We start from the raw sequence: 61375 nt of genomic DNA on the forward strand, positions 1-61375 counted from the left end.
ATTCTCAAGTGTCCTTATAGTGGAAATTCTTTCACAAATTTAATTATATTGGTCATTCTCCCAATGTTTATAATGATTTACAATACCTAAACTGGATGCAAAAGCAAAGTACAAAATGTCAGGCCTAAAACCACATAAAGGCTCTTAATATTTAGGCTAATTTCTATTCCCCTTAAGGCATATGTTGTGAAATATGGATGTCTTCTGCAAGTAACTGGCACAGCTATATCCCCAAATCTTGGGTGAATTATGTAGAAGTTTCAAGAGTTAAAGAATTACTCCTCTCTTCAATAACTAAAAGAATAAAATCTCGATTTTTCTTCATAAAAATTGGATGTGATAAATATTTTTTATATTATGGGGTGCTTTACTTTTGGAGATTGGATACTCTTGGGCCCATGTCCATGTGTGTAGTGAAGTATATAAATCAAGATTAATTATTAGCCCAAAGAAGAAATGGATGTGAAGTGGGGGAGTATGTCCTTTACTCAACTGTCACCATTCTTGAACCTTCTTGGTTCCAGTTCAGATGGATGCTTGAGTGCAGAAATCAGTTTTCAAGCTGCAAGTACATTTGATTGGCAAAAGAATGAGGTTATTGGATTAGTAATCCATAGCCATTTGTCATGCAGCTATTATCTGCCAAACAACAACCTGGTTTTCTTCCCATCTTTATCTTTAATTCAAGGGGATACATATTATCCTTCTTCTCTAAATGCTGTTATTAACTGGTGGACTCTTTTGGACTGCTCTTCACTCATTGGATATCTGTTCTAGTTGGGAGCAGAGATATCTGGGAAAAGTAAATGAGAGGGCTATAAAAAGGGAAATGGCCAATTCCAGGAGATAGAGGGCTCATTCTTCTTCCAGGGTCCCTTTCAAGGAAAGAAGCTGTTCAACTAGGCAGGCCTGAATGGGGTTAACTCAGTCACTCAACATAGAACGAAGACAACCAAGTGATCACACCAGAACCCTGTTAGGGGTTGCCAGGGCACTATATCCACCCTGAGTCAATTTTAATAAACTCAAATTGCAATGGCTTTCTGAAGTTTTGGAAGCCTTACAGTTACTGTGATGTTTGGCTGGATTCTGTGGAACTTGGGCATGGATGTCTTCACTTCAGCTCTGAAGCAGAGTTCTGAACAGGAAAGCAAATCCCTTCTCTTATTGCAAGATTTTCAATCTCTCCTATAGTTTCTTCCCCTCCCCTGCTTCCTAGTACCTACATATCCACACAATATGGCTTGTTTGAGAGAAATATTCCTGTGAGACATGTGATAATCTGTCCTCTTTTCCCCCGCAAATTTAGGATGCCTAGTTGATTATCCTGGGAGATCATCTCCTACTCTTTGCTTGGAAGCACTTAACATTTTCCTGTCCTTTGTCTGCAAGCATGAGAGATGCTGTCTACATCCATTAGCTTGAGCACAATGGTGTTGCTTGTTTCTTTTCTACCTTATGTACAACATCAATAGACAATGTGAAAATTTCATATATAAACAGGTCAACTGTATATACATGATGGCTATTATGTTTCTTTATTTTGAAAATGCATTTATTTTTAATACTATTGTGCCGCGTCCGGCTAACGGAGCCGAGTCCGGCGAGGGACGACGGGGTTAAAAATACACAGGACACCAAGGTTCTTCATCCAGGAGGGGGCATATATGTGCGCGCGCTTTATTGCCAAATTTGTTCCCCTTATATATCTTTTTAACAGCTGCGGGAAATTACTCAAAAGTGAGGAGGGAAGAGTAATAACTGCGTCCTTGGGTTACCGTCACGTCATCGTCCCCTATCAGGAGGCTCGAACAGGTCAAGATGTTCCCGAGAGACACATATGTGCGAGGCAGATAAACAGGGAACCGCAAGCCTGTGTCATGGCCTTGTGAGCTGGCCACATTGACATGCATAACAAAGAACTGGGGGTTGAGTCCCCAGGGGCCAGGGCGGGCCTACTATCAGCAAGTCCCCCTTTTTTGTTTTTTGCATGTCAATGGGAATCAAGTAGCCCCTGTCTTAGGTCGTCCACTGCCCCTGCATTGCTTACCCGTCTCTGGGGAGGCCCCATTCCCCTGGCTTAGGTTGCAGTGCAAGCGTGGAAGTTGCCCGTCACTGGGTATTACAAGATCAGCTCTTGTCCTACGTAAACGGACACTTTTCAGTTAGGATGTCATGGCCAGCAGGACACAACTGCAGATCCCAGTCATCATCTTTGCCAGTGGGATAGCTATGACCAGGGAGCTTTCTGAACGTAAGGGTCTGGGATGACAGCACCAAGTCGGCAGGGTAATTAGGGACCTGGGCAAAAGCAGGCATACATAGGAGGGCTCGGGTATTGGCTCCTGTCCAGTTATATCTCATCTCCGGATGGGTCGTAAGTACACCTCGTGGGCGGAGTTGTCCATCTCCAGGCGTTGGTAGTGAACCTGTATTGGCTTGGAGGTTAAAATGTTAATCTGGTCCTTAATGAATTGAGTTATCCTATTTGCAACATAAGGTCCCTAATAGTGCCAGATAGGGTCTGCACATCTATAAGCTGCTGAGATAGACGGCGATAAGAATGTATAGCCGTATCCAGTCCAGTTGTAGAACACAAATGATATAAATAAATCTCCAACATGTTTTTTCTTTTGAGCCTAAAATTACCATACAACTTTAGAACACCAGCTTGATACAATGTTCTTTTGAAGCTTTTACCTTACAGACTTGTATACCTGGAAGATATGAACACATTAATAGCACCATAATTACATTGATGATTTTTATTAACTATAGCTGTTGTTTAACCATAGTTGTATAATTTTTAATTCCTTCAAGATTACTTGCTCAAAAAACTTACATATATAACCAACATATATAGACCTTCTTTATCACTTGCTTAAACCCTCTTATTTACTTAATCATATAGACTCTCTTATCCAGAAACACATTTTCCCTCTATTAAATCCATACCTAGAACCTTTTAATTTCTCTTTTTTATCTGTTAATTCCTTCTTTATTCACACTTTGAATCAATCCGTGTAAATTTCTGAATTTAGGCAAATTATTCCAATTCAATAAGAGATATTTTGTTATTTGCACAATTAATCATATCTGTTTATTATTTCATGAAAACATGAACAATGTTTAAGTGTATAGAATTATATTGTTGTAGGGACAGACAAGGCAAGGCACCTAAGATAGCACTGAAGGTAGGGAAACAGTCTTATTTGGTTGCAGCCAGAACCTGACCAGTAATATGAGGCCCATCTATATCTTTGCATGCTTGAATCATGTCATCTATACTTTTGGCCCGGGAGGACTTAATAGCATTTTGGCAGTAAGTGTTAGCGTTTTCATATGTCAGTTGTCTAATAAGTGGCATAGCCTGTTCCAGATTAGGGAATATTTTTTTAGCCGCCTGCATTAGGCAGGCTATAAAGTCTGAATAAGGTTCAGAGGGCCCTTGAGAGATCTTGGAAATTTTTGCTTCAGTCTTAGAAATGGGCAGGGCTTTCCAGGCATGGACCGCAGCTGAGGCTATCTGAGCATAAACACCTGGGTCGTAACTAATTTGTTGGCCTATGGTGGCATATTGCCCAGTTCCTGTTAAAATTTCAGCATTTCGCTGTTGATGGCCCGCATTCAGGTTAATCTGAGCTAGCTCGCGGCACCTTTCATGATATTCACTTTTCCACAACAAGAAATCCCCTCCAGACAACACAGCCCTGCGAAGCTGTTGCCAAATTAAATCCCAATCATTGTTATTGAGAAAGCCTCCTGTCAGAAACCAAGGACAAGCCTGGGCTATAACTTCAAAGAATTCGGTTGCAGTCTTAGTTTTCATTACCCATGGTATGTACCCTGTCTCTTTAAATTACCCTTAAACCAATCCTCCCCCTTCTACCTTTTAGAAGGTGAGCCCCGTCCGCTTACCCCTACTTTCCGGATCTCGGTGGGACCTCCAGATGCCCCGTCCGGCTAACGGAGCCGAGTCCGGCCTGGGACGACGGGGTTAAAAATACACAGGACACCAAGGTTCTTCATCCAGGAGGGGGCATATATGTGCGCGCGCTTTATTGCCAAATTTGTTCCCCTTATATATCTTTTTAACAGCTGCGGGAAATTACTCAAAAGTGAGGAGGGAAGAGTAATAACTGCGTCCTTGGGTTACCGTCACGTCATCGTCCCCTATCAGGAGGCTCGAACAGGTCAAGATGATCCCGAGAGACACATATGTGCGAGGCAGATAAACAGGGAACCGCAAGCCTGTGTCATGGCCTTGTGAGCTGGCCACATTGACATGCATAACAAAGAACTGGGGGTTGAGTCCCCAGGGGCCAAGGCGGGCCTACTATCAGCACTATTGTTCCAGGAAGGGGTTACACTACTGGTTCCAAGATTCTAAATGAAGCTCTTCTTATCACATATAAATGTATAACCTGAATGAGAGGAGTTAAAGCAGAATCACCAAAATGAAGTCCAAATAAAAATAATGACAACATGAACCCTCCATGGGTTGAGTGGATTTTCCAGAAGTGATTCTAAAACTTCCGCCTGTTTTGCTTTCTGACTACCAAAGAGCTGACGAATTTTTATAATTTTATAATTATATAAAATAGGGAAGCACGCCAACTTCTTAAGGGAGACAAAAATATATGCTTTTATTTTCTGAACGAAATTTCTAAAACACTACATACATACACACCATATATATATATATATATATATATATATATATATATATATATATATATTGGATCTTGACTGATAACATAGGAAAGTGAAAAGAACTTCAGGAAGTATGATAGTATGATGCTGGGGATGGAGACTTTGGCCATTATGTTTATTGGAGGTAACATGTGAGCATTTGAGCAACAATTTGTGGAAAATGTTCCTCAGGAATGGAAGAATTATTGGGAGCAATTAAAAGAACAAAATCAAAATCAAGGGTTGAAATTTTATTTCTGTAGGTACCTCTACATGTGACCTTAATGAAATTATTGTTTGCATTTCCTTATTTGTTTTCTATGTGCACTGCAATATAGGCTGCATGTGGATTTTATTTCACCTCTGTATTTCTAATATCTAGAAATGTATATGTCACATAACACATGCACAACAAATATAAGCTAATAGATATTTGAATGATTGCATTACCATATTTACAAAGTAAGACTCAAGCTAAAATACCTAACACATGTTGGAATGAGTTGCAGGTGAGACTGGAACTACCTCACCTTATTTGCAGGTATTTTAGCCTTTTTCAGTTACCATAATATAAAATATCATAGACTAGGTGGCTCAAGGAATAGAAAATTTATTTCTTCATAGTTCTAAATTCTGAAAAGTCCAAGATCAATTTTCTTTTGGGGTTTTGGAAAGGCTCTCTTCCACAACTACAGGGAGGGCTTGATGGTATCTCTTAATGAGGACATCAATCCTACCTTATCAAAGCCCCCATTTATATAACCTCATTTAACCTTAATTACTTCCTTATAGAACTTATCACCAAATAAAGTTAATTTGGGGATTAGGGCTTCAATATATGAATTTTTGTGGGAAGAAATCAGTCTACAGGACCAGGTAATGTCAAAGAGAATGGACTCAATGTCATACTTGTGGTTTAGCAAATGGAAACACAAGCAGTCCAAGCCCATTTCTCAAATGAGGCAGGAAAAAAATAATATGTACAATAAAAATAGAGTTGCAGTGGGACATATTAGGAAACTGAATTTTAATTGTTGTAACCCTAGTATATTCTTAGCCAACATTCTTTTTAACTTGGGTTATATACTACATAATTAGTCTAGCGATACAATTGTCTCACTATAGTAAAAGATTTATAAGAGGAAGAATATATAATCCTTCCTTTATTTCTTCATTGTTCAATGTTAACATCCTCCAATGGTTAGTGTATTTTGAGATTTAGAAAATGTTCTGAAAATTAAATGGGGCCATAAAATCAAAACAGGAAAAGCTACTATTGCCAACTCAAAATATTTGAAAGTCAGGAAAAGCATTAGAAAAGCTGAAAAACAATCCTGATTATTTCTGTCAATTAACATAATTTGCCTAAGGTCATTGCAAATCATATGACCTATCAAAATTTTTGGGCAATTGTACTACCTGCATTGAGCAATACAGTACACTCCTATAATTCATTCACTCCTGTAAAAACAATTTTGTTCTTCAATTAGCTTCTCCACAATACTCTCCTATTTTGTTCTCCTATACACTTTTAAAATCAACACTCTTTTTAAATCATCTCTTCCACTCTGGGCCTTTAAATACCAGAGATGTGCTAATCCTTCTCAAGTTTACATTGGAATATTGCACCTCTACCTCAGTGTTCCATACCCACCTTCTTACTCAGTATTTCTCTAGCTTTCAAATAGGCATCCAAATCTAGCAAGTTTCAAACTTTATTCTTGAGTCCAACATAAGCCAACAGTCCTTGAAGTCCAAACCCACAGAATCACATCTCATCTCTCCTCATAACAAAACTCTTCAAATAAGCACCACCTCTAACATATCTCATCTGGACTTTGGCAGTAGCCTCCTGGTTGATTCTGTCTCCTCCACACGGACTGCAGATGCTTTTTGGTTCATGGGTTTATAAAAGAAAGTGAGATGGGAGGTGATGGGTATCTTGTTCAGGTTATGCTGAGCCTGACAATTGTCCCATCATTCAGAGCAGAGAGCAACTATCCCATGCCTCAGAGGCCCTCATCTGCTACCTCCAGATTTGCTTTTCCTAAATGGAGACAGAAGATATCAAAATGACTCTCTTTATTAGCCTTAGTATGTGCTTTGCTAATGGTGACCTCTGTGGGATCATGTTTTCATTTCTTAATTTCCTCTTGGCCCTCTTCTTCCATGTGGAAAATGAATTTATTGATACTCCCTTCACCTTGAGGTTGATATGAAGATTAAATGAGATTATACTTCTCTGTAGGGCCTGATTCAATTCAGGTTGACTGTATGGTCCTTTGTATTCATGGGATTCTTTTATTTAAGTAAATTCCTTGGAGGTTTGCTGCCTCAAGCATCAGGTATATGTGAAATAGTTTAATTCCCAAGAATAATTTATCACCTCATCTCCAGGTGCTTGTCATTCATCTTTTGTTATGGTTTGGATGTGAGGTGTCCCCCACCTCAAATGTGGAACAATGCAAGAAGGTTCAGAAGTGGTTGGGTGGTAAGAGTCTTAACTCAATCAATGATTTTATCCCCTGCTAGGGATTAACTGAGTGATAACTGAACTGGTAGGGTATGTCTACAGGAGGTGGGAATTAGGACATGGGTTTAGTGTCTATATTTATATCTGGAAAGTGGAGTCTGTCTCTTTGCTTTCTGATCACCATGATGTGAGCTGTTTCCCTCTGCCTCACTCTCCCATCATGGTGTTCAGCTTCACATTGCCTCCTGGGAAATGGAGCCAGCCTTCTATGAACTAAGACCTCCAAAACCATGAGCTTCTTAATAAGCTTTTCCTCTTTTATAATTGTGTTGGTCAGGTCCTTTAATCACAGAAGCAAAAAAGCTGACTAAAACATTTTTTCTATTCTGTTGGAATGCTATCTGCCACCATGTAAATATGACTTAATGACCAAAGTATTGAAAAGACAGTAAAGAAAAGGATATTATTTGTTTCTTAAGGAAGAAGGGACATTATCTCAGAAGAGATTTCAGACTTGAGAATGGAACACATTGGCCTTGCTGTTTCTAGGTTAGGTTACTGCATCTCCTTTGGGTGATATTTCCCAGAATCCAGTCCAGGGCTATACAGAGCTCAGATTTTTATCTCCTTACATTTCCAAAAATACTTAGACAGAAGACCATCTGGGAAGTTTTATTTTCTGACTTTGGTATCTTCATTAAGACTCCCAAAGACTCAAAGTTGGCTTCCAGCTGAACCAAAGCTGCAGGCATCCATCAATGCCTGGGACCAGAGATTTTTTTCAGAAACAAAGGAGTTCTCCACCAAGTCTCAGGATGAGGGACAAGACACCTGGAAGGTCTAAAAGCAGCAGGACCTTCTCCTCCTTCATTGCTGTTCAGAGATTTTTGCATGGAAGTATTTCAATCACGCATTGTTTTATTGCTTCTCTACCAACTTCCTGTTCTCCAGCTTAATTCATGTGTAAATCACAAGTAAAAGTTGTGTATATTTAAGGCAGGTAACATGATGTTTTGACTTGAGCATAATTGGGAATGCTGGGTCGTATAATAGGCCTATTTTTAATTTCTTGAGGAACTTCCATACTTCTTCCCATTATGACTGTACCAATTTACATTTCCACCAACAGGAAGCAAGTGTGAAACTGGTGAAAGAATCTTCCTCATTCTTCTCAAACAGAATACTCTAAAGAGGTAGAGAAGGAGGTAAGAATGAAAGTCCACACAGACCTCCAGCACCATGGTGAAACTCCAGCTGCTTTGCCAGGACACAGTACCCTCAAAATTTATTTTTTCCCCCAAATTGTATTTTTCCTTTTAAGTAAAGAGAATTATTTTGAGAATTCATGTTTTAACAAAAGAGAATATTGTGGATGAAAGCAAGTCAGGGAGAACTGATAGTTGGGAGGCACCACCATTGAATAAGAACATGAGGTTCCTGAGTGCTCCCTGTGGAAGCAGCCCCATCCAGCCAGCCCTTTGGACCAGGAAAACAAAGCAGAATGACCAGGCCTAGCCAGGCACAGCACCCTCCACCAGCCATGAGCCAGCCAGGGTATAGTGCTAGACCTGGATCCTTCATTTAGGGACCATCTGATGAGCTACTGGGCAGCTTAGCAGGCCCATGCCCTCAACTCCAAGTTTTCAGAGGGTAGCAGCAGTCAAGGCCACTGCTACTTTCTTTCCTATCCTGAGGAGGATTTTTTCCCCTCATGTCTTTCTTTTTCTTAATGTTTTAAAATTTAGTTTGTAAAAGCATTATTATTACTAATTATCCCATAGTAATTGGACATATGTTGGTGTTATCCTAAGAAGTTAGAGCAGTAGAGTTCAATTAACGTGTACATGGTCAAAGAACTCCACTCTTTACCTTGGTGAAGGGACTCATGTAGATGGAACTGTCCTCACAGGACAGGTGTTAATTAAAAAGTCCTCAAAGGATTGGGACAAATTAAAGTGGCCTTACTAGATTGGCATAGATTAACATGTCCTTATTGGATTTGTAAAGATTAACATGTCTTTATAGGATTGGTTTAGATTAATGTGGCCTCACAGGACTCATATTGATTAAACTGTCCTCACAGGATTGTATATATAAAAATGATCTTTCTACATTGGTATTGATTAAACTGTCTTCACAGGGATAGGATCACATAACTTCTTGCAGTAGCCTTTTGTTTGAAGTGTAATGAGTCCTGTCTGTGTGAAGGGTTGATTCCTAGCCCCTCACAATTCTTACTTTGAAGTCCTAACCCAGTAGCTCATAATATGCCCGTATTTGGAGACAGGGTTTTTTTTAGTGATTATTAAATTTAATGAGGCTTTCTGGTGGCTCCATTCAGATGCAGTCAGTGTCCTTATAGCTGAGAAAACTGGGCACAGATTCCCAGAGGTACCAGTATAAGGACATAGGGAGGGAGGCCATCTGCAAGCTCTGAGAGAAGCCTCAGAGGGTACCAGCCCTGACCACACTGGTTGTCAGACTCTGGCAAGCCCTGTGTTGGGGCTACCTACCCCACATGTAGGTGGCTATCCTGCCTGTGTACTGGGAGATCTTCCCATATAATGTGGAGCAAAGTGCAGTGGCAGCTTGGCCATTCTGACCACCTGTCTCTGACTCTCCATAATCCCTCCCCCAATTTTGTCCCTGAATTTTCCTCACCTCTTCTTCTGCCCTCAGCACCTCTTCCTGGCTTTCTAGATCAATCCTGAGGACAGACCCTCTTAGAAACTTCCCTGAAGATGGATACCCCAAAGTGTCATCTGGGAGCTCTGAGTAGCTCTTGTCCTGTCACATTCTGGTTAGTGTAATGGAACTCCATCTAGTCTACCACACTCTAAGATTACTCAAAGTGACTTCTCCCCAACTCTGCCTAGAATTTTGCATCATATATGAGAATATGGGCTGTCAGCAGCCTCTTGCATTACAGCCTGAGCCCCTAGGTTCTGCTCCCTGAGGTGATTATTCGTGCACACGCTGAGTACCTCTGACTTTGGTCAGCTCAAGTGCAAGAGGATGACACTCCACCCCCAATACTGAATTTCCTGACTTTCCATTTCCACTGAGTGAGAATTCAGTTCCACCAATCTGATCTGTTTGACCTTAGATCTTTAAAGCATATCTCAAGGCCTTTTTGAATTTCAAAATTCTAGAGTGACACAAGTACATTTAAATACCTTTCAGAATTTTTTTAGAAATGTCTAAAAGTATCCCCTTTAAAGTAGTAGTAAATCTATGAATATGCTTAAATTCTCATAGTCAGCAGTCTATGTATATTTTTTCATTAAGCTGAATTTCTGAGAATGAATCATTGTGATATTTTGTTTTGTCAACCACTTATTTATGAATGTGCAAAATCTGTGCACCATCAGGAGCTGAGTGGCAGTGATGGAGAGCCACAAACCTCATCTAAGGGTAAGGGTCAAATATTTTGTCAGAGGTAATGACAATTTTTAGAGAGTTTGTCTTTTCAGTGTCTTGGGCAGAGTTAGCCCAGCATGCTTTGGTTTCCTGGATAGTGTTTGTTCCATGAGGCCATTGAGCTTGTGAATTGTGGCTGGGGAGACTTAGAAATAGACTTTTGGTTTTAATTATTTAGAATGAAAATAATTTCATGTGGCTGATGGCTATTTCATAGGACTCTGGGGAGTTGAAGAGATTTGGTCATCATGGATGCCTGCTTTCCTAAGAGAAGTCCCTGAGGGCCACCCAGGCCCTCATGGGGCAGGGATGCGGAATGGAGACAGATGACTTAGGAGCTGAGAGAAACATGGAAGACAGGAGGACAGGACAGTATATTGTGCTGTGTGTTGCCAACCCAAAGCCATCCTCACTGTAGAGGTTGCTCTGTGGAAACAAGACCAGTCTGTCTGAGGTCCGGGTAGAATAGATGTAGGGGAATGGTGTGCTGGGTGCCCAGGATCTGTGGTCTCAAGGACAAGTCAGATCCTCAACCACTAACAATAGGCCCTTCTATTCTAAGGACATTGCCAGTAAGTGGTGTGAGGCCAGAGGCCTCTCAAGAGCAGTGATGGGCACCTTGGTTCCTTGAAAGTATGGCCATTGGGACACCCACCAGCCTCAGAGCTTGGGAGTAAGACCTGAAGAAGCCGCTGGAATTCATTGCCCCCAGGAAGAATGTCATTCCTCTGATTATCCTGCAGCGCTGAGCACTGACAGCAAATTCTCTTCTCAATGCCAGTTTCATTAGTGTGCCTGGCACAGCTCCTTAGGGAAGCAACCAGAGGTCAAAAAAGAGGTGAACTGGCAGAAGCAATCCCAGGGTAATGTCTGGTGTCCACAGTCATAGAAGTAAAGCACAATGGATTCTTCCTCTTATTTCACCTGTAAGAGAAAATGAATGAGGTGGAGGGAAAGGAGGAGGCAGGAGAAGAAGACAAGGAAGAGGATGAAAGAAAGGTAAAAAGTCATAGGATAGAAGGAACAGAAGAGAAGGAGGAGGAACAGTAAGAGATAGTGAAAGAAGATAAAAAAAGGAGGAGGAGTGGAGGAGGAGGAGGAGGAGGAGGAGGAGGAGGAGAATTATTCCACATTGTGAACTACAGCAAATCAGAGAGACCCACTCTTTGCAAAGCACAACCATTGCATAAGAATATGGGGTCCCTGAGTACTCCCTGTGAAAGGAGCCCCACCCACCCTGCCCTTTGGACCAGGAAAAAAAAATGCTTGGAGAGGAGGTTTCATAGGCAGGCCTGGCTAAGCACAGCAACCTTGCCAGCTATGAGCTAGCCAGGGTGTGGCCAGTCCAGTCTCCTTTGCTTAGGGACCATCTGTGTAGCTGCTGACAGTGTAGAAGGCAGGTAACTCTGACTCATTTTTTAGAGGGTGGCAGCAGTCAAGTCCACTGCTGTTATCTGAGATTCTCTTTCCTATCTTGGGGAGGATTGTTTCCCCTTAAGTCTGTTTATTCTCCCCAGATCTTTAGTTGCAGATGGACACAATACATTTATTTTGTTTATTTAGCGTTTTTTTTTTTTGTTTGTTTGTTTTAATGTGATGTTGATGATGGAACCCAGTGCCTCATGCATGCTAGGCAAGCACTCTACCACTGAGCCACTACCCCATCCCAAGTTTGTCTTTTTCTTAACATCCTAAGTGAGTTTTTTAAATTTAACTTATAAAAGTAATTTCATTCCTAATTGTCACATAGTAATTGGACATATGTTGGTATTATCCCGAGAAGTTAGAGCAGAACAGTTCAACCATGTACAGGGGAAATGTCCTCCCCACTTTGTCTTGATGAAGGGACTCCTGTCAATGGGATTATCCTCCCAGGACTGGGGTTGATTAAAAAGTCCTCACAGGATTATAGATTCAATTATAGATTAAAGTTTCCTTATCAGATTTGTATTGATTAAAGTGGCCTTACTTGTTTGGTATAGATTAAATTTGCCTTATTGGATTGGTATTGATTAAAATCTCCTCACAGTATTGGCATAATTCAAAATGGCCTTACCATTATGATATAGATTAAGCAATTTTCACATGGCTCGATCATGTAACTTCTCACAGTGGCCCAGTGTTTTGAGAGGAATGAGCCCAATCTGTGTGATGGGCTAACTCCAGGCTCACAGTGCATATGTTGAAATCCTAACTCAGTAGCTCAGAATGTGACTATTTGGAGACAGGATCTCTATTTGCCCTGGAGTGAGTGCTGAAACTGTTTTCTGAAACCATAGCTGACCCAGGACTGTGTCAACACCCTACAAGGAGCCTCAGAGTCCAGCCTCTGGGAGGCCATCACACTTCTCACCTATGTCCTGGCATGCCCCAGGTAATCCTCAAGCCTGGAGGAAGAGGAGGGCACTAGTCCTGGCCTCCCAGGTTCCCTGAGCTCAGCAGGGTGTGTGGAGTTGGGGGAAAGCTCTCTGCCTGCTTTCCACAGCTGCACTGGGCCCCTGTGACTCCACCAGGAAGTCTCTCCCAGAATCAGGGCAGAGGGAATGACTACTGTGTTTTAGGCTGCTATAGGGTGTTGCAGCTCTGAGCCCTCTCAGGAAACATTCAGAATCCTGGGCTCATCCCAGCCTCAGCCTGTGGCCTTTCCTGAAGATGGGAGGGTCTAGAGTTTTAGTAGGGTGAAGCCTGTGAGGAGCTGGTCAATAAGAGACAGGGACTGAGTGATGACCTCAAGGTCCTTTTGCTTCCTATGCTGGATAGGCAGTGGGTTCAGTCCTGACATTTTCAGAACCCTGTAACTTCATCATCTGACTTCATCATGTCCATTTTGAGGAAAATGGACTAAAGTGCCTGCAGCTGACCCTTGACTAGGTAGGAAAGGACCTCCTGGGAAGGGGTAAGTGTGCAGTGTCCAGAGGTCATCTGGATGGAGGCAGGAGGTCTCTCCTTAGTCCCTGTGCTCAGTCCCTATGGGGAAAGGTGTCTACTCTCAGTATACTGACAGCCAGCCCCCTTCCCTTCCACCCATCTGACTTTGTCTTGCACCACTCTTATGGGTGTGGCTCCCAGCTTTTTCTGTGCTCATTCCCTTGAAGGGCCAGCTGGGCCCAGTGGGCACAGGTGAGACACCATGACCAAGTGGAGTATCATCTTCTGTACATTCCTGAGGGACTCTCCCTGCTGAGATTAAAAGAGAGATTTTGTCTGTTCCAAAGTGTGAATGGCAAGAGGGGAGCTGAAAGAGAATATGAGGGGTGGTTTGTTCAGCCCTGGACTTTCTGGGCTCCAGGGCTTTGGGGACATAAAATATGGGTGGATAATATTCAAACCATAGCACCATCCTTTTCGATCAAAACATGGGATGATGTGTTCTATTTTAGCTAAAATATGCAAATGTATGTTGAATAACTAGAACAGTGAATTTCAGAGGTTGTGCATCAGGACTAGGTAGTGGCACAGCTCTCTCTGCAACACTAAACAAGCTAATCAATCAACGGAATCCAAGCTCAGGATGCATTTGCAACCTGTGGGAAGAGATGAAATTAAAAGTTGGGATGGGGGTATGAAGCTGTAGCATAATGTCCTCTAAGCTAATCAGAGGTGGGTCATAGGGGCCCTAATGGCAGTCACCTCCAGGTTCTCCCCTAGATGTGGTTCTGTGGGGATCCTGGAGTTGCCTCCATGTTTGTCTGTTGTTCCCCAGGTAGCTCCTATGGACAAAGATGCAGGCCTGGGTTGTTGTGCTTGAATTTTTCTGAGTTTACCATCCACATCCAGAACTTTTTAATCTCTTTCCATGAGCAGCAACTGCAGACTGAGCCTGAGTTTATCAGCTGCATATACAGGTGTTTCTACTCAGAATTCACTTTTCCCTCTGTGAGGTGTGCAAAGGTAAGGGCAGTCCAGAGTCCAGACTAGAGTAGAGACCTGGGGGAGCTCAGAGACACCAGGGCCTCCATGGCATGGATTCATAGCAGTTATGCTGTTTGTTCACCCATTGAACTGCATCCTGATTGCTTAAGGTATTGGGCATTGTGAATAGAACTACTGTATGTAATTGCATGCTGTGACCTAGATATACATTTTTGAGGCAGTTGTCTATACTTTTAGGATCATGGTGGTGACACCATGTCTAACTTTCGGGAAAATAGCCAGTTTTTTGATAGTGGTGAGCTGTTGTGTGCTGTACCAGCAATGCACAAGAGTACCTGTGGCTGCTCATCATCCTCATGGTTGATACTACACTTAGTAAAGACCTTAGCAGCTTAGTAGGTGTGTAGTGCACCTTGGGGTTTTAGTTTGTACTTTCCTCATGACAGGTGATGCTAAGAATCATTTCTTTGCTTCTTTGCCATCTCATATCTTTCTTGTCAGTTGTCTTTTTCAGATCTTTACCCATTATGTTGTCTTATTGTTGAGTCTTACTATATTTTGTACACAAGTTTGTTTTAGACATATACTTTCCAAAGTTTCCCCCAGTCTTTGACTTGTCTTTTCATTTTCTTAATATGATTTTTTTACAGAGTAATTTAATACAGTCTACATTATCAGGTTTTTCTTTCATGGATTTGTTGTTGTTATTGTTTGTTTGGTAGCAGGGATTGAACCCAGGGGTGCTTAACTACTGAACCACATCCCCAGCTTTCATGGATTTTTTTGGTGGGGCTGTATTTAAAACCTCATCATGAAACATGTGGTCATGCACATCTTCTAGCATTTTACAGTTTCACATTTTAAATGCAAGTCGAGGGAGTATTTTGATAGGTTCTGGCGTCCAGATGTGAGGCTTCTTGAAGTGTGTCCTTTTGCAGTCAGTGCTGTCTAGTCTAGTTTTAAAAACAGCTTGTTGGGAATCTCTGAAATGCGCTGATTCTTCAGATCAGGTTTGAGATAATGTCATCTTAATTATATTGAAACCTGAACAAAGAATATCTCTGCATTTATTTATATTTCCATTTATTTCTTTCAAAACATTGCAAGATTTTCTGAAAGTATGGTTGTACTTTAAGACGTACATGAAAGTACTTCAAATTTGGGATCTCTATTTTAAATATTAATGCTTTAAAATTTTTCTTATTCCAGTTTATAAATTTCACTGTTTCCTCTACGTGATTGCTGAAATATAGGAAACCAATGAAATTTTGTCTATGGGCCATGCACTCTGCTGCTTGCTATCTCCATCCATTCTGATCAAGACATAGGATGGTAGGCTCTATTTCTTTTTGATTTCCAAAATCATGTCCTGGAATAGTCAAAACTATGAATTTCAGAGCTGCACTGTGCCTAGCACTACTCTGAGTAGTGAACACCCAGTATCCTGCACTGACCACAGTGGCCAGCAGGGGACACTCAGAACAACTATCTCTGATCAACAGCTTTTGGGGGCTGTGTTCTGTGCCCTTCTGGAACTTCCTTATCCTGGGGACCCATCTGAGAGATGCCACATCTAGGGACTCCTAGGGGCTCTATCAAAGGTGTAGACCAGAGTTTTTTTTTTTTTTTAATCCTTGGGACACACCTGGAAAGATACCATGGCCTGGGGATGCCTGGTGGATATGTCTGTGGTGAGGACCAGAACTTCCTTCTCCTTGGCACCTACCCATGGAGACTCCATTGTGGATTCAGGATGACTGAGGTCCATGTGAGGAAAATATGAGGAAGAAGCTTCCTGTGCACTGCCTGTTGTGCTGAGAAGGAAGTTCTGCTATGTTCTTTACTTTCTCAGGTAATATTTTAGCAGAACTTATTTTACAACAGTATTTCTTACTGGGGCTTTGGCTGCTCATTATCATGGTATGTCAATGAATTTTGTGTGGCTTGAGTGTCTAAGGACACAAATGCCCCCTCAAGATGGTGCAGGGAGGGCCCAGTGCCTGGAGTCTCACTGGGGCCTGCAGGTAAGGGCTGATGAAAAGGCAGCAGGAATCTCACAGGAGCCTCTAGGATGAGAGATGCTAAAATTATGATGGATTGCACTACCCAGAATCCTGCGTAACTGCAGAATCCTCATTGTAGTTACCAGAGCCTTCTGCAGTAAGGGAAGCATGGGTCAAATAACAGCCTGTGCTACCCATAATTCTTGAGGACCTGCAACTTGCAGAGACCTCTGTGGAGAGGGCTGTACTGACAAAAATATCAAGCTATGCTACCAATTACTTTTGGTTGCCTGCTCTGCCAAGGAACCTCTGGGGTGAGAATTGCAAGGGCAGAATACCAGACTGCAATGCTCAGAACCTCTGGGGATGCCTACATACCCTGTAACCCTGTAAGTCCCAGAGGTTTCTGTGGTGATTGTTGTATTGGTAGAGCACACTTCCTAGAATCTCTAGGGTACCAGGGAAAGCATGGAGTCTTCAGCTCCTGTGATCCTCAGCAGGACTGTGCAGGCACAACACTAGATTTTATTATCCAGAACCCTCAGGGACTACAGCTCCCAGAATTCTCTGTGGTGAGTGGGCAAACCATTGAACTGCATTACCCACAATCCTAAGGGGGAATTTTATTTTCAGAATTTTCTGCAGTGAGTAGGAAAAACAACGGACTATATTACCCACAAATATTGGTGCCAGCAGCTCTCAGGATCCTCTGTTGTGAGAACTGTTGGACTGAGAGCTTAACTACAGTATCCAGAATGCTTGGTGGGATAGGTTCCCAGGTGAGTATGCAGCCTGCAACTCCCAGAGGCCTCCCAAGTTAGAGCTGTGCATTATGCAGGTCAGACTATACTACCTACAATTCCTGGGGACACACTGGTGAATGTGCTGCCTGCAATTCCAGGAGGCTTCCACACTGAGGTCTTCAGTACCAAGGCAAGCATGTGGCCTTCAGTTCTCATGGCCCTTGCAGTAGGGGCATGCAGGCAAAACACTTGACTACCTTATCCGAATCCTCAGGGGGGATTGCAGTTTCCAGGATCTGCAATAGTGAGGACTGCTGGGTAGGAAGCTGAACTACACTACCTAGAATTCTTGGAGGTGCCCCGTGTCCATGTGTCCTGGATCTCTCAGAGGCTTCCACAGTGAGGGCTATGGAGTTGGAAGGCAAGACTATACTACCCAGAATCCCTGGGGGCCTGCAGTTCCCACACATCTTCCTTTTGAGTACTGCTGGGGTAAGTTTTGTATTGCATGACACAGACTCCTCCCCAGGAGTGTCTAGGCAGGCTTGTGCTACACAGATCCCAGAGCTTTGATGGTGAAGTCCACTTAGGTAGGATGGACTGCACTACCCAGAATAATCAGTGGCCCACAGCTCTCAGAGACCTCTGGGTCAGGGCTGACTGAGTAGAACTGACTACAATATTCAGAATTCCTGGGGGCACCGAGCTCTAAGTAGTCACTGTACAGTTGAACATAGAACGAGGCTATAATACCCATGATCCTTGGGGGATTGCAGCTCCCAGAATCCACTGCAGTGATGCTGCATGGGCAGAATACCAGACTACACTGTCCAGAATCCCTAGGTATGCCTCTGTCTATGTAGCCTGAAATTTCTAGAGAACTCTGCAGTGGGGGCTGCATTGTAGAAGACTGGATTACACTACCCAGAATCCTTGGTGGGGTTATGAGGGTGAATGTGCAACTTGAAGCCCCCATAGGCTTCTGGTTTGAGGGCTGAATGGGGAAGAATGCCAGACTACACTGTTCAGAATCACTAGGGGTGCCTGAGTAGGCTGCAGCTCACAGAGACCTCTGCACTGGGTTGTGTTGTAGAATACAAGACTGCATTACCCAGAATCCTGGGGGTATGAAGGTAAATGTGCTACTTGCAGCCCCTGGGCTTCTAGGGTGAGGGCTGCATGGATATAACACCAGAGTCCACTGTCAGGGTCCTCCAGGATGCCTGGGCCAGCACATGGCACACAGCTTCCATGGTCCTGAAAGGCAAATATTGTGTGGGCAGAGCACCAGATACACTGTCCAGAATCCCTGAGAACCCTGAATCTGCATAGCCTACAGCTCCCAGGAGCATCCATGGTGAGAGCTGGACAGGCAGGACAGACTGAATTACCTAGAATGCTCTCAGAGGCTACTGGGAACTTGGTCTGAACTCAGGTTCTTCTGCTCTCCTACAGTGGTCACCTTGGGCTGGGAATTATCAGATTTTCTTAAAACCCCTGATTCTAAAACAGAGCAGTCCCTGGCTAAGTCACTCTTGTCTCAAAGACTACAAGTCCCAGAAGCCCCTGTGGTGGTCTGTTTCTGACCTCTGTCCTTGGGCATGTGAGTGAGGGTCTAGACTCCCTATAGTTGCCTCCCTCTGTGCCTCTGCCTGCCTGGCTCAGGCTGCTGCAGCACTTGGCCTGGTGGAGTGCAGGGAGAGGGGTCTCCTGGACTCCATTTCTCCTCTCCTGAGATTCCACTCCTCATGGTGCCACAGCCAGACCCAGTTACAGCAGTGGGAACAGATTTTATTCAGTAACTGCCAAGGGTGGAAGAAGACACTTATTTTCATCAGGGAGCTGGGAGAGGTCCTGCCTTTGAGCCATGAGCAGCTCCTGCACTGCCTGTGGCCAAAGGGGCGTGGTCAACAAGGGGCAGGGCCTTGCCATCATCTTCAATGATACCTCCTTCAGAGTGAGGAGCTGGCTTCCCCCTCAGGATCAACCTGGGAGAGCCCTAGCTCACAGGGCAGATTTCCCTTCTCAGAGCAGATTGAGAGAGACACCCAGGTTGGGGACCCTCATGGTCAAGCCTCCAGGGACTTCTGGAGCTCCCTTGTCCTCAGAGCAGCCTCAGGGGACTCTTGGCTTAGAGACTTTTGTGAGTCTTGTCTTTAGGGATGCCTGGGGCTCCTTTCTCCTTAGAGCAGCCTGAGGGGGATGCCCCTTTTGGGCACCCTTGTGTGTCACATTTCTAGGGTCGCCTAGGCTTTCCTTCTCCTCAGAGCAGCCTGATGGAGATGCCAGGGTTGGGGACCATTGTGGGTCTTGTCTCTAGGATTACCAGGAAACCCCTTCTCCTCAGAGCAGCCTGAGGGAGAAGCCTGGTGTGGGGACTCTCATGGGTCACTTCTCTAGGGACACCTTCTCAGAGCACCCTGAGGGAGATGCCAGGCCTTGGGACCCTCATGGGTCATTTCTCTAAGTAGATCCAGGGTTCCTATCTCCTCAGAGTGGCCTGAGTGAGACGCCAGTGTGGGAACCCAATTGGGTCTCTACTGTAGGGCAAGTCACAGCTTGTAGGGGCATGCTGCAACATGTGGTGCCACAGTCTGGCTGGGCACAAAATAACCGAGCTGCCAGGAGGCACTTGTAGGTCAAACAGGAACTCCTTTATTGCCCAAACTCCCGAGAACAACACCCACAGGGCTGTTCCAGGAATACCACCAACCAGAAATTCCTCCTCAACCAACAGGAACTCCCCAGGAATCCCTGGGAGAACTCCAAAGTAGTGGGGGTGCCCTGGGCACCCTAGGCGGACAGCAGGGGTCTATATACAGCTGAATATGCAGCTTAACTTAGCCATTATCATCTCAATGGCTCTCTGGCATCACCTCTCAACCACTCCCTCTGGCAAAATGCTAGGCATCATTCTGACTTGAATGTGGCTCTCAACATCTCCCCCCTGACAGATTATGCTAATGTCTTCTTTATGTAAGTGGGTTTTCCACACTGTGGGAAAAGGAGCAGTTTTAGAGATGTCCCTTCCTGAGATGGTTACAGAAAGACACAAAAGCCTGTGCTCTCCCATAAGGTAGCTATGAATCTTTATGTATGTAATAGATTTTGGAGAGTCCTACACCATTGCTGCTACTGAGAAATTATGGAAATAGATCATGTAGGAATGACCAGTCCATTCTATGAGGGTCAGGTAACCTAGTGGAGACTCCGGTGAGGTCTGACCTCCACCTTAAATCTTCTTTGATTTCTGTTTTTGGCAGAAGAAAGATGGTCCAAATTTAGGTATCCAAGCTGGGAGAGACAGTGCAGCTCATCAGTGCTCTCACAATCAAACCTAAGAGCAACAGGTCTCCAGAGACTGCAGACAAAGGTGAGCACTGGGCTGGCTTCTGAATATTTCACACAGGTTTCATCAGCTTGCTTGCTCCCACATAGGCAGTGGGAAAGGTGTTTCAGCAGCACTGATGGAACCAAGTGAGGGATGCCTGAGCACAACCAGATGAGGCTGATGCACTTTGCTTCCTTTTAGAAAAAGCCCCTTTTGTACCTGATTTGTAATCTGGTCTATTAAGATTTTTTGTTTTTATGTAGGGTGCTTAACTTTGGGCAGGGACATAATTAATTGGTATTAGCAGATGCATTTACCTCCATTATGGACTTAACTAAGGCACTAGACTGTGTGGTCTGTGACCCCTCCTCTAACAAGTATTATTCAGTGTGGAAGAGCAATAAAACCTCCCTTGGATTCTTTTGGTTGGGAAACAAACTAGAATGAAAGGCCTTGTCCTGACATTTGGTGCTACATAATCTATGGTAACACTTTTTCAGCATCATCTTATCTTGTAGCAGGCACTCCCAGATGAGGCTTATTGTACATCTCTCAGAATGTTAAGGATATTTAATATCCAGTTTCTATGCTGTTGTCACCTGGCTGCTTAAACTCTTTCCATCTAAATATATATAATGCTAAATTGTGCTATGATGTGAGTATCTCTTATCCAAAATGTTTGGAACTGGAAATGTTTCAGATTTTCAGATTTTGTAATATTTGCATATATAAAATGAGATGTCTTGGATACTAGTAGTCAAGTCTCAACATGAAACTTATTTATGTTTCATATATAACCTATACACATATATGAAAGTTGTTGTAGGGGAGGACACTTTTTTCCCTATTGTTTTGGGTTTTTTTTTTTTTTTGCTGTTTTGGGCCTTGAACTGAGGATCTTGCATGGAGTAGGCAAGCACTCTGCCTTGAGCTACATGCCCAGCCCCTGACAATAATCTTATGCAATATTTTTAGCAACTTTTTTTTGGTAGATGCTGCGGATTGACCCCAAAGATGCTTAACTACTGAGCCGCATCCCCAACACTTTTTATGTTTTATTTAGAGACTTGGACTCACTAAGTTCCTTAGGGCCTCACTAAATTCCTGAGGCTTGCCTTAAGCTCATAATACTTCTGCCTCAGCCTCCTGAGCTGCAGGGATTTACAGGAATGGGTCACCATGCTGGATACACCTTCATTTTGACTGCAACCCATCACAGGAGGTCATATGTGGAATTTTCTACCTTTGTCATATCATACTGGCACTCAAACTTTTCAGATTTGGGAGTGTTTCAGATTTTTAAATTAGGAATGTTCAACCTGTTGAACATATTCCAGTGGGATTTCTACTTGAAAACTTAATGTAACCTTGATTCACTTCACTTGTCTATGGACATCTCAGTCCAAGCCTTGAATTTCACATAATCACTATGCTAATAATTCTCAAGTATTTCTCTTAAATTAAATATATAGAAATTGCCCTACAAGGTGACCCTTGATACTAATACTTGGGTATTAGATTTTATCATACTAAACCACATGTTTGTTACAGAATGAATACAGAGTTTCATGTTAAAGACATCAGCACTGCCAAAATTTTCAGAATTCCTTGGAGACCAAATTGAGAAAGCTTCCCAACTAAGGCAGCTGTCTGCTTACCAGGAATCTCTAGTGTTGAAAGTAAAATTTTTATACTTTGGGATAATTGTGGGAATGTGTAATGTAATACCTTTTTAATGATTTTTAATTTACGAAAAATGCATCTAATATTTATCGAGTACTTCCTATGGACACTTGGTATGTATTTTCTCATGTACTCCTGGTGCCTGTCCTGGGAACATGAGTATTCATGCATTAAGCCCATTTTACTGATAGGGAAAATGTCTAATTCTTAGCCACAGAGAGCTAGTTAAGGCAGAATTCAAGCTGAGACTTTTTGCAACCAAACTTGCATTCTAAACCAGTATTCCATCTGGTTTTTCCATTGATCTTCCTCAGTGTTGGAGACTAAATCCTCTCTTTGACTGTGAGGATGAAATGAAGTCCTTTTAGATGTCAGACAATTGGTAGAAATTCTCTAATCCTGTTGGCTGAAATATTGCCTTGAGAATGAAAAAGATACAGATCATCTGGTGGCAATGTTCTGTTTCTTAACTACCAGAAAGAAAATTGGAAGGGTGAGTGTGGAGGAGTGCAGAGAGAGAGAATACTTTTGAAAAGATACAGTCTTTGGGGCTGGGGCCTTACCTCAGTGGCAGAGCACTGGCCTAGCATTTATGATGCCCTGGGTTGGAACCTTTGCACCACATAAAAATGAAACAAATAAAGGAATGCTGTTCATCTACAGCAACAACAAAATTTAAAGTATTCAATCTTTGAAGTCTATATGGTCCTCGAGTTCTTTTTTGGTTAATTGAAATCAAATTCACATAACAGTCACCCTCTTAAAATGTAAAATTGAGTGCTTTTTGTATATTCATAGAGTTACACAACAATTACCACTATCTAATTCCACAAAATTTTTGTCACCCCAGTAGGAAACTCTGTACCTATAGAACAATCATTCATTTCCTAGCTTCCTTACTGGGTTTGGGATATTTTATATGAATGGAATCATAATAAGTGGCCTTGTGTATGCTGTACTTTTAGTATAATGTTGTCCTGGTCTGTTCATATTGTAGCATGTATCAGTACTTCATTTCTTTTTTGGCTGAGTAAAATTCCATTGTATGGACACAGCCCATTTTATTTATCCATGCATGTGTTGATTATTGTTTGAATTGTTTCCATATGGGGACTATTAGGAATAATACTGGTGAGAATATTATTGTGCAGGGTTTTGTAGATATGTTTTCTTCCCCTGAATATATGCCTAGGAATGACATTTGTAAATTGTATTAAAAGGAGTAGGTCTAGGGCTGGGGATGTGGCTCAAGCGGTAGTGCACTAGCCTGGCATGAGTGTGGCCCGGGTTTGATCCTCAGCACCACATACAAACAAAGATGTTGTGTCCGCCAAAAACTAAAAAATAAATATTAAAAAAAGAGTAGGTCTAACATCTAACCTATTGTTACCCTTATAGAGTATTATTCTCCAGGTACACGGCTTTACATTGGTAATGTGCAATAAAAACCCCTTGTTCTCCAGCAAGATACATTTTTAATTTAAATGAAATGTCAGTCACCAAGATCTCCTTTCCTTTCCATAAGGAACCTAATGTTTACTTAACTCTGTGTTGATGTACCTATATTTGGGAATAAAATTATGATATTATGGAGGCCAGTTTAACACATTTAACATATGTGTGCCCACCACAATGGTCTACTGACTACTATCATTGAGCCTCCAATTTAACTTTATTTTTCTTTTTAGAAAGAGAGCATAGTTCCTACTAATGGAGACTTCATTCATTTAGAGAAAATTGATGGCCACGTATCAAAATCTGAAAGAATGTTCCTATGTACAAATTTATAACAGAGCAAAAACTCACCTAAATGCCTATCAGCTGATGAATGAATAAAGAAATTTTGGTATACATGCACATGGAGGTCTTACTCAGTCATGAAGAATGAAATAAAGAAATTGTATTATTTGCTAGTAATTGGATAGAACTAGAGAACATCATGCTAAGTGACATAAACAGACTAATAAGGTCAAGGGTCAAATGTTTTCTTTCATATGTGGATATGTCCATGCATACGAGAGAAAAAGAAAGAGGGAGAGAAAGAGAAGTGGAATAAAAAGGGAATCTCACAAAAATACAAGGGAGACTGATAGAGGAGGGTAATTAAATGGAAAGATGGTGGGTGATCATGAAAAATTACTTGAAACAATATGTACCAAATTATTGTCTGTCCATGTATGATCAGACCACAATTAATTTTACTTCTATATATTAATTATAATACACTAATTAAAATAATAATAATAGAAGGGAGATTAGTAGAGTAAAGCAAATGGGACAAGAGGGGGGGGGGAAGAGAGGTGAGAAAAGGAATACAAATGGGAATGTTATTATTACATTATATATATGTATAAATATGGCATAATGAATGCCACTATTATGTATAATATAATGCAACAACAAAAATAAAAAAATAATAAGTAAAATATCCGTTGATAATAGAGAAACTGGGATAAAGATAGGGGACATTCATAGAAAGGAGAAGGGCACAGTGAATTTGAGTAGGAAGTCATGGAAGAAATTTGATATTAGATTTGAAGATCTGAGAATGACAGAAAATGAAAAATGTCAACTTCTATTCACCATGGACATGTAAAGGATGAGGGAAATTAGAGGAATACCGTAGAGGCAAAATCTTCTGAAATTGGTGGATAATTGCATGGAGAGTATTAAAGAGAAGAAGTAAAATGTGACAGATATCTGACTTCTTTTTTATTAGTATCATGTAAGATTTGGGATAATATGAAAAAAATCAGTGTTAGACATTGTATTTCTTAATTAGATGAAAGTAACCAGGTGAAGTGTATTACAGATACTTGAATTCATTAACCTAGAACTCACTAAAGTGTATTTTGTGTACATATGGAAAAAAATCACACAAGCATGTAATATAGTCTAGGAAAAATTACAGAGGAAAGAGAACACTGAATTTTGATTTTAAGCAGATGAAGGTTTTGATCTCATCAATAGGAGTGAAAAGACAGGGATTAAATAGTACCATGGAAGACAAAACAAGAAAAAATGTTTTAGGAATAAGAAATGACCAAAACAAAACAAAAAAATATATATATATATATTGAACATCACAGGTCAAGCAAAATAGTTACCGAAATATTTTCTTTTATCTGGTGATTAGTGAACCAGAGGTGACCATTTTCCAAACGATTTTTGTAATTTTCTCAAAGGTTCAAGAGAGGCCAGGTAAAATAAGAGGTGCTTTAAGGGACCCCCTGTGTTCTTCCTACTCTTTCTTCTATTGCAGAGTAATAATCCAGACTGATCACCCCAGCTAGCACAGTAATTTTCTTCTTTACATTTTGATTGAAATACAGGAAGATCTCCTAAATGGCTGGGGGTAGTGTTAATTGTGGTTCAATGTAATCACTGTTTTTCCCTAGGGCAGGCATTCTTCTCTTTGAAATAAAGATCTTTAGGCCAGCAGAACGGGAGGTTATTGGGACAGGAATCAATAGTTTTTCCAGTAGATCACAAGTGTTGCATAATAATAACATTATGCTAAGTGACATAAACAGACTAATATAAAGTCAAGGAATAAATGTTTTCTTTCATATATGGATGTGTCCATGCATTTGAGAGAGAAAAAAAGAAAGAGGGGGAGAGATCCAGTGAAGTGGATTAAAAGGGAATCTCATAAAAATACAAGGGAGACTGATAGAGGAGGGTAACTACCTGTAATTCAAAACAAGTGAACCCTGGCTGAATACTGAATCCTGACTGGGGGAATAGTAGTGCCTTGTATTTAAGTGGGAACAGAGCACATACAGCCTTCTGGAGACTTTGCCCAGACCATACAAATTATTGCTATCTGGTTGGAATGATAATCAGCTGTATCAGGCTGATGAAGAACATGATAAATCAGTGAATTTGTGCCTAATACTAAACTTTATATGCTATGAAACGATTTACATGGTCAAAATCAATGCAATAAGGAAAACCTTTTTGGTGAGTGAGTAAGGTATTCTATAAGTCTACAGATGGTAGATTTGGCAGAAACATTAATGCAGGGAAGGAAAACAATCTATATATTCTCTAAGTGCCTATTCCAATAAGAATAAAGTGTCAACTCTCCCAAGATGAGAGTTGTCAAGTGTAATCAACCTGCCACAGGATTGGGCCTTCAGCAAGTAGTTATATCCAGTTCAAACTTGGTGAGTAAAAATCCATATTGTTGATTTCATGCATGGCCTCCATCAAGTTTGTAATCACATCCTTCTCAGTACCTGACCACTGGCTACAGTCTGCAAATCTATGAATTATTTCATGTCTGGCATATTCTAATCCCAAGCAAAATTAAATACAAGGTGCATTGATTTAAGTCTGATTACTGGAAGGACTGAACTTTACCACTCTCCTTTAGTGATGCACCAGAAAGGCTGTAATGCTATAGGAGTTCAGTTTCAGGTGAAACCTGTATATCATGGAGAATCATCTATAAACCAGGCCCAGGTCTTTACTTCTTCTGCCAACTGAACATAGGAAACACCCCTTGAGGTCATGGGCACAGTCTGGGAAAACGATGATAATTTACCAAGAGTGGAGCCCCTGAGCATTTCATCCACTTCTTAATGTAACTTATTTGTGTCTTTAGGGCCTGCTTAGGCCTCATCTGTGCATGCCACTTTCATTTGATTACAGAGAAGTGTTATACATACCAATTAAATGGCTTTCTGCATCAAGTAGTGCAATGTTCAAAATTGCACAGGGCACATGATAACTTAGTGTCCCATGCTTATGAATTTAGCCTTATTAAGGCTCAGTAGAAAGCCATTATTTTTTTCTTAACAATAGACTAGGTATCCAGAGAGAGGTAGAATATTTTTCCAAATTAGTAAGCTTTTGTGGTGCAATTCACCAACAGGGAGTTGCCAAATAGCATCCCAATCTGCCACTAACAGTTCTACCACCATTGCATCTGCTGAATCATATAGCTTGGATGGCAGAATAAATAATATGGTAGACTGGACACATTGCAGAGCCTTTGTTTGTTCTGGGTTTCACCCTAAACAAGCAGCTTTTTCGGTCACTGAGTGGTAAATAGACCAAAATAGCCAAGGACTGTATTGCCTCCAAAATCCAATCGGGCCCAGTAGGAATTGTGCCTCTTTTGGGTTGTAGGAGAGACCATGAGACCACACATGAGAATTTATCTTTCACATTAACAGGAATGTCTCAATATGCCTTACATGATTTGGCAACTGGAAACTTCACTGCAGTGAAAGCTGTTGATATACATCTATCTATATCTATATCTAAATATAACATATGTGTGTATGTATATATTATATATTATGCATTCCCTTGTTAAGTAAGTATTTCATCAATAAATCTAAAGCAGTTTCTACTTCTATCTCACTAGATCTAAACAACAAAATTTTATCAGCATAAGGGACCAGTGTTACATGTAATGAAGGAAAAGGGAGTCAAGTTTCTTGAGCACATAATTATGACCGAAAAAATAGAGATTGTTATATCCTGAAGGACAACAGAGAATTTGTATTGCTGGCCTTGAAAGCCAGAAGCAAACTTCTAATGGAGTTATTTACTTGGTAGATAGAAGGGGAAATTAATTTGCTATATAAGTAGCTTCATAGCAGGTACCAGCGGATGCACCAATTTGTTCAAGCAATGAAACCACATCTGGTGCAGCAGCTACAATTGGAGTCAACACCTGTTTATATTCTATAAGACCCATATGTCTTCTTTATAGGCAAGAAGACACATTCATCAAGTCCTTGGTGGTGCTGCTAATCTCTGCATTCCTTCTAGGAATTTAGTATTGTTTTTGGCTTAACATTTTTTCTAGGTAGAAGCTATTTAGTTGGCTTTCTCTGGCCATTCCCACCAGAATAGCTTTTACTCTACAGTTCAGAGAACCCATTTGAGAATTTACCAGTTACTGAATCAATATATTTTCTGTTATATATTCTGCAACTGGGTAAATAACCACAAGATGATTTGGGGATCCACTGAAACAACTGTGAAATAGACTTGAGTGAAAATTCATTGTTTTTCTTAAAATTATAAGCTCCTATGGTAATGAGTGACATTATTGACAAGATAGTTCAGTTCAGAGCCAGAAGACAGCAATCACCCAAAGGTTTCATTATTTCCTTCTCCCCAATGTAGAGTCAATCTGTTGAAAGAGTGTGGGTCCCTTTAGAGAAAGATGGAAGAAAGATTAACAGGATGAACTTTTTGGAAGTGTGTGACCCTTCCTCAAGGGATCCTGCCATCTTTTTATTCAAGAGTTTCTGAATCTCTAAACTTGCTCTAGTCAGGGAATCGAGAAAGGTGATATGACTGCTTTGGGATTTGGGCTAGGTTTTTATTCACTTGACCTAGAACTTTTCTGATTATAGAGATAGGAAGCCTACTAAGTTATTATTTTATCTATTTCATTTATAGGAACACGATGATTTTCTTGCCAATGTCTACAAATGACATGATTCATAATAACCGGGTCTCTCTTTTGACTCCTGTCTTATGGTATCCAGGTACACTTTGTTTTTTGGCCATTGAGTGGCCCAGTCATTCAAAGATCTGATTATTCTCCTTGCCTTCAGCTTTCCTAGTTTGGTGGCATCAGTTCTCATTACTCCAAGTTCCATCCTACAGAAAATATTGATCACTGAGATGCTGGGACTACCTTCACAAACTTATTTCTTACAATGATAGCAAAAGGTTTGTCCTCTGGACCTCCCAGGGTGAGTGAGTAAGTCTTAAAAAAATTCCTCTAATATTCCAAATTCCCTAAACCTTTGTGTCCTATTACAGTAAACCAAGGCATTTGAAATTCATTTACTATGGGGAATCTTTTACTTCACGTTTCCATGAACAAAGAAAAAAAATAAAGTCCTTTTTACCCCCCTAACTGCATCATTAAATTCAGAATTTCTGCTTAGTGAGCCTTTATCTATAAATTCATCTTAATCAAACTTTATGCTCTTTCTGTATCTTCCCACAGTCATACTATCTATTTCCACAATTATTCCCCAAATGTCTGTCTGTATGAATTAGACAAAATGAGTAGTTCCTTTGCTTTTAGCTCTCTTAGATCTCATGGTCCCACTCTATACTATATTTTTAGGAAACTTTCAGGCCTTGAGTCTAGTTACAGAACCAGAAAAGTAAAAAGCCATAGTGAAAGTGAGTTCTGAGGACTCTCAGTGGTCTCTCAAGGCAACCTCCTCAGGGAAGGTCATCATAATTTCCTTGGGAAATGAAGTTTAATTTCCTCAGTTGAGGTGGAGAGGTTGGTTGTACTGGCAAAGATAACTCATCAGTAGAGAGTTACTGTCCCCAGGTACATCAGGGTCTTCTGCACATTTCCAATCCAACATACTATACCCCACTCCTTCACAATCATTGCATCGACTTTAATGGTCAATACTCTTGAGGTTGGGAATTCCATTTGCATTGTAATCCAACCACTCAAAATGGAAGTCCGGTTTGTTTTTCAGTAAACTCAGTTCTTTGGATACAGGAAATAAGGGTGTTTCACAGACAGTGGAAGACACTCTCACATCATATCAGAGTGGCGCTTGAGTTCTGGATTAAATCTTTGAGCATACCCTTTTCTTTCCTTGCTTTGTTCAGTGACAACTTTAAACATATTTATTACATTAATTTTTTGTACTAAAGTATTATACATATAGTGACCTAGATCCTTACTCCTTATATGGGTTAGATTAGAAGTATCTAAAAATGACATTATCACACCACACAATGGACTGTCATTGCAATATTTATTATACAACACAAAATCAATATTTTCTTTAAATACAAAATATCAAAAGGGCTGGGGTTGTGGCTCAGTGGTAGAGTGCTCACCTAGCACGTGCGAGACCCTGGGTTCAATTCTCAGCCCCACATAAAAATAAATAAATAAAATAAAGTATTGTGTCCAACTACAGCTAAATAAATAAATATTAAAAAAATAAATTATTTCTTCAAAAAATGATTAGAAAGCTTATTCCAGGAACTCCAGAACCAGTTCAGAATGTTAGACTTAAAAGTATGTTTCTTTTAGAACCACTCCTGGTAACAAAATCTACATTATTCAGGGTACTACAGATTAACAGAGTGACCAGAAAGTTGTGTGTGTATATGTGTGTGTGTGTGTGTGTGTGTGTGTGTGTGTGTAACTGAAGAAACAGAACCAAACAAATTCTCTGGTAGAATACTTCCGTGATTGACAGAGATCAGTCTGTTTAATAAAAAACTTTCAGGGGCTAAGGCTGTGGCTCAGTGGTAGAGCTCTTGCCTAGAACGGATGGGGCACTGGTTCAATGCTCAGCACCACATAAAAGATTAATAAATAAAATAAAATTACAAAAAAAATGTTAAGAAAATTTTCACCTGGTTCAATAAGGTCCACCAACATTAATTAGGAAGGATAATTTACTCAAAGTTTATAAATGTAAATCAACAGTGAAACACTATCACAAAACAACTGGAATAATATTTGAGAAAATATTTAGGCACCTTAAATAAACAGAATTGAACCAAAAATTAACCATTACAGTAATAATAGATTCAATGAAATGCAAATGAATATATAATTGAGTGATCTGATAGAAGAAAAAAAAGTGCTGCTTTATGCAGAAACTTAAAGGAAGTAACTTTGGTTACAATCAGCAGTGTATGATTGTTCTCCAGCAAGAAGCCCAATAAAAAGTGGGGAAGGAACAGATTATTAGATTGATTCATTATTGTCGATTGCCATGGATTGCTAGGGCTTGTGTAATTTAAAAAATGGTTAATATTAATAAAGGAGATGGTGAAGAGGAAATGAGGATATACAAAAAGCAAATGTTCCAAAGAATGCTTCTTAAAAATATGTCTTTGTACATATGCAAATTGCAGGTAGTGATAGAATTTCACTTAGGATGTAATAATATGTGTAATTTGGCTTTGAATTATTTTAAAAAAATAAGGAAAAACAGAAATACAGTAGTTTACTATAATAGAAATTATTGCACTGCAAAAATAATTTATTCATGTGGAATTTCTTCCAATTTAACACTTAATCTTAGAATAAACTCATGTGTAGAAACTTTGGACTAAACAGAATGAACATTATATCAGAAATTATGCTAACATATTTAAAATAGTTTTCATAGCTCAGTAATCAGCTTACCATCTATCTTTGTCATATAGCTTGAGTCATGTAGCTTTTTGAGAATTCCATAATATAGCCTTCTTAATGCAATTTACTACTAAAGTATGAGCTTTTAAAAATATTTTTAGTTGTGGATGGACACAGTACCTTTATTTATTTAATTTTATGTGGTGCTGAGAATCAAACTCAGTGCATCACTTGTGCTAGATAAATGCTCTAACACTGAGGTACAACCACAGCCCAAGTGTGAACTTATAATCAGAATTAATCCTAATAATTTATGTTTCAGGGCTCAGAACATCAACTCAATCATCAAACTCTATCTATTGTTTTATACCTTTGCCACTCAGGTAATAGAGCCTCCTGAATTTAGGGAAATGGAAATGTTAGATGCTCTTTTTGAAATGCAGAGAAAGGAAACTTCTGCATTACTTGTTTTTTCCCTGCCTTACTTACCTGTCTGAGAACTTTGCTGTGCATTCAAGTGTCCTAAATAAAAATTTTATTTCAAATACCTTTTTCTACCAAATAGGTTGACATTGCTGCTCATCAAATCATATTTATCTGCCAGCTATTTCTTTATAAAAATAGCAGAAGTAACAATTTTATCTTCTTTGTTAAAAGCCTTTTTAAATAAGCCTGAAACCAAAGGAAACAATTTGATTCTTAAGTACATTTTTTATTTGAATAATCTCTCCCAATTTGAAGCAAATTTGAAATAATTAAATTTAAATATGAAGGGATAACAATACATTTAAGAGAGAAAATTGTTTGAAATGATATTTGAGCAAAATAATATCAATACACAGTATACTAAAGTTCTCAAATAGTTAATACCCATTTTATGCTAATTCTTCTATGTCTTTTACAACTTGTGTCTTGCTTCTGGCATTGTAGTTGTTTCCTAACAGCTATACCACAAATAGTCAGTGAATTTTCTTTAACTGAATTGGCAGGAGTTTGAATAAAATTTGCCTATATTTAAATCAGTATATGAATCACTGAAACAACCATTTCAAAATAACAATGAAAACATTAAGATTTGAGCCCTGATTTTTTCTTTTTTCTACTTTTTCTTCTTTCTTCTCCTCTCTTCCTGCTATTCTTCCATCCTACATTTAATTATCTTTCAATCTTGTCTTTCCTTTCAGTCATTTATCTATATTATAAATGTCTTCCTGTTTATAATTATTTAAAAGTTGAGATAAATTTGATTCTAATTCTAGTCCTATAATAAATAGCTGCATAAAAGCACTTAAGCACAAGTGTGTCTAAGTCGTATCACATTCACAAATTATATTGGCATAAAATATCATAAGTGTCACAACATTCACAGTAATTTTTTTATTTGTGTTTGTGCCCATGTGGTATATTTGTGTGCATGTTCAGAAATAATTTCTGTAAAATGTTAGTTGAATTTTTTTCAAAACAGTACTCTTTTGGGGGCTAACATTAATGAAACTATGTGTATTATAGCCAGTGAGAAGAGACATGACCCAATGGAATGCTTTGATTAAATCCTAGGAAAGGTGAAAAGTCTGAAAAGTTAATGAAAAATAGGAAGTGCTTGAGTTAGCTGAACCCTCATTAAGAGAATTATAATGGACCCTGTAAGAACACTATACAACTTTAGGCCTTTTTGCTTGTGGACAAACCAAATTCCCCTCTTCATCCTGTCTCTGTCTTAAACTAGTTTTCAAGGGCAGGGCTAATTGTCAGAACAGGTCTCCTGAGGAAGTAATGGCAGATGCAGTGAACAAATTGCAGGCCCTTGTGTAGTTTTGAATAACCTTACTACTCCAATATCCTCATCTGTAAAGTAGGCTGATATGGAAAGAAAATTGTAATTTATTGTGGAGATTACTTCATCCACACGTGGAAAAGAGATGTAGGTTCCCAGTCAAGTCTCACCACTCTTACTACACTAACTGCACATTTCTTTTGGACCAGAAATTATAATATTTCTAGATGGCATGTGAAGATTTGCGATTCACAGAAGGATGTCTGGATTCATCAGAAAGTATAATTCATTCACTGGAATGAAAGAATAATAAAGGAGGAATCTGTCACATTCTATCAAATAAGAGAGTTTTACTACTGATTTTAGTTACTCAATAATCTTCCAGCACTGCAAGCATGCCCATGTTCCAGACTCTCCTGTCTTATCAAAATATATCCACATAATTGAAGCAATATAATATATTATCAAACATATAATACGTGGGAAATTTATTACCAGAATTCATTAAGCTGACTTTACAGAGAGTACAATGATTTCTGACAAAAGCAGAGGTGAAATAATGTTTTCTGAATTCACAATGTATTGGAGAGGTCAGGTGTAAACCAATGACATTCATTTAAACAATTATTACAAATAAAATCAGGAGTACAGATATCTATAGCACAATAATAATAAAATAAAAGTTAATATTCATAGTGAAAATGAAATAGTTATTTTAAAAAACTGCTGTTTTGGGTTGAGTGGTGATAACATTAATTTACTTTTCTGGTGAAGGCACTCCTCCTCTTCCTGTCTTGACATGGTCACAGTGAAGATAAGTGCTGGCAAAGCCGCTATCCCACTGTCTTGACAAGGTAACAGTGAGGATGAATGCTGGCAAAGCCGCGCTGGTTGGTGGGAAACCGAAACCATGAGGCCCTTTTTTATGTAATTGGGACTTTTCATTTTCATGTGCATGTTCCTGACAGGAGGCATGAGTATGTTAAATGCCAAACCAAATTAAATTTCAGATGGCTAGAACATAACAGGTAGTTCATGCCTTGAAGGCTGTTCTACTACCCCTCAGCATATTGAGGACAAAATAGAAGGCTGCTTTTCTATCTCAATACTTTGAGGAAAAAACTGATAATGGACAACAATCATTCTCTGAAAAGTCATGAGAATTTTAGGCACCACATTGATTATATCAACTAAGAACCCAGGCCCATAACTCCGGCCTCTTAAAAAGTTTATTGTACAAAGACCACCATATGTAGTTATCTTTGATTAAGGAAAGTTATGTTATATACTTAGGAAAGTTAAGACATATAAATATACATTCTCCTCTTTTCTATAAACCCTCCTTTACTTCACATAGGGATTTTTGATGAGCATAGTTAATATTGGCAGTAATCGAACTGATATTTGGAACTTGCTTTCTATGGAGAGAGATTACAAAGATAAAAGAGATAGTGTGCCTTGACTAAGAAACAAACTCTTCAAGAAAGCCGTTCCACCAGTTTTATGAGAATAAATGTAGGAATAAATTAATGTAGCTTTATAAGACATATTTTTAGAATAATGTTAGAAATATTATTTTATTTAGATTCTTGTGTTTAGAATTCTTAAGTTTTTAGTTGTATGGGTTTCTGATATGCTTTAAGAATGGTTTATAGACTTTAAGAATTATTTATAAACTTTAGAATATTTTAAGTATATAATTTAAGGGTACTTTTTTAGATGGGAATTTTAGATTAGAAATAAAGTTCAGGTGTACTTTAAACTTAAAGGTTAATGATAGGTTAGGAGACTTCGAGTCTGTTACATAGTTTGGCATTAGTTAAAAAGAAAATAGCATATCTTGGGAAAAATAGTACATACTGGGAAAATCTGAAAAATGTAAATTAGTGACACATTTTATCAATGATTCCATACCCTTAATATTTAATAACTAAAGGTCTCATACTGGAAAAATGTAAACTGATGTTACATTTTTCTATACTTCTAATGATGGTTAAGAAAATGTCACGTCTTGGCAAAGTTTTGAACTTGTATAATCAATGACATATTCTGAACCTATAATGATGAGAAAAATTGTAATAAAAGAAGACCCAGAGAAAGCTGCATTACAGCTCTCTCTCTCTGGAGATTGCTTCAATGGAATGACTCCTGTCTCATCCTTTTCACAGATCCCACTCATTCTTCAGGACTCCCTGGACCCTGTTAGGGCAGGACCCCTTCACTTTTCATAACATCTATCTTTAATATTTATTATAAAAATTGATGCAACAATATTCAAATTTCAAAATATTATATATTATGAAAAATCTCAATATTTCAGAAAACAAATGTTTAAATTTAAAAATTAGAAGTATCTACACTTTTCACTCACTTCTTACTCATATATACAAATATGTACTTTTTATTCTGTCAAGTGTCTTTTTTTTTTTTAGTTTTTGTCCCCACAGATTAGATCATTCAGTAACATAATATTTAATTAATACCATACTTTAGTTTTCATATGAGGCATTGAAGGTATTTAAGAGATATCTATTTTATGATTTGATTGGTTTTTAAAGTGTAATCATTTTCATATTTTAAAAGTGATGCTTTTACTTATTACTAAATTTTAAACTAAATTATTTGATTAATGAATTTATTAGTGAATGGATAGTACTAACTGAAAGTTTGGGGATCAAATAATGATCAATAACAGTTACTAAGTTAAGAATTAGATAATTGAGTAGGGGAATACTTCAATCCAATTAAGAAAGATAATTACAGGGAAAATATTACATATACCTCAATACACTAAACTGCCTGTGGGAAAATTCAGAAGAAAAAAAAAGATTTAGATAAATGGAAAAAAGCAGGAACTGAGAATTTTAGGAAGAAGATAAAATAAAATCTTAGAAGAATAGATTTCAATACTGTCAGGAATGAGATTATAGGGTTCAATATGTTCCTGTTAAGTCTTATATTTAAGGAGTCAAGATCTACAAAATCGGGTCACTATTACTTTCTATTTTGAGATCGTTAGAAAAGAAGTTCCTGTGACCAATTGAGCATAACATCTGGTCTTCTCCAAGGTGATTTGCACCTGTCATGAATACGTGTTCCTGGCAGCTGCCTCGGCAAGGTATGAGACACTGACTGCAAAAAGCCTTTATCATCCAAGAATTACCTGGTTCTGCTACCCATCCAAGGCCACAATTGTTTCCCAAGATGCAAAAGAAGAGGTACTGTCTGCTCAGCAATAATTCAGTGGGGTATGGGGTCACACTCTTTGTGGCAAGGTAAAATTATAAATAGCACCCATTTTACTTTCAAAGTGTTCCTATAATATGACATTTTGCATTGCCCCTACAGTATGTACATCATTCAGAAAACTGCCAGTGACTCAAAGGCTCAGAAGACATTAAGAGAAAACTATTAAATCACATGCAGACATGTAGTTATTTTGCCCAGGTTATATCTGTACAGGTTATGCCTGTACAAATAAGTGGAAATATAGGCATAAAAATCACCATTATCCTACAACATAGTCTTGGTCTAAACAGGATTTTCTGTTCATTAAGATTCCTTTTTTCCCCAGGATCCCTGTTATCCTTTGATCATTTGACTTTCATCAAAGACTACATACTTGAGGCATACTTGGTTGTGTTAATAATCTCCACATTACTTCCAGAAAAAATATTCTTCTCATTGGTAAACTTTCAGATAAATACATATATAGAAAGAAATATCAATCTGATTTTAACAATCGTGATAAGCTAAAACTTGGGCAGATCTTTGCCATAATGTCCTGTTACAAAAATTTTACCTCCCATCCATGGGAAGGCTCTTCATGCTGCATCCTCATAACTAAATAACCCTTTCTCTTACTTCTTTACAGAACAATGAAAAAGTCTGACCCAAAGGTAAACCAGTTTTGACAGTTACTACAAAATATAGTGTAAAAATAGAAGTGTCTTATGAAAATACAAGACCATATATTTTCAGCTTGATAATGAAAAAAGGGAAGAAAAAAAACAGGTTGACTGTATTGGAAGAATGGAGAGGAAATAGACTAGGGATTTTATGAGGAGTTTGTAGTTCTCTTTTCATTGATTCAAAAAATACATTGAGTTGGTATCAAGAAATTTGAGTAGGTTTCAGCCTCATACTTTCTTTTCCTTCTTAGTCAAATATTAAAAATATTTCTTGGAGAAACATTCCATCTAAGAAACACATATCCTTGAGAGCTTTTCTCCACTTAATTTTATGTTGTAGTATGTTTTGCCCTATATCAGTATATAAAAATTACCCACTTTTCAAGCCAATCAATGCAGTACTGGAATTATTCAATGGAATTATTATTTCCTATATTATTCAGAAAAACTGTCCACCATCAGTGTAATTGAGTCCCTTTCAACATTTAATTCCTGTTATTGATATTCATTCTGAACTTGTCATCTTGGTTTTCCTCATTCATTGTATAAATCTATGATGTGATAAAATTGTTAAAGCCTAGATTACTGGACCTACAAGCATGGTCTTTGAGCATTAATGAGTGTAATGTTTGGCATTTTAATATGGTTTAACTTGTTTTGACTATGGGAACATAAAAATTGATAGTGAAGACTAACTGGATTAACTTGTTGTAGTTAAATGAACTTCAAATTTTCTCCCCATCTCACATAAATACTTGGAGAAAATATGTTGATTTTATCCTTTTTACACATGCGTAATATACATACATCATACAGAAAATTATGTATTCAACTATATATATATATATATATATATATATATATATATATATATATATATATAATTTGAGGAAAGATTATTCATAAACTTATATAAGCAAATTACTTGTTCTTAAAGTAATATTCCCTTAACACCCACATATAGTTCCTGCACAGATAACATTTTTAAAAATGTGCTTTTTTAGTCATAAATATATATGCTAAATAAAAATTTATTTTTGTTTAAACATTTGTCCTCAACTACATTATATCATTTTGGAAAGCAATTAATAATGCTCACAAAAAGACCAGACACTTGTGAGTTGTGAATGTGCTCTGAATGTTTTCTTCCAATGCTCAATAAAAAAAATTCTTATGTTTGTATCCATTTTGAATCAATCTTCAGAGAATCATAACTTCATCAGGAAATCTGAGCATATGAATATATTTGGTATATTAATTTTTATCCATGTTGTCCTGCACACTGAATCTTAGCAGCCTAGTTAAATACTTTATTTCCATAAAGTGTTTTGAGGATGATGGAGATATGTGACATGTTATGACCCAATTTCATATAATATTCTAGAGTAAAAGAATTCCCCACATGTCCCAAATATTCACAGTTTCTACATTTTCATGGATAAGAACATTCTACTCAAACATTACTACTTTCAGATGCTCAGACAACTTAAAACTGCATACTTTGTAATTTGTTTAATTTTGATTACATATTAGTAGGCTTATGGAGAAGAATTCCAATGAGAAATTGATTATTTAAGAAAATTATTTCAAATTTTGTTAAAAATATAATTTAACAATTAAAACAATATTATTGAAAACAAGTTACATAGTTATTTTTTGCAGCTTAGTATACAGAACAGTTAACTAATATGAGACAAGGAGAGCAGTTGTATTTAAGTACAAATCATTTGCTTCCATGTTTTCCATTGTTTAATTGTTCCAATAAAGAATTCATGATAGGATTTATTTAAACAAAAGGAACTTATTTGACATGGAGAAAAAATACAAAATAAAATGGCTCAATCAAAACATTTGAAGTAATTTTCATGTTATATTTATCAACTTGCATATTAGTAGAATTAATCAGATAAGCCTAAGATTCCCTCTTTTGCATATGCCTTATATAGATAAGATTCTCACTATAAAGTTTTAAATAATTTTGACAGGTATAAATACTAATGCATGAAGAAAAATATTCATTAATCATTTAAGTCAGAATTAAAGTCAGCAGCAAGAAATAGAAATTAAACTATTATCCTTTAAACAAAGAAGAATTTATTTTCCTTGAATGTAAAGAAGCCCAGACAAAGGCATCCTAGGTTTGGTATAGTGACTCTATGGTAACTTCACAAAATTGATTTCTAAATTTCCAATTCATTGACTCCAGCTTCTGCATGCTGTACATTATTTTTTCAAGAAATGGAAAAATTTAAAAACTGAGAGAAATGAAATAAAACATCAAAAAGTGCATACCAAATTAGTATGTCCATTTTTAAAAAAATGTTATCCTATAAGATCTAAAAGGTTCTTCCACATTGCCTCATTAAGAGAAACACAGTGGACTCTGAGCGGATGACTGTGTATAGAGGGGTACAAAAATGCAGAGTAATAAAACCTTTAATTTGGATAAACAGACCCATATTCCAAGGAAATATCATCAGCATCACCACCAGCAGCAACAGCAGCAGCCACCACCACCACCACCAATACCTGCAAATGGGCAACAGGCCAGCAGCCAAAAAGAAGGCTTAACTATTGACCTGAAGAATTTTAGTAAACTAGAAGAGAAGACCTTCACCCAAAGTAGCCGTCTCTTTGTGGGTAATCTCCCTCCTGACATTACTGAGGAGGAAATGAGGAAACTATTTGAGTAATAAAGGAAGGCAGGTCAAGTTTTCATTCATGAGGATAAAGGTTTTGGCTTTATCTGTTTGGAAACACCAACTCTCGTGGAAATTGCCAAAGTAGAGCTGGACAATATGTCACTCCGTGGAAAACAGCTGCGTGTTTGCTTTGCCTGCCATAGTGCATCCCTTACTGTTGGAAACCTTCCTCAGTACATGTCTAACGAACTGCTGGAAGAAGCTTTTTCTGTGTTTGGCCAGGTGGAGAGGGCCATAGTCATTGTGGATGATTGAAGAAGACCCTCAGGGAAAGGCACTGTTGTTCTCAGGAAGCCAGCTGCTTCAAAAAAACTGGACAGATGCAGTGAAGTGTCTTTCCTGCTAGCTACATTTCCTTGTCCTGTGACTGTGGAGCCAATGGACCAGTTAGATGATGATGAAGGACTTTCAGAGAAGCTGGTTATAAAGAACCAGCAATTTCACCAGGAGCGAGAGCAGCCACCCAGAGTATGAGTATGCCATGCACTGGAAGGCATTCACTGAGGTTGAGAAACAGCAGCAGAAACAGGTGTACTGAGACATCAAGGAGGCTTGTGAGAAGCTGGTCATGAGCACCAGGTCATGCTAATGAGGCAGGATTTGATGAGGCACCAAGAACTTCAAAGAATGGAAGAGTTGCACAAGCAAGAAGTGCAAAAAAGAAAGCAACTGAAGCTCAGGCAGGAAGAGGAGTGTAAGTGCCATGAGGAAGAAATGCGGTGGCAACAAGAAGACATGATGCAGCAACAGCAGGAAGGATTCAAGGGAACCTTTGCTGGTGCAAGAGAGCAAGAGATAAGGATAGGCCAGATAGCTACAGGAGGTTCTATGAGCATAAATAGCAGAGGCGCCATGCCCTCTGCTCCTGTGCCAGCTGGTACCCCAGCTCCTCTAGGACCTGCCACTATGATGCTGAATGGAACTTTGGAACTGACCCCTCCAATAACTGAATGCTTTGGCCAAGCTGCCACAATGGAAGGAATTGGATCAATTGGGGGAACCCCTTTTGCATTCAACCATGCTGAATTTGCTCCAAACAAATGTCATTGACACTAATAAAGTTGCAGTGTCTAATTTTGCAAAACCCTTAAAAGACAGAACCTTTTTGGACTAGCTAGAATTTTACCCTGAAAAAGTGTTAAGGATTCTTCCCAATAATTAGGTGTTCCCTGCCTATACTACTCTAGTAATTATGCTAGAGGCAGAGGGCAAGGGGAGGGTGGTACTTAACAAATCAGTTCTGTGTGGTATATTGTTTAATTGATTCTGTGTAGTGCATTCCTGAAGTCTCAGATGTGATTGTTGAGGGCTGGTGACTCATAGCAAAATGGATTCAGTTAGAGCTCTGTTAATCTTGATAATTCCATTTTTTCCATCATATTTTATTTACTTACCAAACTTGATCCCAGATACGATGCCACATATACCACAAAAACAAAACATCCCCCACAGAGGTCATAGACAACATACATAAAATTCTGTTATATCCCATATATTACCCCTTCATGTCCTAAGGAAGATGTTTTCTCTTAGAACTTTTCATTTTAGTACATCTTTAAAAAATTTTTGTGTTAACTTGCCTTCATCTTTTTCTTGGGTAAAGACAACCCAAGAATTGACCCTTCTGTGTCTATGAAGTTGCTATTCACAGCTTTTCTTGATAGGTCTCATACAGTCTTGGGAACAGGGTTGCTCTATGCTGATGGTCTGACAGTAGCTCTTAGCCTTGCCTATCTTAGGTAGTTATGCTGTGCATTTTTTTTTATTGGTTTACCATGTTTGATTTGATCCTAATACCTTAAATTTGGAGGTTTCTGAGAAATGGAGCAGTAATGCAGCATCAATTTATTGAAATACATTTTAAGCCTTTAAAAAAAGAGAGAGAAACATCATGTGTCAATTCTTGCTCCATTCTAAAGAGCACTGTAATCAGGCCTACTGCCACCCAGGACACAGCCCACTGACAATGTGTACTGTAGTATGTAAGATTCTTTAAATAAGGAGGGGGAATGGAAATTGGGTGAGCCCCCAAAATATCTCATTTTCAAGTTTGCAATCAGATCCTATAAGACTATGCTATTGTTAAAGGGACTGCCCAGAATAGAAGTTCACCATGCAATAGAATGTAGCATACCTCACTATCTTTTATGATTTCATGAACTGGAGAAATAATTTACTGAAAGCTGTAAGAATTAATGGTGGAAAACAGTGTGGAATTAAATCTGCATTTTTATTCCTCATCTTCTAAATATGTTAGATTGAGCATATAATTTATGTTTTTATGACGAAAATAAAATATTTCTAATGATAAACACAACAGAGTGAGGAAATGCAGTGCCAAGGAGCAGCTCTATTGGTCATCACCTCTGGGCTTTCCAGCTCACATTGAAGTTGTCTTCTATCCTTGCCCATGTGTACCAGGACACTTAATTTCATACAGCCAGGGTGCCTGCTCCAGAGGGCTACTAATTCCCAAAGACTAGTGCAGGTGTGCCTTTGTATTTCATGACACTAATACCTTGTGAACATCCTTTCTTCTTAAAAAAATAGGTTGATGAACATCCTGAATTAGCTCTTGCACGTGAATGTTGATACCTATCATTTAGGGATAGCTATCCCATTCCCAGAGTAGCCCACCATAAAAAAGTCAAGATCACTGGGAAAGCACTGAGGACTTCATCTTCCTGCTGAAAAAACTTAATTGTAATTGTGCTTCCATTTCTAAGCCTGCTACTTCCCCAGCCACAAAAATTCTATTGCTGTGATTCTACAAAGAGGAGGAAATAATTAAAAGTACTGATGAGCAAAAATACCCGATGAGATTAATATGGCAGGTGACTGGGATCTTTTCCAGTGACCTCTTTGGGCAGTTTTAAAAGAAAAACATCCTTAGACAAAAGAAATCATTTGCTAACAAACGTCGTAGTTGCATGACTGAAAGCACTCCTGTCAAAAGCTTTAGTTTATTTATGCACACCTAGGTGCCATTGTAGAAAGTTTTAGCCCAGTCTCAGTAAGCATGACAAGGGTTAGGACTGAAATCTGACCAAGAAAACACTCAGTGATCCATGGGGTCATGGGGCAGGAGGAGAGGCAGGTACAACTTGAATAAACTAAATGCTTGGGTCATTATTATTTGAGAAGACTGTTGGGTTAATTCAAACCACATTCCCCAGCCATTTTCAATAACAAAAAAAAATCTATTTATGGTCCACTCTTTCTTCACCTGGCCATTCCCTAAGAAAAATACTAACCCTTAGATTCCTGACTAAAATAAAAACCAAACTACCATGAGTATAAGCCCATCAGCTGGGGAGGTTGTGTCAGAAGAATGGAAGGTTCAAAGGCAGCCTCAGCACCTTAGCAAGGCCCAAAGCAACTGAGCCAGATCCTGTCTTTAAATAAAAACATAAAAAAGGACTCAGGATGTGGCTCAGGACTTACGCACACCTGGGTTCAATATGTGGCACTGACAAAGAGAAAAGAAAGAAAAGTCGAGAGCCATTCCTCCAGATGGTTCTGTGATTTCAGAAAATCCCCATCAGAACCATGACACTGAGTTTAGCTTCTAGAAAGTCACTTCCATTGACCATCCCAACATTCCCTCCTGCTCAAATACCTCCTACCCTGGTTTTGATTCTTCTCAATGAAATGCTTAATTGTTCCTGGAATTCTCATGTGAAATGATGGCAAACACTTGAAAACTAGGACATTCAAAGTGAAAAGGCTGATGTCCAGAAAATTTGGATTGAAAGGCCTGGCAATTCCAGGCCCTGGTAGGAGACTACACTTGCATCTTCTCCCTTGTGGTTCTTTCTGGACCTTGGATGTCAAGTGTTCCACTTAGGGGCTGGTATGACATCAGCTGCTTTCCTGGTAACTCCTGATGTCACAGACAGACTGACCAATAGCACTGTGACTTCAATAAACCCAGTCAAGCAGAGGAGCTTCTCATCCTGGGCACTCGAGAGGAACCTTTGACAAGTGCCAGCTCAGCTGTGCTGACACACAGGAACAACTCAACACTGAGCCCCAGGAGACTGTTCTTGAGAACTGGACTCCAACTTTTTCACCTACAGAAAATAGAGCATGGGTCTGTGGCAGCCTGTGGTCCTTCTGGGCCATGGGATGATCCTACTCCATCCAGGGCCCTGGTACCCATTGCAGCCTGTGGGCTAGCATCACCCTCACACCCAAGGGTCCAGAAATGCATGGTCTGGGGGTAACTGCACCAGGCCCACTGAGTGCTGTGACATCCCACACCACAGCAGGATGACCATCAGCCTGGAAAGTCCAATGGACCTGGGAGTGCCAGTGGGCATAAGAGGGCATGAGAAGCAGCCATGTTGAACACTGGCCCCAGTCGAGGCACCCTCCTGGGCTTCTCCAAGTCTGGGCTCACTGATACTTTACCCAGTCTGGAAACTGGCCCAGCACACCACCAGTGAGCAGGAGGGGCAGCTCTTGACAGCGGAAGGTACTGGAGTATGCAAGACATCTTGATGGGTTATGGGAAGCTTGAGCTGGAAAAATCACACAATCTCTGGCAGGATGCCCTTCTGACCAGAGAAAGACATTACCAGTGACAACTTCAACCTCCAAAAAGTGAACACTAAGGGGATGTCTAGGTCTGTAAGGTTTCTGTGTTTGCATTCAATCAGTCAAAATTGAACACTTCTTACACTGTGGAATGAATAGGAGACCTACCATTGTTCCCAGAACAGCTAAGCAATGAAGACTCAAAAAATTAGAGAATCTAGATACCAAAATTCAAAAGAGCAGCCCAAACATGAATAAAATCACGTTTGTGAGCATATGAGCTTGTTTTTTTTTTTTCTACTTTCCATACCATTCTGTGTACACAGGATACCAGATCCTCCCAGCCTGCATTGCTAAACCCCTCAGCCAAAGGGCTGTGGTGCCCCTGCTGGGTTCTCAGCAGCTGTTCCCTGCCCTAGAGTTCCCAGAGGAGGTACAGAAAGACACACAGGCCCTCATCCAAACTGCCACCGCCTGCAGATGCCCCTCAGCCAGGAACCTCGCTCCCCAGCAGTTCCCTTCTATGGAGCAAGGCCCAACCAGGGCAGCAGACAGCTGTCTGACAGCTCTGGGTCCAGGATATGGGCAGCAGGATTCCTGCCTCTGCAAGAGCTCCTAAATTTCAAACCCAACACCTCCTACCCTCACCAGAGCAAGACCAGAAACAAACAGTAGCTCAGACTTTCATTGGGATGGAGAAGGACAGAATGTCCTGTCCCAGGAACAGCAAGTGAGATCCTGGTGAGGCCATCCCACTTGCTCACTGGCTGCACACCTGCAGAATCAGTCCTGTGCTGATGTACTACCTTCCCTCCGGTCCTTCCTTCCCCGTTCAGAGGCCCCAGGAGTGGCTCCCCTCCACTGCCTGCACCATCCTTGGGCTGCTCAGGTCCATCTTGCGCAAGATAGAGCACCCAGAGGAAGCACTGGCAGCATGACCCTGTACTGGAGGTGCAGGTACCAAAAGTCCAACACCTATGAGTATCATCCTAGTCCCCACCTGCTCAGCGCCCCCAGGGCTGCCCCCTACCTGCCAGAAAAAGGCTGCTCAGCCCTGTCGCCACCCATCACCTCCCACGGACTCCAGACTACCTGTGCAGCCATCCTGAATGCATTGGGGTGGGGGCGGGGACACTGTACCTATAGAGAAGGATCCCTGCCATTGCCATAGTTGCTGACCCTCAAGCCCAACGTATTCCACCCTTCCAGGATGATCAGGAAACCTCACTGGGTCATCAGTGGGATCTGGATCCGCAGCCCCAGTGCCAGCACTCCACAGTCTGCCCAGGACCGACACGGTTAACCAGGCACCCAGATTCCGCACCTAGTGCTTGTACATGGATATTGCATATGCGTGTTCCTCCCTGGCTGGACCTTGCCATGTGCCCGGGTAGATGATTTTCTGCATGCGCCTGTGAGTTCTCTATTCATATTGGCCAAAGCTGGGCCCTGGCTACAGGTCTGACATTGCCATTTAGCCTGAAGCCACTTTTGCAGCAGAAGAATGAACTTTTGTTCCTTTCTCTGGAATTCTTGAATCCCACCTTCTCTAAAAGCTTCCAAAGGCAGTTTCCAGGGCAAGCTTTGTCCCTCATTCCTGTCCCCAGCCTGCGAGGCAGAGATCTGCCAGAAGGGTGCCAAATGAGGCCCGCTGCTCACAGCTCTTCCCAAATTGGACTTCCCTCCACTGTTGATCCTCTGGGTTGCCGGTAGCCTGGGATCTCTCAGAAGTCATCTTGCAGACATCCTGCAAGAGCAAGAAAGGTGCCTCCTGGTGCTTGTCCTGGGTCCTACAGACACTTTCATCCTTTCTGGGAGACCTGGACATGACCTGCATCTTCCACATGCTTGGTCTCCTGAAGAAGATGTTGCTGTCTGCTGCATCTTTCAACGTTTCCTTCAGTTCACCCCACTGATTCAGCAACCTTATGCCTTCTATAGCACAGGATCAGGAAGTTGCTCCTTGCCAGCTTGCAGAACCATGGTGTACCCAAGACCTCTGCCCAGGGAAGACTGTGCTCAGAGTCCCTGAAGACAGTGGTCAAGAGGTGGCTGAGCAAGTGGAAGATTCCACAGATAGAGAACGTCATAGGGGGAGGTCCCCATGTTATTGCAAGAGCACAATCTGCTTTTAGGCCCTTTGTAACCCACAGCTGCCTGCTTTCCTTTGTGCTCAGGTCTGGGGATCTGCATGGAAACCTCCACACCCAGAGATATCAAGACAGAGCTGAGGTCTCCCAGGCCTCATGTATGAGCTCCTGCCCTAAGAGAAATGCCATCAGCTGCTCCTACAACTCCACTCAAGGTCTCCTAGTCCTGAAGAGGAGGGCTTCAGGCTAATCCAACCTCAAGCTGCCTCTGGGATCCTCTTTAGCTGCAGAGATTCCCCTGAAGAAGACCCAGTGTGAGAAGGTGGCAGAAAACAGGCAGGGACAGCCATTGCTGAGGAATAAGTCCTCATCCAAGGGGACATCAGTAAGCCACAGAAATGAAAATTTCCTTTGCTACCAAAGGGATGCTTTGAGGCTGCCACCACCTCCAGACATGGCCTTTTCAGTGACTGCTGAGAAGAAGAAAGCTCTGCAGCACATCAACTGTTGCTGATGGGTGAGACACAGGCCATTAGGAACCGCTGTACCATGTACCCTTCAAGCCCATGTGCATGGGGAAGAGCCAGTCCTTTGGCATCAATTGGGACTCAGCCAGACATTTCCCTAATGCCCCAGAACCTCCATCATGGAAGCCTCCACCCCCATGTGGGTAGCTCTACTGTTTCCTCCCAGAGACACCCTCCACTCCCAACCTCAATGTCCCCCTCTTCCCCAGCCTGCCAATTGCTGCTTTGGCCCTTCCTCCAAGCCTTCCTTCAGCACATTGGCAGGTTTAGCTCCACAGCCACTGGCTCCCTTTGGGGCCACCCTCATGAACACCATTTTGCCGTCATGCTGTGTTCTAGCAGGTGGTAATATTTTTTTGGCTCACAGGTTCAGAGCTACAGGCAGAACAGTCAGTGAAAATTCTCCCCAGGGAGCTTCCTGAAAGTGTGGGATCAGCCTTGACCACAGTTAATAAGGAAAACAGACACTCCCCCAAAGCCTGCTTCCTCTGTGTACCTTCCATTCCTCTCACTCTGTGGTACCCCAAATCTGCCAAAATTCACTTTCCCTCATCAAGAAAATGGACAAAGGCCAAAGGCTCCAAAGAGCTTAGAGCCACAAGAAAACCAGAGAGATCCAAGCCAAGGGCCTGTGTCTGTACTAGTGAGGACCCCAATCAATGAGCCCAAATAAGACCCCAGCCTCCTCCTAGTCAGCTTTAAGGGCAAAGATGCCTAGGAAGTGGGTGGGGATGGGAGGCTGTGTCTCTGTGCCTCCTGTTTTCCCCAGGATCACAGAGGTCAGTGCAAGCCCTGTGGTATGTGTCTAACAGGGCTCACACCAGGTCCTGAAATGGAGAAAGGTGGATGTTGGCTTAGGGCAGCATTTTCCTCCTGGCCCCCACAGGAATGAGTCCTGACCTTGAGGAAGAGGATCTGGTGGCTGCCCCAGTGCTCCTGGTTCTGAGAGTGGCCTGGCCTGATGAGGTTGGCGTCCTAAAGGCTAGGTTCCTCTTCCCTGTGCACCCATGGCATGCAGAGCTGCCAGGGCAAGAGACCAGGACAGATGTGTGAACCTAGATGCAGATTTGCTCCTGGTGGTCTTGGTGCTCCCAGGTGGACTTCGGGGCTTCTGCTAGGGGAGGTCGCCTTTTGACACTTAACATAGTGGCCCCAGTGTCTCCAGGAACAGAGTTGTTCTTTCTCCTATGTGAGTTGGTCACTATGAGGATGGTCTGGTTAGTGTGTCTGAAGGTGTTAAAGCCCATGTTTGCTGTTAGTGCTTTCTCATGCTTCTTGTTCCATCCGCTTGGGAGATGAACATGGCCCCAAAGCCAGATCTTGGAGCCAGATCTTGACCCCAGGTCCCTTTGATGGAATATGGACAGACTTCAAAGTAGAGGTGGACTTTTTAGGGGTAGTGCTTATTCCCTGAGGTGAGATTAAAAGATTCTGCATATGCAGGCTTTAAGGATTAGCAGTAATTTTAGGAACACCAGTGTTTGCTTGCCCTGGTTTGTGCTTTGTCTTATGTCCCTTGGTACCCATTGTGGTGCTCTGCCTAGGGGTACTATGGTTGTTGTGTCCCAAGCTTGCACCATGGTTCTGTCTGTTTCTTTGGGTCCCTCCTCTTGGGGAGGAGATGCACATGGCCCTAAAGGCAGATATGAGATCTAAGAACAAGTCTGGGCTCTCATATCCCATTGAGGCACACATGAGCAACTAGAGAAAGCCTTGCTGGTGGTGGTGCTGGTTCCCTGAGTTGAGCTTAGGGGTTGGGGCAGGCTTTGGGGGATGGCACTCAGGGTAGGAACACCAGTGTTTCCTTGCCCTGTTTGCTCTTTGTCTTGTGTTTCCTCATCCCCATGGTGGGGCTCTGGTTAGGGGCTCCTATTGGTGTTTCTGTCCCAAGCTTGCCCCAAGTTGCTGTCTGGTTTTGGGTGTCCCTTTACTTTTTGTGCAGATACTCATTACTGCCATGGAAGATGTCACAACTGGGAAAAAGTCTGTCCTCCCAGTTGCCTTTAAAGTCATTGACACTGCAAGGCGTGACGGAGATGAACCTTGGTTGTCCCATGTTGACTGGGGCTGCTTGTTCTTCAGACAAAAACTGACCACAGACTCTGGCCTCTGGCTACCAGCTATGAAGGCTGAGTGAAATGTATTGGATGCACCAGATGACCTTGAAGCCTGGCTGCCAGCTGAATGTGTCTTGATGCTGGCATAGGTACCCACCTGTGGGATTGCTGAGCATAAGCCCCAGGGCTGAGGGGGTTGGGCTGCCAAGGCTGGGGGGCCTGCCATCAAGGGTAAAATTTGGGATGCACCTGGACCTGAAGCTCCAAGGTGCCCAAACTGCTGACAGCTAGCAAAGGTGTGGGCTCTGAGCTTCTTCCCATCAGGAACCCTAAGGTTTGGTGCAATGGTGGCTAAACCATAGGTATGTGTTAAACCAGTAGGCATTGGTCAATGAATGACTATTTTGTAGCACAAATTTTGGTCAACATTCAGGAAAGTGGGATGAAATGCCATGTTTCTATTTTTCCCACTCTTACACAATCAAGACACTTCTCATGGTGCAAAGGCATCAGGTACCAAGAGATGTCCAAGGGAAAGACAGGATGATGTTAACTGCTTTAAAGCCTGAAGTTTCCTAGATCCCAACTGTCCTCCACTCCCCTCAGCTGGGCCTCAGCCAGGCCTGCCTCTATTTCACAGGGCTATTGGGCATCATATCTCTTCAAACACAGGATGGTGAATCTGGCATGGTTCTGCCCTTCAAGGTTTATCAGGGCACTCAATTTGGCCAGAGTACCCACCTCAGTGGGGCAGGATCATTCCCACTAAGACAACAGCTCATGGGAGCAATCTCAAGATCAGCCACTGGCTCTCTGTCAACCTATATCCTACTCTATATTCTGGCATAGTAAACACAGAGAATCTTAATTTTCCTGACCATGACTGTGGAGGGTGGTGACAGAGAATGGGAGAGCAGTGTCTGAGATTGGGGTCTCTGATGACCTCAGCTGTGGGAAGCCTGGTGCCTGGGAATGCTCCTGTGCAAGGATGCAGGATGCCTAGCTGCTGTGATAATGCCCTGCATGAGGAGGCTCTTCAGAAGAATTTTATCTGCCTTGACCTTGATCTCAGGTACATAACTCCTGGGAATAGAGGAACTCTCCTGCTAGACAACCACAATGTTTCACAAGCTCTGTTATTTCTGAAGCTGCCTGCTTAACAGTAACTTTAAACAATGGACTTTCTTGAGAGCTACTAACATTGAGAGCTCTTCACTTTGCACATTGCAATTGTAAATTGCAACTTCTGAAAAGCTGCATAAGTGTGGCTAGCCCTGTAACTTTTTGAGTACAAAGAATAATGCCTGTATAGTCTTTAATCTGATAATGAGACATTATTTAAATAAAGATTGCTGGTGTAACTCTTTATATCTTCTTCTCCATCAGAGAGCAGTACTCCAACCCATCTCAGCTATTCATCTTCAAAATATATGTATGTGAGTCTATTTTCTAATCCCCCATTGCTCTTTACTGGAACCCTCAAGTTTGGCAGTGCTGGTTGTGGCACATGATGACCCTGAGAAATAATGGGAAACCTTTTTAAGCAATTTTGTTTCCTACCATCCCATTTATCTTGCAAACTGCTTACCAGTGTCATCTCCTCTTCAATAAGCCCAACGGAGACTCTCAGATTCTTCACCACACTGACTCCCCAAACACACACAAGTTCAGCAGGAGCTTCCCTCAATACACAAATCTAATTGGACTCTGCCTATTACAAGAGCAGCAGGAAAGCCTTAGGAGCAGGCATTCCTGCAGCCCCCAAATGCCCTTAAGAGACCTACACTGCACTCACTGCTGTCTCCATCCACTACAACACCTGGTTTCACCTCACATTACACATATCTAAAGAAAGACATAGTTTTATTCATTCTTACATTTCTATACCCTAAAATAATAGATCCCCAATTTTTGGAAGTCAAAATTATTCTTTGCCTTAAAATGGCACATGATGAAAATACAAATATGAAGCTAAAACATATGAGAGTACTCCATCTGCAAGTAAACAGAAGACTAATGGCATATCATAATTTGTCCTACAGTGATCCTGACCGAAATTCTACCAGTAAATTACTGGTGTCTTTAAAGATGAACTTTAAACAATAAACAATACAGTAAGGTTATGGCCAGTGACTTTGGAAATAGATCTTCCAGACCACAGAATCATTACAAAATCAGCAATGTGGTGATCCAGCACTGTTAGTGGCTTCTGACTGACTTCAGGATACATGTCCATCTTAATAGGTGTAACACCAGAAGGAAAGTGGGGCCCCCTTTGTTGCTGGGAGAAAGCGTTCTTAATTTGGGGTGAACTACCTACATCCTAGAATGGTCTAAGTCTAGGCCCACTTTTCCACAGTGTTGAATCTACTCAGTCCTGGGACCAGTCCAGACTCAGCCTTGATCCCCCATATAAAAACTGTCAATTCCTCTGTACAGCAATCACATCTAATTGCTCTGGTCATAGGAGTCTCTTTAATAAATATCCTTAGAATATTTGAAAAAGAATAGTTAGTAGAGGCCATAATTGTTGTCCTGCCAATCCAAGGGTAGAAGTTTACCCTGATCAACACTGTACATAACTTGATAACACAGTTTTACATTCTACACAAGAAACTGCTTTGTGGAGGTGTTGGGCTGCACAGTCCAGGATTTGCCTTTCCTTTCTCTTTTTCTCCAGGCTCAGGGCAACGGACAGAGCAGCTGCTGGAGAATGTCCTGGCTGCCTGCTCAATGCTCCCATGCATGCTCCTGTCCCATCCAGCTAGCCAGATGCTCTCTGCTGGTGTCTGGTGCCCCACCAGGTTTGCCTCACGCCCTGTAGCACTCAAGCACAGTGGCCACAGCAGGCGCCTGTCCTGAGCACCAGGATCTCAGTCTCACAGCAGACCCTGGAGGGGAGCAAGCAAAGCCTAGGGGAGGCTGGGTGGGGCTGATGCTGCAGATATGGTTGCCAATCTGCAGATCCAGAGGTCCAAGAAGATGCACAGCAAGAAAGTCATACAGTGTGGCTATGTTCCCAAGACCTCGCAAAATGCCCCTGAAGAGAAAACCTGGGTGCTATGAACACCTTCTTATTTCCTTCTTTCTTTTTTCCTTCTTCCCTTTTTTCTTTCCTTCTTTCTTTTCCTCCCTCCCTCCTTCCTTCCCTCCCCCTCCTTCCTTTCCTCCCTCCCTCCTTCCTTCCTTCTCCCCCTTTCTCTCCCCCTTCCTTCCTTCTCCCTCTCCCTCCCTACCCCCCTCCCTCTCCCCTCTCTCTTTCCTGTCTGTGGCTCTGCAATTCTCTGGATTATTCAGAGCATCAGGAAGGACATATGAAGTCACTCACCTTAATGTGTTTTCATTCTGTGAGTTTTAACTAGAACTCATTTCTGATGTTCTATACTTTAGTTAAAAACAATTCACTGAGGCATCCTGCCTCAGAATGACTTTCATAGCATCCTTCATGTGAAATAGCAAGGTTTATTCACAAGTCATTCCCGGGTTTTCTAATTCATACCACAGTGCCTTGCAAAAAGCACATGAATAAAGCAACAAAATTCAATTGTTGTGCTTAGATAGTGGACCCTACTTAATAATAAAAAAAAGTTTTTAATGTGGTTATTGAAACAATATGCAGTACAAATAATTAGATTACATCTGTATAGACAGGGTCTAGATTTTGTTAACTCTAATAAGTAATTGTAGTTAGCTTAATTTAAAATTTAGAATTTATTTAGCTAGGCACTTTATTACTCTCTTTTGAATTGAAAGCACACTGCAATATAGGGTCATGTAATTGTCTGTAATAAAGTACTTATAAATGGAATATGGCCTAGTTTTACCATAACCATTAGCACCTTTAAATTTTGAAAAACTTCTGAATGAATAATATGAGCAGAGATGCTTATATATAAATCACATCTATTTTAAGGATATTATTTCTAATTCACTTCTTTGTATTTTGCATAAATGAGCATAACCTAAAGGTCCATTCTTAGGGAAAAAAAGAAAAAGAAACTTGGTTGAGCATTTTTTCACTTAATTAGCCACTGAGTTTTCACTAAAAGCTACCATAGTGAAATGAAGTCAGGGAGGGTTTATATCACATTGATTTCACTGGGATTATTTTAATATATCAAAGGGGTTTGCTCTGCTAGACAAAATTTTAGGGAAAAAATACTACTAGAAATGCATGCATCATCAGGACATACCATCATATCTTGAGTCCAGTATGCCATAAGACATCTTAGCACACTCATAACACTTTTTAATATCAAAAAAGACACTTCAACTAAAAATTTACACTTAATTTGTTTTTTCCTAGTTTTATAATTAAAATGCCCTTAGGATAGGTACTGGATTTATCAGTTTAGTACTGGATTTATCATTTAATTTGAAATTAAATGGATTTACTCATAAGGATCATTCTTTAGTCCTCCCTTGTATTTTTCTTTTTTTAAAATATTTTGTTTTAGTTGCAGTTGGACACAATACCTTTATTTTATTTTTATGAGGTGCTGAGAATTGAACCCAGTGCCCCACATGTGCTAGGCTAGCACTCTACCACTGAGCCACAACCACAGTTCCCCTTGTATGTTTTTACAGGTTAGAATTGATCAGATTTTCTTTTTACTAAGGTTGAGGGCAGTAAAGCAGATTTTGAGTTTTCTGGTACTGTTGAAAATTGCAAGTCTTAAATACACTTACCCATAATTGGTACAAAAAAGACTGAGCACTGTGTGTGTATTAATGATTTGGTAAAATCTGCTTATGTTTGCTTTGTGAATTGCTTCAGGATACCTCTTTTAAAATAAGTTGTTTTAACAGGAACAGAACGGAAATCTGCTACCTAACATATGCACAGTGCAAACCTCATAGGGGACTTCTAACATACCCTCATGTAAGGAGGCGAGTAAAGAGAGGAGTGGTTAAGGGCATCTAAGAACTCAACTGATCCAAAAGGAAAGGAATTGGCCAACCTTGGACCAGCAGATTCAAGCTAAACTGTTACCCACCTTTCTCATCCAGTAAATAAATCAATCTCTACACCTGTTTTCCTCTGAAACAAGTTTTGGTTTCCTACTTTATTGTAACTTTAAAAATGAAAGTTATTGCTCTAAATTCATGCCAGATGCCTTACCCTTTGCTTTAATCTAATCATTCCAAATCAGTCTTGCCCTTGGTTTACCATAGCTGTAAGGTGTTTGTTTTTTGTTTTTGTTTTTTGTTTGTTTTTGTTTTTTTGTTTTGGGGGGTTTAATGTACAATATTTTAAACTTGACTGTTAAATTGCTACAGCTGACAATCATTTCACATACATATAATGCCTTCCCTTTGTAATTCATATGTAATTTGCCAATTGATTGCATTTTATATTCAGATTGGGTTATGGATGTTTAGGTATATAAGAGCTGTGCTCATTTGACTTACTGTATGAAAATAATGTTCCCTGAATATTAAAAATAGAAGCAATGTTTCTCATAAAATTATAAATATATACTTGATGTAGACATGAAACAGAGAGGAATTCTCCACATCTCTTAACTGACCATGATGGGAATTTTAAATTAAACCCAGATCCATTTTATCTATTTTTCTAGAATATCAGGTGTCTTCTTTCTCCTGCCACTCCACTCATTTTTATCTCATTATTAAATAAACTTAATCTCTACTTTGTCTATTTTAATCACACAGACTTTGAAAGCCTTTCTAAATATAGTCATTGAATCATTCAAAATGCCATTCAAAGTAAAATTGAAAAATATGACTAATCACAATTTCTGTGGTTCACAGTTCACATCCTCAGATATTGTGGTCTGTAGATATCATCCAATCAATCCCCCAGAAATTTCTGAAGTTATTTATCATAATTGGCTTATATTTCACAATTATACATAATTATTTAATGTTTTGCTTATTTAACAAAATGTTCCATTTACCTTAATGTTCCACATTAAAAAAAGAGGTTATTGCCTATAAATCAGTTTTTGGCCCTCAAATGAGAATCTCATCCAAGAACTTGCTATTTACATTTATTATGACAGGCCATAATCTGTGTTAGCTCTATCTAATATTATCAAGTCTCTTCCTTCTTCCAATTTCTAATTCATGCTCCTCTTCCACTAACCCCTCACTGAAAGCCTATGCAATGTATGAGATTCTACACAAAGTCTAAGCAAGGCCAGTTAGATTTTTACTGTTGTTAATTCCAAGTTTTTCTAGCTACTGCCCAGTGTCCATTTCCAAACTTACTCCCATATTTTAATATTTTTATGATCACATCTGAATTCTGGTATCCAAAACATGAATCATTTCCCAACACTGCTTAAGGAATTCCACAAAACTTAGTGGTTTAAAACAAATTTTTGTATTAGGGATTGAAACCAGGAGTGGTCTATTACTGATCTAGCAACACCCCCAGCCCCACGCCCAGCCTCTTTTTTTAAATTTTGAAGCATTATATCTCTAAGGTACTGAGACTTGGCTTCAACTCACCATCCTCCTGCTTCCGCCTCCTGAGGCCCTGGGATTATAGGTGTTCACCACCACTCCTGACAACAACAGGTATTTATTATCTCAAGCATGAAAAGATCTGTAGTCTCCAGCTAACAGATATGTAAGCGAACGTTTGTTTGGAAGCAGATCCTCTGTCCTGAGCTAAATGTTGGATGACTTCAATCTAACTGACACTGTGAATGCATACATGGAAGAGATGCTAAACTAAAACCACTCACCTAGCCACAATTGGGCTTGTGATTCTGATCCTTAGAACCAGTGTGAGATAATGTTTGTTCTTTTGCAATTTGTTTGTTATACAGTAATAGGTAACTAATATAGCAGGTAAAGACCAGTTTGTTCTGATTGTTGAGGAGGGCACGTTTTATTCATGGGATTTGAGAATTAAAAGATCTCAGTCTAATTTCTTCTTTCAGGGATCAAAATTTTCTCCATCTTTGCCTTCTACCTAGAATAGGTAAGATGAGATTTGACATTTAATTAATCCTGTGATATTTAAAAGGTAAGGGCTAGGTCCCATTTGAGCTTAGTCTTTGGTGATATTTGCCAGGTAACATTTGAAGAGGGATGGGGCTGTAGCTCAGTGGCAGAGCGCTAGCCTAGCACAGGTGAGGCACTGAGCTTGATCCTTAGCACTGCATAAAAATAAAAATAAAAGCATGCTGACTTTCTGCAAGTACAAATTTAAAAAAATTGAAGATGGAAACTCTATTCATAGGTGAATATTAAATGATAACCCCATATATTCTGATGCAAACATTCAAAATTCTTTTTTTTCATTATATGCTTTCTAGAGCCATATCCTGCAATAACAAATACAAAAACTTTTAGTTACTATGATAATTGTAACTAAGTGAAACAATCTTTCAAAACTAGCTTTGCCACTGTACTTCATCCCATGCCAACCTGGTGATAACGTAATATTAATTATCCATCATGTGTCATGGATATTATAATACCATTTTTCCTAGGAAAGTGCATCAGCTATGCAAGCATCAAGGTGAGATGCCAAGTTTATCATATACAAATTAGGAATCTAATATAGATATAAGCTGAAGAAATTTAGAATAGATTCCATTTGACAAGCTATTTATAAGAGAACTCCATTAACACCTTTCCTCTAAGGGAAGGCACAGACAACTTGAAGAGATGTTATTAAAGAAGGATATGAGATAGTTCATAAAATTTTGACAGCAAGACAAAAAAAAATGGGGAAAGAAAAATGAGAGATAATCACCTTGACTTCACTTTGACCCTTTCCTCTGATTTCTTGACTAAAGAAAACTAGAAATTAGAGGACTAATGAGTTTTTATGCACACACTATCTGCCTCTTAGAGCACAGCAGAATTGAGATGGTGGAAAGTGAATGTTAAGACCAAATGGAAGGAAATCAACAAATGTGGCTCTCTTTCACTCTGGTCAAGTTGATACATAAATAACCCCACAATAATTTTTCATGGAAACACTTTGTTTCAAATCTGGTAATTATTTTTCCGTTAAACCTTTTCAATTTTTTAATTTCAAACTTTGCATGTTCATAAATTCATTTTTCCTATAGATTGTATACCTGCTTTGCATGTGTGTCTGAATGTGCTACATGTACATGTTCATTTTTTAATTTCACTCAGTTTTGGAGACTCACATTGAGCTCATCAAGTGTCCTTTAATGTCCCTTTCTTATTCATTCAGTGTTAAATTTTAATAATTATCCAACTATACAGGATAATTTATGTGGGTAATCTAAAGTGGGTAATTTCTGTGTGTTTATAGGCACACACACTCAAACACACACACACACACACACACACACACACAGGAAAGAGTATAAGGACATGAAGTCAAAATTCTTGAGTGAACCAACCACTGGATTTTCTAGTCTAGGTGACAAAATATCTTTTAATCAAAATTTTAGATGTATAGCAACACAGAGTAAGATGATTAAAATTTATATCATTTAAACTTTACTGTATAACCAAGCCAACATTAATGTATCTTGCACATTGGAAAATATAAGGTTAATAAAATCAAAATTCATATAAACAGATGTTTTGATTCCAATGCAAATATAGAAAATAAATATGGTATTATTGATACCATTACTTTGTGTAATCAAATTTTTTATGAGATTGCCATAGGAAATAGCTTGTACACTTTGTTATTCTGCTCTTTTACTTAATAGATTAATTAATCAAAAAATTTTAGTAGACATAGAACCCATAGTATTTTACTATTTGATGTGTTTTGGTATTTTTTCATTCATAAAAAGCAGTTGTATGTTACAAGTAAATACACATTTTGAATCTAATTAAAATGTTGAACATTATCATAAGAGCTCAAAAAATAACACAACTATTTAAATAATAAAAGCTCTATTATATTGCTGCATGTGTATGTTATTACATATTTTGGATGCAGGCTATATTGTTAATTATAGTTAAAAATTACTTGAAAAAATTAATGTAAACTTCTGTTTTTTTCCCTATTATATCCATTCTATTTTCAAAAGTCTTAATTTTAAAACATCCCTTGGATTTAATCTTTAAAATTAAAACTCTGTGTCCTCTGCAGTAGTTTAAAAGAAAGTTTAGACTCCTTGACTAGATATGTATGAATGAATATCAGCAATGTACCTAAACACTTGGAACTCTGAAGTAGGGGCTTTTTGAGGAACTCAATATTTTTTGATCATTACAAGAGCATTATGAAGCAGTCATAAACCAGTGTGTTGAATACAATACAATCCACACCGTTCTTAAATGAACATTTCTTTACTTTATAAAATTTATTTTCTTCATATAATATTTTTATTGGTTCTTATTAGTTATACAACACATTATGCATAAATGGAGTATAACTTCTTTTTCTGGTTGTATATGATGTAGATTAACATCAGTCCTATAGTTCTATTAAAAACATAAGGTAATAATGTCCTATTCATTCTACTGCCTTCTGAACCTCATGTCCCCTCATCTCCATTCATTCCCCTCTGCCTAATCCAAAGTACCTTTATTCTTCCCTACCTGCCATCCACCCATTGTAAATTAGTATCCTCATATCAGACAAAATACTTAGCCTTTGGTTTTTGTCGGATTGGCTTTCTTCACTTAGCATGATATTCTCCAGCTCCATCCATTTATCAGCAAATGCCATCCTTTCATTCTTCTTTAAGGCTGAGTAATATGATCTGTTAATAAATAATCTGCAGCATTCCATGTATTTCAAAGATGCATACTGCATAAAGAAAACAGGATTTTAGCATGTACATATGCAATTATGATATTTCATACATAGGACATTGTTAATGGTTTAGATATGAGGCATCCTTCAACAATGAAAAAGGGGAGGGAAAATAAAGATTTCCAGTCACACACATAATGCTTTGAATACATTAACTGTTTTATTAGCTTTGTGTTCCGATCAGTATTTCACCGCTACATTTTTTTGTACTAGATTCCAACCTAAAGTTTGATGAAAACAAAGTGACATTGGAAGAATAAAAATAGCTTTTAATAACCCTTGAGCACAGTTATGTACTACTTTCAGATACTTATTCAGGAAATCTGAAACCTCTTGTGTTTGGAATGCAATGTAAACATGTATCTTGACTGTAATGAAAACCCATCATTTCTCCTTTTTTTAATTTCTCACCCAGTTAACTCCTTTGGCAGAAAATGCATGTAGATCCTGAGAGAATTCAAAGTCTTATCTTTGAAGGGTTCAGATAAATTGAACTGAAAAACTGGGAATGACATCAATTTCACCTGAAACTAAGTATTTTTCAAAATTAAAAATTTTCACAGGTGTCTAGAGAATCTTCATTTAAAATCTAAAAGAATTTATCTGACCAATTTTGCTTTCTACTTTGAATTAAAAGGTACATAATCGGAAAATAATTTTGTGATAGATCGATTTGTCATAATCAAATTAGATAATTTGAAATGAGGTTGTAATCAACTGCATCCTGCATTATATTATGTACTGTTGAGAGCCACAGCCAAAGGGGCCCCAGCAAACTTCCAGCTGCCAGCAAACTTCCAGCTGGCAGCTGATGATTGGCTAACAGCGGCCCCAGCAAACTTCTAGCTGCCAACTGATTGGCTCCTCTGCAGTGATGCTCATTGGGTTGTTTCCCTGCCCTTTCAGACAGGAGATGCTCATTGGGGGACTTTTTTTGGCTCCGCCCACACAACCCAGCCAATGGGCCTCAAGAGCAGGAGAAGTGGGGGAGGTTGAGAGGCTTGTGGGAAGCCAGTGGTGGCAGTTGGGCTCTGAAGGTTTTCCTGAAGAGCTGTGTGGTTTGGCCCTGTGTGCTCTAAAAATAAAGTTCATTTCTTTTGACAAGTGGTTCCTGAATTGTGCCCAGCCAGACTGCCTCAATGTACAATAATGAAAATATTAAATTAACTAAATAAGAAGACCACAGTTTTCACATGAGACACTTGGATCTGCTTCATTGAATTTGCAATAGGCAACATGAAATACAGATTACCACCTTTTAATTTTCTATTTGTTCTCTTTACATATACATGAGAATAAAGTGTATTTTGACATATATACATAAAATATAACTTCCCATTCTTGTGGTTGTACATGTTGTGGAATTATACTGGTTGTGTATTCATATGTGAATATAGGAAAGTTATGTCCAATTCATTTACTGTCATTCCTATTCCTATCTCTCCTCCCTTTCCTTCAATCCCCTTTGTCTAATCCAATAAACTTCTATCACCCCACCACTGCCCTTGTTGTGTGTTAGCAGCTGCATATCAGAATAATCAACCTTTTGTTTTTGGGGATTTGCTTATTTCAATTATTTCTGTGAAATGAAAAGTATTGGCCAGGTCTTCTGTAGAAGAGACAATGCTAAATGTAGACTCTAAAATATTTCTTTACGTTTGGGCCATGAAGGTGTTCCAGTTTTCTTTTTGCTTCCATCTATCTATCTATCTATCTATCTATCTATTTTGATTCCTAGTTATTTCATGTTCCTATGTTTAAAATGTATATAAAATGCTTGTTTATAAAACAATAAAATTTAATACAATTTATCTTTAAAAGTGAACACACCTAGCAATTATTGATTTAATTACAGAAGATTATTGTTGGTATTTTACAATTAACATTTCTAAAACATCTGACATCTCTCAAAATCTGCAAAAACCTCTTTTATAGCTTAATAAAATCAGTGAATTATAACTTTACAAGGATATATATATATTGTTTCAATTCTTCAAATCTAAGTGACCTTCTAAGTTAGTGGCCACATAATATGTGGCATGTTTTGCCCTATATTAATATTTGATTTATACTAACAGTTTTCACATGAATAAACACCTAAGCGCTAACTGTTATCAGGACCAAAAGAAAAATATGAATCTAAGCTCCTTAATGCCTTTGCATCCAAAATCCTCTCTACCTTGTTAAAAGACACCCTCTTTATCCAGGTGCTCAAGACAAAAATGTGGGGTTTATATTTATTTATCTCCATATTGATTAATTTTAGTAATGGTTTTGCAAATTTAAATTAACATTCTATTCTCACTCCGTCCATTTTTCCTTAGTACCACTGTAAACTGGTACTTGCATTACTGCAATAATTTTAAATTTTGTCTTGTACAAATTCTTGTCTTGTATCACCCAGAAGAACAAATCTTTAAAAACTTTAAAATGAAAATTACATGAATAAAAATTACATGATGTATTTTCTCTGCTTCAAGTCCACTCATGGCCTTTACACAATTTCAAATGAAATTTAATCCTGCCCTGACTAAATTCCTGATTTACCAATCTTGGAATTTGAAGGCCAACTTATCTCTTGAGGACCTTATGCCTTTTCCAGTTTACTACAGCCATACAAGTACATTTCTCCCTTAGAAACTGTAAAGTGTACTATTTTTGGTCAAATTGGATATTCTTTGCCTAAGATTAGCATGCTTGTTTTCTTTTCTT

General features: G+C 39.7%; 1 pseudogene; it reads left to right on the forward strand.

The window, feature by feature from the left end:
* The first annotated feature begins 39429 nt into the window (after positions 1-39429).
* LOC114083861 (non-POU domain-containing octamer-binding protein pseudogene) lies at positions 39430-40764 on the forward strand (annotated as a pseudogene).
* Positions 40765-61375: the final 20611 nt, after the last annotated feature.

Source organism: Marmota flaviventris, chromosome 1 (assembly GCF_047511675.1).
Source record: "Marmota flaviventris isolate mMarFla1 chromosome 1, mMarFla1.hap1, whole genome shotgun sequence".
NCBI classification, from domain to species: domain Eukaryota; kingdom Metazoa; phylum Chordata; class Mammalia; order Rodentia; family Sciuridae; genus Marmota; species Marmota flaviventris.